Source organism: Bidens hawaiensis, unplaced genomic scaffold (genome assembly GCF_021521415.1).
Source record: "Bidens hawaiensis isolate Kalapana, Puna unplaced genomic scaffold, B.hawaiensis_p1.1 tig00004105_1, whole genome shotgun sequence".
Classification (NCBI taxonomy): Eukaryota; Viridiplantae; Streptophyta; class Magnoliopsida; order Asterales; family Asteraceae; genus Bidens; species Bidens hawaiensis.
The window spans coordinates 581,965-654,053 of record NW_027491242.1 but is presented as its reverse complement, the minus strand read 5'-3'; the positions used below and the strand labels follow the sequence as shown (position 1 = coordinate 654,053).

Genomic DNA, 72,089 nt, shown 5'->3' with positions numbered 1-72,089 from the left:
CTTCGGAGATCGCACATGCAGCCAACGAACCAACGCCGGCTCCACACTCTTCTTTAGGCAAAAGTGATTTGCTTTTACCAGGGGCATTTCTGGAATTATACGAAAACTGAACAAGCTGATCCCCATAACAGTTCCTCACGGTGCCATCATACCCTATGTACAAATCCCTCATGAAAAACATGAGTTTTCTGAACAACGTACCTGATATATCGGCATGCCCCCCAAAGGAAGCATCCCGATTAGTAACCGAATGAACTAAAAGTTCAAACGGGTTAAGGCCCGACAAAAACGAGCTCTTTATGACACCGTAAGGAACATATCTATCCACACCCGAAGGAAAAGACAAATCTGCCCTTTTATGATTATTCCAAGAAACACACGACAGTTCACGTGGGAAGTGAAACGAAAGCGGGACTAACGAGTGCTGATAACCGACACACATACTATGCTGCACAAACTTTGACATGTTCCCCTTACTTCCAGCCTTCAACATTGAAAGAAACGAGTTTTCTTTCGTGGCATAACTGTAAATAAGGTTTTGAATATCACGAAACACTTCCTTAAACGCAGCAGCCGATGCTCGACTTAATGCAGCCGATGTTTGCTGATCATGGCACATATTATCAGATTTTAATTCGTTGTAACCCTCGTTTTCGGGCAGGTGTCCGGTCAGGAAATCTTGATGACCGTCCACCATTAATAGCTGCCCGTGAGCCTGCCTCTCGGCTTCATGCAACCCGTAAACAACTTCTTCATTCATATTGGTTCTTGAATCAGAAGATAAGTAAAGATCCAATAACGAGACACTAAATCCCCTTATCGACAGCCACTCGATAAGCAATTCTTGAGCCGAATGAAGAAATTCAAGAACTTTTTCACCTCTAAAGTTTTTAATCAAATAACCGTATATATTCTCATCACTGTATTGTAAACAAGAAGATGGATTTAACCAGCTTACAAATTCCCCCTTTTTAATCTGAGTCCCACCAACATCAAGATCAAAATCTTCATCCAAAATAAGACTAAACAACTGCCTTCCGGTCCATAAAGCTTTAAGCTTTTTCATGATAACGGGCGGTTCCACCTGCTGACGTGGACAAAACATTTGTAACTGTTGCAATTGTGCTCGACTGAAGAAAACACCGTCTTCCAACATCAAATGGGCTGCAGTCAAACTATCGTGACTTAACGATAATAAACTTTTCCCGCTTTGTTTATCAACCAACTGGTTTTCCAATGTAACGAGCTCCCGAAGCTCAACTCGAGATTCCAAAGACTGAGGAATGTAACCGTGAAGACTGTCACCGTCAAAATCGCCTCGTAAAGGGGAGCAAATAAGTGGGTTGACCGAAAGAACACAATTGATCGGAAGAACTTTGACCCGAAGAGCAATGAGTGAGTGTGGATGAATAGACGGTGGTCTGTTTATCAAAACAACGTCTCCATCAGTTAGAGATCGGTAAACGGTATCCCCGATTCGTAGGTGATCACCGATCCTAACGGGAACCAAACGGCCTCTTCGCCTGATAAAAATTTCGCCCCGTTGAAGGATTCTTAAGCCGCAAGATGCGTTTATTTTTTCCCAATTGAATGAATTAAGTTGCTCTGAAACTAGCATTGTTTCTGCTATTTCATGGGGTACACCAATTTCATCTAGCTTTATATACGGGTCACCGACACACACCATTCGAAAGCAAAAATCGGTTCTTTTTCCTAAACTAACTTCTTTCATGTATTTCAACCCATGCATCTTGGAAGGGTTGTCTTCGGTTGAATCGGGATCACGAAGCGTAGGCTTCTCTGCTCGTATCTGCAGTGTTACCAAGATTTCAAATTCTATAAAACTAATGAGAATTTAAACCACAACCCAAATTACCACATTTATATGCAAACGGGTCGAACTGACACCTATACCAAAATATGTCAAATTATTTCGTTATTTGACAAAAACCATGTACACGATTACCTAAATCATATAAGCAAAAATTTTCAAATTTTCATTTTTTTTCTTGACACTTGTATAGTAATGCTTCACTTTAGAAGCTTTATCATGTGAAAAAATGAACCTTTTTACATATTTGTTGATATTATTTATATTTTGTATGCTAGGAAGTATGAACTTATACTTTAGAATTTATATTACCATGAAAACTAAGTACTTTAGATATTGCAAACATGTTATGATGGTAATGATATGTATGTAATTTATCACATTTTACTTTGTTGTAGTTAAAAAATACAACTATATAAAAATTATAATTGTAACAAAAAAAATGCAGTATACAGACACGTCAAAATAGGTTTTGGTTGAAACAAACTGTTTTCAGTAGGACCCAAAACAGGTCGGGTTGACCGCACGATTTTGCTCATATGTAGTTGGGCCGAATTGACTCCTTTACTGAAGCATGTAAAATTATTTCGTTATTTGTGACTTTAAGCAGTTGATTATTTGATTTACTGATTATATTATTCAAATTTTGAAACTTTTATAAAGATAAGCACTTTGCAAATACCCATCCAAACATACCTTTGAAAGTTTTATACACTCAAGTACACATGCACTCAGCTCGTTTGCTGTACCACGAAAGCCTACCATTTTTCTATACGCCCGTGTGCGTTCATCCTGAAATCCAAACATATATCATACTTGATTATCAAAACTAATATTTTAAACTAAAATCATAAGATGGTGATAGGAGGATAAACAGATGCTTACAAAGGTCAAATTTTGACCAAACTCAGCAACACGATGACAGTTGGGCGTTAACGGGAAGCTTTGGAGAAAAATCTTGTTCTTTTTTCCTAGCGACCCGTTAAGAAAGATTGGACTAACATCTTTCAATATTTGATAAACCTAATAATCATCAAGAATCAACATCAATAATACTTAAAAAGGCAATAATAGAACATAGTTTTTTTTTTAAAAAGGGGGGGGGGGGGGGGTTAACCTGCACATGTGTAAGAACTTTTCGATTAAATGCTGAAAACGCTGCTTCTTGTTGAGGGTCGTTAGGAACAAAATCCCAATAATCATGAGGTAAACTTTTACTTGAAACGGGCTTCGTTGAACCTTTAACTTCCACAATGATTGCAGTCTTTCCAAACACATCTTTCGTTGAAACTTTGAATTTCATCAATGGATATACATCTCTATAGTTTTTCTGTTAAAATAAAAAAATATTGTATTAAACACCTTTTTTTACATATTTTGTAGCTTAAAGAAACAACACTTACATCACAATATTTGCAAACGTTATGGCTTTGTACGGTGGATGCCACTTCTTTATTCTGCAAAATCAAGAAAAAATAAAATATATAAATAAAAATTTAACAAATTAACATCACAGTCATAATTTGACCTCTACATGATATGAGTGTGCATAAAACTGAAAAGACAAAAACCGAAGAAACCGAACTGAAATAACTGAACCCAGACAAACACAGATGGTTTGATTTTATGTTTTCGTAAATATCTAGACTTAAGTTCAGTTTCAGTTTTGCATGTAATTAAAATCGAGAAAACCAAATAGGATGTATGAATTTTAATTTTTTTTTTAATTTTGAATGTTAGGTAATTTAATAATCAGTTAATCGTTAATTAACAAAAACATTTAGGCCCAAATTCATTACTTCGGCCAAAATTTTCAAACCGAAATATTAACCGGAAAACGGAAACCGAACACAAAACCGAAACAACCAAAACCAACCCATAATACCTGACCTTGGCCTTATCTTTTCTAAGTTTTTTACATCCGGGACAGATTTCATTCAGAATTTGCGCCACATCGGGTAAATAATACGGATGAAGTATCGTGAAGGGAAATTTTATTAAGCCAATGTGACCTGCAAGACGAAAAGTTATAGATATAATTAAATCATTGACACACACACACACAATAACATCATAAATAAACATGATCACTCATTGATTCATACCTTCACAAGTTCTGTAATCTTTGGCTCCACACGTATGACATTGTGAAGCGGGATTCGGGAATCCAAATGCTGGGTCGGTTACTTCATTTGCTACTGTGATTTCCTTCACAGATGCTTTCTCCTAATGTCCCAATTATAAATTATTAATCTTGAGGATAAGATATTAATAATGTTAAGAAAATAGTAATGATCGTCTTACTGCATCTTCCTCAGATAGAACTTTGAATCGGATGCTTTTAAGAACGCCTGATGGTACGTGTTGTTCTACATACACTTCATTTTCCATCAAGCTTATTTTCTGTTTATTAACCTCCCTGTTAAAATGATTCAAGCCAAAATTAACGCTTCTTGAGTTCCACTTTTTATAATCATATGAATCACGAAAAACAACAAATTTAAAAAAATCACAAAAACTGTATGATTTCAAAATTTTATTTCAGATATAACGTGCATCAATCACTAGTAATATGAACTATGAATTCCCATAATATACTTAACAAAAAATACTCAATACCCGTCGTTCTGATCGATTAAAAGATCAAACACTGAAACACAAACGATTGAGGACCACTTATCAGAAAAACATATAATCAAGACATGATTTTTAAATCCCAGAAAACAAAACAAACCTAAACACAGAAGTTTGCCAAACATGACTAAAGAAGACCATCACTGATCCAACCCTGATGAAAAAATTATTTTAATTTATTCTTTATGGCATTAGAAACAATTAATTATCATTAAAAAATTCTTTTTTATTTTTTAAAAAAGATTGAAGCAAACAGTATGTCATTATCAACAGAATAACAGAGATTCCCAAAAACCTAAAACTCCAATCAAAATCTCACCCGCATTGCAAAAACGCCTTAATACGATATCGACATGCAAAAACGCTAAAAATGAAGCATGATCAAGAATCTTTTTTCAAAATCCCAGATAAAGAATTAAAAGAAGAACGAGATACGACCTAAAAGTTACCCAAATTGGTCAGCAGAATCTCAACATAAATCGAATCATCAACAATAACAAAAATAGAAACAGCCCCATGTTTGGAATCATGTTCCATATACAGAAAAGTAATCAATATTCGATACCCTCGTTGTTCTGATCGGTCGAAAGATCAAACCCTAAAACACACATCACATCATTAAATACCATACCACTATCAGAAAACACATAATCAGTATATAATTATCAACCTAAACATAAAAGTTTGATTATCAAAAAAAAAAAAAAACAGAGCCAACCCTAAATCTTATTAATCAAAACCAAGAGCTTAACATATGCATATCATGAGATGAGAGATAACTATTTATTAACAATTTTTTTTATTTTTTTTTTATATGCTAATGTTCAGCTGAATAACAGAGAATCCCAACTTGATACCCCAATATACATGCATCAATCACCAACAAAAAAACAATCAAAATCACACCCACATTGCCAAAACACTTAAACATGAAACCATCATGCAAAAACACTAAAAACAAGCATGATCAACAATCTTTATCAAAAACCCATATGCATAATCACCCAAAAACCCCAAAAAAACCTAAATTTCATAAAAACACGTCACCAAAACCTCAACATTGATATTAACACACCACCAAGATCAAAACTTTAACACAACCCAATGGTTAAAACCATGTTATAACCACATATACATAACCAAAACATGAAAAAGACTCACTTTTGTATCAAATCTTGATTGTTGAAGACCAGTTTAAGCAATAAAGATGAGTTCTTGATGTGGGTTTTGAGCAGTATCAAGAATGGTACTTTCAAGAGGCAAAGGGGTTTTGTTATTGGTGGGATTGCTGCTTATAATTGCACCCAACAGGAGCAACCAACCTCCCTATGACCCTAAGATATAGAAGCGTAAATTGGGAGAATCAGTATATATTTAGGGTCAAAGGTGTAATTAGTTGAAAGTTTAAGGGTGGAAACTAAATGATCTTGGTTAATGGGCCTTGGCCTTTTTACACAAAACAAGAATCACACAATCCAACCTTCAACTTTTGGTTGATTTTATATTTTATCATTGGTTTTGTTTTTAGCATTCGGGTCCTCTGGTATTAGGGATAAGCAAATTCAGTATTGGTATCGATTGATACCGTATCGATACCTTCAATACCGATACCGAAAAGAGTATTTTGGTACCGGTACAATTTTTGCGATTTTCGGGATCAGGATTTTTTGTCCTGGTACCGGTATATCTTGTATTCTTTTTTTTCGGAGTAATAAGGGGTATTGAACTTAGTCGCCTGTCAATGAGCTGGTGCTGGTGGTAAAGTGGAAAGGAAGAGACTTGATGTTCTATGTGACGCATTATCGATTTATGTTTCGTCATCTAGTTTCTGCGACACCAAGTGATGGTGGGAAACTAGGTGAGTATGTGGCACTAGTTCGTGCCCCGTCATTTAGGCACTAGTACTGGTACCAAGAATTTGCGATTTTCGGGATCGAGATTTTCGGTACTGGTACGGTACCGATCTCATCCCTATCTGGTATTCTTTTTTTTATGTAATAGGGGTATTGAACCTAATCGTGTGTCAATGAGCTGGTTGTGAAGTGGAAGGGGAGAGACTTGGTGTTCTATGTGACCATGTTCGATTCATGCCGCATCATTTAGTTTTTGCGGCACCGAGTGATGATGGGAGAGTATGCGAGTATGTGGCGTTCATTAGTTGGATCTTTGAACTGGACGGGTTTTACCTCACCACATTATTGTGCCTTCAAGAGAGTGTTCAGGAACGCTGGCCTTAGGTGATGATTTTTCTCGAATCGAAAGGCGGGTGCATCATAATGTGATGAATTTAGCTAGTAGCAAATTTGGAAGATTCGTTGGTCGTAAAACAAATAAACCGGTCAACTCACTGGTTCAGTAGTTCTATCATAATATCACAACCAAAACATAATACCAAGACAAAAAATAAAACCAATAAGACCAATAAACCATAACCATAATATCAAACGTGAGTACTGAGTACCGAAATACCTGTACATATACTCGTACCCGTAAATTTCAAATTCCTAAACTTGTGATACCGATACTGAATATACAAATATAAATATAGATACATATACATGTATTGATATGGACAAGGACGGGTAATCTCATCCCTAGGGTTGCAAACGAGCCGAGCCGAGCCCGAGCTCGACTAGGCTCGAGCTCGGCTCGTTTAACTTACACAGAGCTCGAGCTCGAGCTCGGCTCATTTCGAGCTCTATATTTAAATCTCGAGCTCGGCTCGTTAATGGATTTTGAAGCTCGGGCTCGGCTTGTTTACTAGTTATCATTTATTTTTTTTATATAATTATAATTATTTATATATATTTTTTCTATTATAATTTTATATATAAAAGAATATATATTATTTAGTTATTTTTATTTACGTTTTCATAACATTATATTTATTAATTAATAATTATTAAGTATATATTTAAAAAAAAATATATAAATGGCTGCCTCGTTTAGGCTCGCGAGCCAGCTCGAGCTCGATAAGTAAAGCTCGGGTTCAGGCTCGTTTTTCAAATGAGCTTATTATTAGGCTTGAGCTCGGGCTCGGGCTCGTTAAAGCTCGGCTCAAACAAGCTTTTTAACGAGCCAATCTCGAGCAGCTCACGAGCAGCTCGACTCATTTGCACCCCTACTCATCCCTACTCCCCATAAAAGAAAGGGTCCTCACTAAATAGGCATTGATGTGGTCATTTTATTATAGGTATCGAATTTGAATATAATGTCACAATCATTGACCCTTAATGGATCCTTTTCATTATTTTTCCTAAATTGAGTTTTTATTTATTTTTGACAATATAAACATAAATACTTTTGTTTGATTATTATCTCATAATGTTTTATTTCCACCATCTGTCACACCAATCGAATAACTTTTTGGTTTTTCCATCTGGGGTTAAATCAACTTTGCTTTATATGCATAGGAGACTAAACATGACAAGTAATCAACTAATCATGTTTAGAAACAAGAATTTGTAATAGTGTTTTTGTGGTTATAGAGAAAATTATTATTTTGAAACATAAGAGCATTCATAATGAAATGAAAAACTGAAGTCAATTCAAGTTCTATGCGTAATGGTTGAAACTTGTAATGATTAAGTAATGCATAAATTAAAATATTTAAAAAATTAAAAAGATGTGATTGGTTGATGCAAAGCTTGTAAAAGTGTGATCGAAGATATAAAGGAGAAAAAAACGCCTTTCATGGTCAAAACACTGGGAAGTAGAAAAAACCAAAAACGTCCCATGTGGTCAAAAGGCATAACGGTGTTAGTGTTTATGGGATGTCTCACATGTGGGCGAAACGCCCACTCACACATGCCCTTATATATAATTTGCTAGCTGAATGGACACGTTTATCCGTCTCTTCAAGGTTTTTGGGTCAAATATAAGTCCTAATTGATATCAGATGCAATAAAATGACTGGTCGTTGTATTTTTGTGTCACACCCCAACTTAGGGCCTAGACGTGTGACCACAAGTTGGTACATGTTTTGTAAATAAATCAGAGTTGCGGGTTTTATATCACCGGAAGTCTTTAATATAATATTATTACTTTGAAAACTTATACAAAAGTCGGGTTTAAATACCCGTTCATCGTTTACAATACATTTCTCTTGAAAACATAACTCTTCGTAATATTTTGAAATAAAATATCTAAGCCATCAGATAACATCTAATGACTATAACTCCAATCTTCTATTTCTTCTTGCTTGTATGTTCTAACCTTTCTTGTTTCCCTGTAACATGGGGGGAAAATACGTCAGCACAAAGCTGGTGAATAACGCTGACTCTAAAAAGTCTTTTCAATACCTTTGTGAAACCAACAATAATACCTTTGTGACTACTCATTAGGCACACAACTAAATTGGGATCAAATTACCCTAAGTACCATGTACAATTAATCATATACACAATATCATTTTCCTGAACAGTCCCGTAGACCTTCAGAGGCATGTTGATGATATGCATGGCCTCGGGGAAATGCCGAGTCACCATGTATGTTTGGATCCAGACACATGTATACTCTTAATCAGAGTGTTCGTTTCTTATTATTGTACACAAAGTTTTTAAGGATTCGTAAATCCTATGCAAACATTCAGACTCATTATAAAAGGTTTGGGGCGTATTCACCTGTTCTGTTTATAATCAGTTTCTTTTACTGATTCCTGTTTTCTGATTCCTCTTCTTGTTTTGTTACCTCGGACCTATGGTACGAGAATAACATTTTGTATAAATAACTAGATCAACGATCTAGCTTTAGACCTTTAGTCTATTTCGTATAGCTTTAACCTTGATAAAAACATTTGGACATTTAGTCCTTTTCTTTATTTATCATTTACATGCTACGTTTCTTCTTTAGGAAGAAACGTCTATTCTGAGTTTCTTCTTCAAGAAGAAACATTAATTTCATAATTATAATCTCTTGTATTATATTTCTTAGTCATAAAGAAATATTATTTTGACTATAACATTTGCTTAAGAAAGATTATATTATACTTATTCGTAATCAAGGTTCAGCTATAACTTCGACTATGGTCTAAGCCATCTATAATAATAATTTAATAATAACTTAGGCAGAACCCCTTACCTCGCACGGGTATTCGGAGTTAGATATTCCTAAGTTTATACGGGCAGCACTTCTACTCTATATGCACATTTATCGAGGCGTTCTTGATCCACCTTTCTTGACAAGCAAATCGAGGCAATGTTCAGTCGTCACCGGGTCGTGCACGTACTTCAAGACGGATGTCGGGTTTCTTGAGTGGCACGTACTTCGAGAAAACACCGGGTATTTAGCACGGATTACGAGGTGATGATTGTCGGGTCGGTGGCACGCAAAACGGTGTTTGGCACGCAAACCGAGGTAGAGAGAGAAAGTTGTTTTAGAGAGAGAGTGGTTGTGATGTGTATGAAATGAGCTGGATCCCTCCCCTTTTATAGCCATTTTTGTGTCCCATATCGTACCGCGATGGGCACCTTTTCAACATCGTCGCGTACCGCGACGGGTACCAATCTGACACGTGGTCTGACACATTCTGCCACATGTCCCATCGTGTTGCCACGTGTCACCAGAGTGTGACACGTGTTTGTGAGTCATCACGGCCCATCGCGTACAGCGATGACTGTCCTCTTGGACTCATCGCGTACCGCGATGGGTCCTTAGATATTATTTTTCGTTTTTAGTCCTTTATCTTTTGTAGCTTGTCATTTATGGTCTAGTTCTCGTTGTCCAAAAATACTAAGGCGGCTCTTAAAGCGGCTCGCGGCGATGCGAGCGTGCGAAGTGCGCCACATTGCGCCCAACGCCCTTCGCCATCGTCCTCGCCTGAGCCCAAGCCCGTGCGCGTCGGGTGCTACGCACCCTCCGCTAGGACCACTTGGTGCATGATATTCATAAAAGAATATAACTATGGAAATTCTATCTCTTATAAAGAGCTTCTATTTCTTTACCACTTTCAATGTGGGATGGATTTCATTTCCCTTATTTATAGAATGCTTCCACTTTCTTACATCTTCCAATGTGGGATGAAATTTCTTTTCATGTAAGTAAACTTTAACTTAGGAAATATTTTTATTTCCTTATCTCTCTTACATTTCCTTATTTAATATTTTCTCATGATTTGACTTGGTATTATTTTTGATCCCTCAACTTTCCTAAGTTGTCAAATTTGGATCAAAATTTTGGAGATGTTACATTTTGTAACTTAATATTTTTGTTCGAATGAATACCCACACCACTCCTACCCCGGAACCTATATATATGTATAATATTTATATATTTTTCTTGACCTTTTTTAAGAGTAACAAATTCTACGAACAAGTGAACAACTCTCTTGTTAATCCATTTTACACAATGTTGTTAATTGCTAAGATGTGTTGCTATCTCATTTTACATGATACTATAATAGGCGTCACTCGTCAGAAACCTGTATTCATATGTAAACGCAAATACTCTCGCCCATAAAACCCCGAACATACACTTGTCGTCTACCCTTTGCTTTCAACATTTTCTAGACTCACATTATTTTGTAGATAAAACTTAAAAAGTGTGTGTATATATATATACATGCAAAAAATCTAATACAATAATACATTAACGTACAATAGGTAATTAGGTACGTGAATCTTTTTTTTTTTCACGAATCGATCCATGAAATCATATCCCAACATCTCGGAATCATCAATACATATTTAATTAATCATTGGTTCACCGAAAAAAACAGTTTTGGATCGTTAATCGATCAATTATATATATTTTTTCACGAAAACCGTTTTTAAGCGTTTTATGTTTTTGGCTAACCGCTTTAGTATTTTTGCCTTGTTTTTTGCCTTTGAGCGTCTCACAAACCTATCGTACGTTAAGACATTATTGTACAATATCTCGACTATATATATGTATATTCTTAGAGTAACATCACCAAAGTAACTTAGGGGTTAAAAGTTGTAGCATTGGTAATGTAGAAGGAGAAAAGGTGTAAGGTGGCTCAAATATCAAGGCTTACCAAAACTGTCGTCAGGTTCTTTTCGAACCAAAATCGTATAGATAAATCGAGATTGGGACAAAATCGTATAGATTCTGTGTCGGGTAAATAAATTAATTAATAAACAAACTTATTTGGAAAAATATTAAACTTTTGTAATGGGGAATTACATTACTACCCTTACATCATGCTACATTACTTGAATAACAATAGATATTAGATGATACGTAGTGGTGAGAACAAGTCGAGCTACTAGAGCTCGGATTGATAAAAAGCTCGAAACAAGCCGAGTTTTTTTCAAGCTTTAGCTTTGTATGTGAAGCTCGTTTAAGCTTTTCGAGCCGAGCGTAGGCTTGTTTAATGTTTTTCTCAAAAAATAATAAATTATATAAATTAATTTAAAAAATAATAAATGAGCCAACTCGAGTTAGTAAAAACAACTCACTAGCTGAACTCGAGCTTTAGAAAAAGAGTTCGAAACAAGCCGAGCTTGGGCTTGGCTCAGCTCGGCTTGTTAGGGTGGTCTTATGTTCTTATAGAGTTATTGGAATGTGATTTTGTGAATATTTGATCGATGACCATATGCCAAAAAAAGATTTAATTACTTGTACGTTGTTTATTGAAGAGTTGCATAAGATTTAATTACGTGTACATTGTTTATTGAAGAGTTGTATAAGATTTAACTATATGATTAAGTCTCGGATGTAGATATTGTAGTTGTTGATTATGCTGAGTTGAAGATGATGAAGGTTTTTAGACGAAAGTAATAACCAAGGTTATAACGAAAGCATCAAGCGTAAGTAGCAGGTTGAAGTGTTGGACCGTGCTAGTTTGGCGGCAAAAACGTAACTAGTCCTTTCTTGTATAGGAAATTATCATACATAATGTTTTTAGTTTTTAGACTGGTTTAGGGGATATTATATAAGCAAACCATCAATACAATTATACAATAAAGGTTTATGAAATATTTAGCTACATGTACATTATTCGTTGAAAACTATACACATCTAATATGGTACCACACCCACCTACTCCTAGTAACTTTTTGATGTACAACTTTGAACTATCCTTTTAGGTGAAAATTTAATTTAACACAAGGAAAAAAAATATTCAGAAAACATTTAAGCTACACAAAATATCCTTTACACTAACGACCAGATCACGTTGATTATGAGGCGGACGAAATTATCATCTTAGATATCGGTTATCAGATATATTCATAAATCATTCGATTCTCAAATCTATTTTGATTTAGCACTGTTCTAATTTGTAGGTGACATGTACTTAAATAGTAAAAGTATATTTTGATAGCGACGAGTAAATATTGACATCCGAATTTAGCAAAGAACAATGGCTTAACTCTGGTATAAAAATATGCCAAATTTCATATATTTATTATTATTATTATTAAAATAAAGTGAATTAATGGGTAAATATATAATAAGAAAAGTTGCGCATTTTCGAAGCTAATAGCCGAAAGATGATATCCTACTTGTGTTTCTAGTCAATTGATTCAATTACACTTTAATGACTTTTAAAATAAATCATGTATTTTAATGCTTAAATGCCGGTAAGATTATACCCTTAAACAAATTTATATAAGCTTTATTATTATTATTATTATTATTTTTATTTTATTATAATACAATATATGATCATCATTTACAAGTATACTTCAATAAATTTATGAAAAATTTCTAAAATAGCTCCTTTATACAAAGAGATTATAAGTTTGTCCCTTCTTATTAATGTTTCCAGCTTTGACTTTTACGTATCCCATCGCCGGCTATGTGTTAGGAAATACCACCGATGAGTTAGTAAACCAATCGGATAACGACACATGACAAGAATACGCATGGTTGACGATGCGTTAAGTATTAATTATGGTTGACGCGTGGCCGGAATACACATGGTTGCGGTGGTTGTTTTGGTGAGTCAGCTGTTGGCGCTTAAGTTGTGTTTTTTCCAGCAAAAAAATATGACTTTTTCGATAAAAACGTTTTTTCGACGACCTACAAGTCACGACGTTAGGATTCTGTTAGTCGCGAACATTTGAAACAAATACTTTAAAAGATGGAACCGTTAGCAACCAATTCGTTTGTTAGAACCGATAACAACTAAACAATATATGTTTGGACTAATAAAAATCAATATACCAAAAAAAAAAATGAATATACATACAAAGACAAAAGAATGAGACATTACAAATAAGTTAGTATAAAATCTAATCATTTAGAGCAACAATAATAAGTATGATTCTGTAAATAAAGGTAGCTCCTGCTAAGCTATGGGCCACACAGTCTCATTATTTCTGAAAAAGTTGTTGAAAGTCCTTTAAAGAGGATAGAAAGGAGGCCTTCTTTCCAACCATGGAAACAATTACATATACAGACCAGGTCCTCTTAGATTATTGTTATAAACTCATTGAAGCTTGTCACACGCAATTTCAACTTTATACATCATCATCATCATTATTATTATTATTATTATTATTATTATTATTATTATTATTATTATTATTACTTTATCAATGTTATTTTTTTTTAAAAAAAATAAAAATTCTAGGATAAATACACCATAATTTGCACCTTATAATCTTTGGTTGTAGGGCACGTCATTTAACCACCTGGATTTCTAACATTTATTACTTACCTTACTTTTTAAATATGCATTTATGGATACAAATATAAAACTATGTATAGTGAATGAAGTTCCTATAAGAACGTTTTGTACCATGTGATGTCACGTCATCGTGAAGGCGTTTTACAACAAAACAGTGTAATGGATAAAGTCTGTTACAATCATTATCTCACTATTATTTTTTACTTTTTATTAAATTAAAAATAAAACTAATAAATCAAGTTCTTAAAAAAAAGTGGAGTGTGTAAGACTTTAAGCATTGTCCAACCAAACTAAAACAACCTAACTGGTTAGCGGTTAGGTTCATCACTAAATTCGGTTAAAACTGAGGAATCCGAGTTACATATGTACGTATTGGGATATCAATTTTTCTTCTTGTACAACACATTAAACATTTAACCCATTACAAAATCAAGGAAACTGGACCGGGAACATGAATTATGAATCGATGAACACCCATCTTGTTAAACTCGATAGTTTTTAATTTAAATCGGGCCAAATTAGAATTTGTGTTCAGTTTTACCGGCTTTGAATTCTGTTCAGTTTTCATTTTTAACCGAAAACATTCAAACCTAAGAAAACCGAAACCTGAACAAATAAAACACCCTAGAAGACATGTTAATGTATGGAGCTAGTTATAAGAAACAAATTGGTTAAAAACTTATTTCCCTACATAAAATCAAATGAAATGATAATAATAATAATAATAATAATAATAATAATAATAATAGTAATATATATTTTTTAAATCATTTCCATAATTTTCACTAAAATATATAAAAGGACAACATAAAAAACACTTACACGTGACAAGTAAAATAAAAAGCTGAGTTATGATTCTCACGGGCTTACGTTGTTAAATTATTGGGAACCGATGATTTATTTTCCATTATGATTGATTTACATTTTTTATGATTGATTTACATCAATTAAACTTGTAGCATTTTTATTTATAAAAATGAAACACCAATATATCAACCAAACTATTACGTTATATAATAATATTAAAAAATTAAATGTTTATTCACTTTAGGATTGTAATGTGTAGACACTATTTACTTGTGGTACTTTGATTGTCTTTATCTATGATGGGATAATACATCGAAACACCAATTTTTCACGTTTTATATAAGCATGCAGATAAAAATAAACCTGTGTTTGAACCAGGTTTTGTTTTTCTGGCGAAAACAATCCATTTGCGATGATGATCCTGTGTTTTCGGGCCTTCGCTTTTAACAGACTAGTTAAAGCAGATATTTTAAGTTTTAACCTTTAACTAGTTTATTGATGTGTAATGCCATTTTTCATAATTTAATAGAAAAATATTTATTAAAAATTTTATACTTATCTCAAAGTTATGAACAAAATAGTAATAACAAAAATAATAACTAATACTTAAATAAAAATAAATAGATTGATATATTAAGGTTTAAGAAAAATAAAAAGGTTGAACTGTTATATTTTGAACCTTTATGAAATAAAATGAATTTTATAGTTCTGATACAAGATCAAGACAATTAGACAACTTTGGTTATTGGGCTAAATGGGCCTCTCTCATAGCTTTTGGAAATGAGCCCATTAAAAAACAACTGACTTAACAGCCCATGAACATAATTGCTGCTTCAGTTCTTTGTGACTGTGTGGGTGTGATAAATAAAAATATAGATCAAGACAATTAGACAAACAACATATAACATCAACACCACAACTAGCAGTATAGTTTCTTTTAGACATGCCTATATATATACACACATAATTTTATCTATGCACTCTTAACATCATATTACTTATTACACCAAAGGCCTCTTTGTTTCAACATCTACAATCTTTTGTCCATTCGGGTCTCGTTTCACTTGTTTTAAGAGACATGTCTAACCTTTGATTATACTTATAATCAGGTACCATCTTCAAGATCAAGCCCATAGCTATTAATATGAGCCCTGACCCGTGTTGTTCAGTCAACGGTTTTGTAAATATTATGTAGGACAATAATAAAGTTACCGCCTTTCTTGCAGTAGTTATCTGCATACACAAAAAATAAACACTAGTATCATTAACATGTCATGTTTTATTTATTTATATTTTTGTAACAAGTGTGACAATATAATCACCATGGCAGTTGTAGCAGCCCCGAAAAGAGCAACGAGTGATAAAACCGATACTTGACCGACAAATGTGGCTATGGCTTCAAACACTAAGACTCCATATACATAAGGATGCTGCATGTTTAACATCACAATATCACATAAAGATAAAATCTTTAATGGATTAAACATTGTATTTATATATTTATGATCTAATAATTTTATATATTTACTTACTTCATAACATGAATTCCATGCTTTGAATAATTCTCCCGTTAAAATCATCGGGGGAACTAGAAAAGGTAACCCGACGATCGTTGAGCAGAATAACATTTCCATCTGAGAGAATCGCACGATTAAAGCCCGTAAACAAACCCGAACATGAAACGAAAAAAAAGTTATGGGTTGGAAGATATAGCCCATTTAAAAAAAGGTCGTGTTCAGGTTGACCTGTTTAACCCGTTTAGTCAAACATGTTGGCCCACCAACCTGTTTAGCTAAACAGATTAACCCACTGACCCGCTTATGACCCATATAACAAGTTTACATCTTTATTATTACCCGCAACCCATTTGACATGTTTATTTAAATGAGTTAAACAGGTCATGTTCAAATTACACAATATTAAGTGTATGCGGTTTAAGTTTAATGTTTTTGACACAAATAAAAATACAAGTTGTATTTGGGCTGATCAACTAAACCCACAAACCTGCAACCCGCCAACCTAACACGATTTACATTCCTAGTGATTACCTGTGTAGTAGTTGGATTAACCGTAAAAATCGCTTCTTGCAAATTACCCATAAAAGAATCCATAATTAACGACCCGCAACCATCACAACACCAATAATATTAAAATTTGGTGAAGAATTCGCATCCGCCAACCTATAATATAAAAAACCACTACTTAGTTAAAAAAAATAATAAACATTCTTAAAAAATAAAAATAGAAACCATGGGTAACATACTAACATATAAAAAAAACCACTACCTAGTTACCAAAAAAAAAAAAAATCCTTAAAAAATAAAAAAAGAAATCATGGGTAACAATGTAACATACTAACATGTTACATACCTTTGTGGACTTAAACATGAGTTGTGCAGGATAATTAAGGAAAGCCAAAGACCCTTTGGTTAATCCTTGAGAACCCATAAGAACCGCGGAGAGCTTAATGTATATGTTCCAAGGATTCGCCATTTGTTTAGGCGTAAAACCTTGAATGTATATGAGCAATAAGTAGATAAAGCTTTGCACGAACGTGAAATACCACCCGTAACTGAAAATTTACGATTAATATAGTATCTTAGAGTTGATTAGAATTCGTATACGTCAACCATTTCTACACTGGGTGTAAATTTCTGACACAACATGAAACTCGCATGGTTGGGTTACTATACACGGGTTTGGGTCAGTTTCAGGTGAACATGCGAACTTGTTTAGCTATATGGGCCGTTTTTATGGCAGCCCGTCAAGTTCATGGGTTGACCTGTTTAACCTTTTTTTATTTTTTATTTTAGTTTTTCAAAGATTTGGTTTATGCCATAAATTAAGTTGGTTGGGCATTTTTATGACAAAATGTTAACTTTAAAAGATAAATTTACATAACATTATATAATTAAAATGTAATTGTTTTATGCATATATATATATATATATATTTTAAATTGAAATGTAAAGTGTTAACATGCAAAAAGAAAAAGAAAGAAAAAAACTAAAATAGTCGGGTTAAACGGGTCGTGCTCATGTCAAAGATCAAATATCCGCGTCGTGTTGGGGATAATACGTATGACATGATTTTTGGACGCGTTTCAGATTTTCGGGTTCATATTTAGTTGGACTCGTTGATCCGCGAGCACGGCCCGTTTATCACCCCTATTTCAACCCAACAAACCTGAATTGACGCTTGTAAATACACATGACTTATAATAAAATGTAATTGTTAATACACATTTATGTATATATATTTTTTTTGTAAAAGTATTAATATGCAAAAACAAAATAAAAAAACAAAAAAAAAGTTAGGTTAAACAAGCCGTGTTCATGTCAACTTGTGAATATTCGTGTCAGACACGGTTTTCGGGTCTGTGTCAAAATTTAAGTTCGTGTCAGGTTTGACTAGTCAACCCACAAACACGACCCGTTCATCACCCTTATTTTACCTCAACGTACCAAAATTGAAGCCTGTTATATACATACTCCTGCAATAAAAAGACATACTATTTAGTTAACATCATATTCAAGATTTCCATGCAAAATCAAGAATCAATATTATTATATTAATATCATATTATGAGAAACACATAACCTCACAAATGCCATTAACAAGGTACCCAAAGAAGAACCCTGAAGAACAAATAAAAAATTGTTGCCATTTTGTTCTATTTGTTAAAATAATCCCAAACAAAGATAGTGTTTGTTCTTCTACCTTCATCTTTGAGCCAAAAAATGATCACAAATAGAGAACAAAGTTTTAAGCTTCCATTTTTATGTTTTAGTTAATATTAACGTGTAAACTTGTAAGTTTCTATATGTATATAATGCCTTGTAATGAAGGATAACATTTATAATCTTTTAGTAGAATTAAGATTGAATTAGGAAACGTGTAAGTTTTTAGTTGTAATTCATTAGGATGCTTATTAAGAGAAACTATCACGTGTTACATCTGTCTCCGTATTAATAAATATTATATGTTTTCTCATGATAAACTTACGAATTTGCTTTTATATTTAACGTCTGGAATGAAAAACAAAATTTCATTCCGAAACATAGAAGTTTACAAATTTACAAATGATGAGGTAAAAACTACAAACACAAAAAAAAAAAAAAAAAAAACAAGAAGGGCTTTTCAAGTCTCTATGTTAATATCAGCCTCTTCATCTTCCTCATCATTATTTCCTCCCTCAGCATCTGGCGCAGCCCGCTCCTCGTCATCTCCAAACTTACCATAATCAAGCTGTTCGTCTTGAATATAGTCGTCTTTTGTCATGATAGCGTCAGGAGTAGGTCCTTTGGCCACGCCAGAGCCGCTGGCAGAGGTAGCGTTGCCCGCGCCATCATCATTGCCACCAATCCCTTCACATTCATCAAGTAATTTCTTTAAAGCGCCAAGATCGGGCTGGTCAGCAAGTGCGGCTATCTACAAGGAACAGTATAAGTACAAAAGATTATGAAAATAAGTCAAGTAAACTCATTAAGGTTAAAATACCTGCTCAAGGATGGGAATTGGAGTATTTAAGTACTTCCCCCCCCCCCACCTCAGCCATGTCAGCGCAGACAGCGTCAAGCTGATAAGGGTAGTCGGATGGATTCTTCTTTAGCATGCCATATTCATAACCATCCTTAAACCCCTCGGCCCGACCCACCAAGCGCGACGCCGCATTACAGTCCATCACAAGGGTCTGGAACTCGTCTGAATATTTCATGGCATAAGCGCAACGAGTCACACCCTGTGAAATCAGCCAATGACGATCCTGCGCAAGAGAAGAGACAGACGTCTCAAAAGCAGGAATCTGAGAGTTTAACAACTCAACAGTTTCTTTGGCTTGCTTCCGCTCTTCCTTTTCGGACGCCGCCACCGCCAAGGCCTCTTTCTTCTCTGCTTGCGCAGCAATAAGCTCTTCTTTCAGGCGCGCAACCTCACTTTCCAACAAAGATTTTTCAGTATTAACCTGCGCAATAGTTCGGTCACGCGCCTCCACTGCCAATTCCAGGTCACGCGCTTGACGCGCGTGCTTTGCCGCATCTGCCTCTGCCACTTGCAGTTTCTCTCGCGCAGCTTGCAGCTCAAGCCCGCGCTTCACAAAAGCAGCGTTGGAACTTGCCCGGTTCTCGCTAAGTTCTGCTTGTAGTTTCTCAGCTTTCTCTTGGGCATCAGAAAGATTCCAAGAAAAAATCTTAGCCTCTTGCTTGGCCTCCACAAGGGCATCACGTACCTTTATATAATCATTGCGAAGCTCTTAGGAGGCAGCAAAAAACGCAGACCCAGCAAAAAGGTGGTCATTAAGCAAATCCACGCGAGCGCGGTCCTCTTGAAACCTTCTTTCAGCTGGAGGAACAGAGTGAGCCCAAAAGTCTTCACATACGCCCAAGGATTGGAATGAGCTCTCTTCAGTGATACTCCAGCTCGGGCGATATATGTGATCGGCTCCCTACAAACACAAAGCAACGCAAAGAAACGTTTTAGTTATCTAAACACTAATTTGGAAGTCTGCACAGCGGAGCAAAATAAACTTATACCTGAGGAGAACCGGCAGAAAGATTAGCGCCAGCTGATGAGCTCCTGCCTGCCCCATGAGAAAAAGGCTGCGCCACGAAATCTCGTGGCGCTATAGGGCTTACGCAGCCACCATCAGAATTTTCAAAATTAATCTCCTCGTCATCCTCTATAACAGGTCTCTTCTCCTGCGACTTAGAAGAATCAAAAATAGTCTCGCGAGCAGGGCTGCGCGCAGGAGGAGGTGAGGGAGGTCTTGACGCTGTTAGAGTAGCGCGAAATATAGTCTCCTGCTCCTTAGTGATCCCAATGAGGGGAGATTCAGTACTTGTTGGAGCAGGAGCAGAATTAACGGCGCCAGCGCTAGCATTGCCACCAGCAGCTTGTGTGCCAGCTATAATTCCTATGAAAAACCAACAAGGAGAAATGATTCATGACTTGAACTAAAATAAAAAATCAGACAATCAAAGCGCAATAAATACCTTGGCGCACCGCAGTCCGCGAATTAAGCATCGCCATGAAGTCCATTTTCCCCCTTTTTGAGGGCAAAACAGAGGACTTCAAAACAATTTTCGGCATAGCCTTGGCACCTTGCTGCGCCTGAGGTTGAGCCACCAACGTTGCCGGCTCTACAAACATTTGAGTGAACAAAGCTTCATTAATAACTCCATCGGAATCACGCTCATAAAACCACAAAATATAAACAAAGTATACCTGTTGGAGAAGACGAAACAGCAGGCGCAGCACCGCTTCCCTTGTCTGTCGCGCGCAGAGATGAGGTGGCAGCACCATACCTCGTGTGGACTGGAGGATTGCCCATACCTTGAGGCAAAGAAGACGAGGAAAACTTGGAAGTAAAACCCTTGGTTTTCTCAAGTCCCTTCACTTGAGTAGGAGGAAGATTCTGGGCAACAGAGGCATCATCTTTTTTCTGTTTTTTACTGGCCCTGCGCCAGTTTTGCCTTTAGCCTTGCGCTTGAGTTTTTGCGCTTCAGCTTCTTCCTCATCCCCTTCCTCTTCCACAGGCTCCAACCCATAATTAGCGAGCGCATCTACAATACGCGCAACAGAAATGTTAAAATCAAATTTGGTATTCTAAGGGCCTAAACACAAATACAAGGGCTTACCAGGCGCATCGCTGTCAAAGCAAAATTCTAAGTCGACAGGGATGAACATATCATCGAAGCGATCAGGGAAAGCAACTTCCCCAGCGTTCAGGGCGACAGAGCCACCTTCTGTATGCTCGTCATAGGCGGCGTGGATGTATTCCTTGCTTTCTGCATAAAACAAGACAAGTGATATCAGCAAAACGAATTATACTCGCGCAAAATTAATGCAATGAACAAACAACCCACCTGAGCCATCAACATGGATGACATGCTCAGTCTCGCTGTCAGTCCACCTCTTGCTCATACCGACCCCCACCAACGCTTCCTCGCAAATATTCTTGGCGGGGGATGGTTCAGCAGTTAATTTTTTAACCCACGCGCCAGATGGATTCTTAAGAACGTCATCATCCGCGGGCGCGGAAGTAATCGCGCGCATGGTCATACGAATGGGAATAACACCAGCCTTGATATAAAAAATTTTTTCAGCCCAGTCATGAAGGCTTTTGAAGGTAACAGTGCAGCACTTAACCTTCTGACTGCGCGGTGTGAATGAGAACCAAGAATCTTGGATTTTCGGCTTATAAAAAAATTGAAAGCGCCGAAGGGTGGGCTCCTCGCGCTGAGCTTTGCACATGAACTCAAAATGAGTCATGCGCACTAATCCACAGGGATGGACTTGAGATATATGAATCCCGTAAAATTGGAGGAGCGCACCTATAAACCTCGTCATCGGAAGACGAAGATTACAGCGGGTGAAAAAGTGAGAATATAAAGAGATATAGCCGGCGGGAGGATCCGCCGCCGTCTGCCCGGCTGCCGGGAGCAGACAACCATACTCAGGGAGAAAACCCTGAGAAGCAATGAGACTATCAAGCTCAGGCTGTTTCAACTTGCAGGGGATCTCGTCCCATCTTTTCGCCGTTTTATTCTTTCCCCCCTCCTCCGACGAAGCCTCGGCAACCCGAATACCCTTGCCGGTTTTCTTCAAAGTAGACATAACCACTGATTTTACACGACCTTTACTAGGGAAAATTGTGGTGTCTGGGTTATCAGACATACAATTGCGAATCGAACAATATGGTTACTTTAAGCACGGAATTCAGGGACGAAGATGAAAGCTCTTAATCGGAATGTAAATGATAGGAAAAAGCTCTGAAAATGACAGTGGAGATGAAGAAAAAACCGTTCAAAAGGTTTGGTTTTATAGGCCCAGGGGAGAGAAAGAGAAACAAATAATAATCAGACCTACGCTCACGCGCCCCCACTCGCAGGCGTAGGCCAACATAAGCGCGACACGTGTTCCTGACACTGCATGAGGAGACGTGAAAGGCCACTGTAGCACCTCGAGCACACGAAAGGTCTGACACATAACGTCTCTATCTCTGATGCATGTCAACACCAACCAACCACGTGCATTGACGATTCGTTTTAACCAAATGGATGGAATTTCGCGCAACGCATGTACAAGAAAAGAAAAAGAAAAAACAAGCCCTATTGAAAAAGCAAACTATTAAGTCTAGTATCTATCTTACCTCGCTCGCGCGAGACAAGACACACATTAGACTGGGGGGGCTTGAAGGGGTATGCACCCACCTTAACATCGAGCGGGGCGGGTCAACCCACAAGATATAGACAAGAGGCTTGAAATCAGGATGTCATGAAACCAACATGATTACCAACCTATACATGTTTTTTTATTGATGATAAACATATCAATCCCTATAAATTTTTTTAAATATATTATTTACTAAAAAACATATCATTTAAACATGCAACCTTTTACTAAAGTTATACATGTGACCAAGGACAAAATTATTTTCGTAATTTTTTTTTTAACTAAAAGGTTTCATAATTATCAAAAAATTATAAATTGGTTCTAAAAGCCAAAATATTAGGGTGAAGACATGCCACCAATTAATGAACACTAAATCTAACAAAGAGAAATTTGGAAGTGGGGGGTTTGTATGTCGGCCATTCATGGGGTAGTTTATTAGTAGTAAAAAAATCTCCCTTTTTTTATTAACTGGGTAAAAATAAAGCAATTTATCGTCTGTGTTGTCCAACCCGTTCGCCGCTTACTTAAAAATGCTCGATTGATTTTGCTAAAACGAGACAAGCATGAGCAAATGTACGCTAGGTTTAGTTTGGTTCAATTGACTCAAGTTAATTAAATTAACCTTTGAAATTTTTCTCATTTTGTCAATTTCATAGTTTATTTATTCACCTCACCCAAGGTTTCAAGTTACTCATGCTCATATATATATATATATATATATATATATATATATATATATATATATATATATATATATATATATATATATATATGTATATATCTAAGAGAAGATTAAGAATAGGTCACAAAGAGCGTATGTAGATCAAAATTGTATAAAATCAAGATAGTAACTAGTAAGTTGGCCAAAATTAGCATAATTTTTTAATTGAAATTCAAAATGGTAAACAAGTGTCAAAATCATGGAATAAAAAAAAGGTGAAATTGGAGTCACATTATCAATAATTGATCAAAAATCCGTCAAAATAGATCAATTTAAGCATGATATTACATACATAGCAAACTCCTAAATATAGTCGAATTTTGGGATACTTTACATATGCACCAAAGAAGAAATCTAGTACTTATCATGATGACGACAAATCGAAAATTTTCAAACCATGACAAATGATAATCTGTAAGTGGGTGTGATGAACATGCGTTTAAGATTGTAGTGTGTTGGTGGACGTAATTGATGTTCTTAATATAAACTAGTTTATGATGATAGATAGATAGTGAAAAACATGTATAAATAAGTGATAACATAAATAAACAAACATTCACGACTTACTACAGACAAGTTGAGTGCATAAAACATACACTACAATCATGCTCACCCATAAACATTCAAGATATGTTAAAGAAAAAGGCAAACGGGTTTTATTAAGAATATTAGCATTTAATTATAACAAAAAAAACAAGTTTAATCTATCAACATTTGTAACATAATTTAATTTCTATAAAAGTGGGGTTTGTCATAATTATCTTAAGGAATAATCTTCTTATGAAGATGTTACAAAAAGTCAAACTAACCACAAAAATCAGAATAATAAACTTTTGGCAATGGTACACACTTTTTCATACCTTGGAACACATATTGTTTGCAAACTAAGTGAAAGCCGGATTCAAATGGATATGGTTTGCTAGTGAGCTTTATAAATCGATTTCGGATTTAGCTTTGGGTATAGAGCTTAAATCAAGTTGAGCTGAGCTCTTTCAAGCTAAAGAACCAAAACTTTAGCTTAATTTGGCTCGTTTACACCATTTTTCCTTTCTAATATCATCTTTTTGTCAGTGTTTCAATCCTTCTCAACGGTTCATGTTTGACTACGAGTATTAGGATTTATAACTCCCAACTAAAAAAAAAAATCCCTCAATGCTTATAAGACTTATTTTTGCCCAACAAAAACTCAGGATTTTAATCACAATTTACTCTAAATATACAACACATCTCTACACAAATTAACATTCACACATTATGTTTTGCTTAAAAACTTAGTAAGAATTGTAGACTTTATATATCAAACTAATTTAAAGGTTAAAATTGATGTAAAATTTATTCATGGTAGAGACTTGAGAGGATAAAATATGAAATTTATCTTATGTTGAACTTTTTATTTATTAAATACTAATTTCATTAACTTTTCAAGTGACATATATGGCTTGTTTTTATTTTTTTAGATCATACTATAACTTAAGATTTGTATTCTCTTTGATTCGAGTACAAATATATTGTTATTGTTATTTTTACAAATGCATTTTTTATAAAAGCAAAACGCACTATTTTAATACTGTGATGTTTTATTGTTCAAACTGTGTTAATTTACTATTACATTACGACCAAGTAGTTATACCCTTCCTTATAGAACCAACAACATAAATGGACGCAAATTCCCTTGTTGTAGAACCAATGATAACCAAATTCATATTATTTCGCATTCATATTGTTTTTGTTTTTTTTTTTACTTTTTATGTAAAAAATACTTTATAATGAAACCGTTCGTATACATGTATATTGATATGGTATATAAGTACTAACTAACACACATGTTATGAGATATGTTTGTGCATAGGGTATTTACTTATATTGAATGAATATTTAAGGTACACATCATAACTATATATCAATATTCATATAAATATGCATGTTGCCTTAATAATTACTCAATCAATGGTTCTCTTTAATAGAAAGTGACCACTTGAGGCATCCCAAGAGAACAACATCTAGGTTTTCAGTTTTCATTAACTACCCGTCAACAAAGAGTTGAAGATAACTTATCGTCAGACATTTCATTTGTATTTGATCCAAAGTCAGTTTGTTTATTGAGCTATCTATATGAACATGTTATTAGTAGCAAGAAATTCAAAGAAAGTAATAACCCTTTAGGCGTACGCATATTTTTGGTGGGTTAAAAATAGAACTAAGCTTATTTTTTGTGGGTTAAAAATAGAAATAAGCTTATTAGCGGTGGAATTGGAAAATTTTCACATACATGTCATAAATATTTTTAGTTGGCAATTGTAATAATTTGCAGGGTCGGTAGCGGCAGATCCAAGAATTTTCCCTACGGAGTGAACAAGAGGACATGGCCGACAACATCATTCTAGAGACACAAAGCAAAATGAACTTTCAGGCCCTTTTAATTTCATTATTATAAATGATCAATACAATTATATAATAGAATAACAAATGAGAATATTGTTTTTATATTACTTGTGAAGACATCATTCATTTACCAAGCGAGAAAATGATTAAAAAGAGGGAAAGAAACTTGACAAATAAATAAATAAATAACATGAACAAGGATTACATAAAAATTCATAAAGACTTTGTTTTGAGTCTGTGATCCAAAAACTGTTTTAACTTTTGGGCCTTAAGCTTGGGGTTTTGTTAGTGGCCACTTGAACTAAAATAAGAAAGTTGGATCGTTAACTACACTAACAAACGCCGGTGGACACTTGAACTAAAATAAGAAAATTGGGTCTTTGAGCTCGAGGTTTTATAGGGTAGGCACTTGAACTAAAATAAGATAATTGGACCGTTAACTACACTACGCATATAGGCTAGACGCCAGTGGACGGTGGGCATGTGCCCACCCTTGTTAAGCCCTATGTTAGGGGTGAGCAAGCTTTAACCGATAACCAACATTAACAGGGTGTTATGGTCAAGATTATTTTATTAACCGGTTATCGGTTATGACTAAAGTTAAGGGTGCCCATAATCAAATATTAACTGTACAAAATTAACCGGAAGGATTAATACATGCTTACGTTAAGATGAACATACATATATGTGTGAGTTAGGTATATATGCCAAAGTTGACTTGTTGTAACGAACAACTATGAGAATATGTATATGTGGATATTAACGTTCATTTAATTCCCATTTGATGTCACAAATTTATTTGACATGTTTATTTTGTTTAAATCATATCAAACTTGACTTGGTTAATTACTAGAGATTAACTTAAACCATACCATAACCGAGCTTCATATATAAACAATTAACCGAAACCAAAGTTTGGTTATCGCTATGGTTAATAAAATCTCATAGCCAAAGCTAGCGGTTATTGAAGTGTTAATCTTGATAAAGGTTTAAAGTTTAAAGAGTTTGAGTTTGAGTCGGTTTAGTTTATTAAATTAGGAATAAGTTTTGGTTATTATTATTAATTTATTTAGTTTCCTAGTTTGAGTCTAATTAGGTTTCTTGGTAAGCAAGTTAAGGTTTTAGTATAAATAGATGGTTTAGGATTATTGTATTTTGTGTGGTTTTCGTTCTTAATAATATTGAAAGAGGCGTGAGGAGTTCTCACAAAATATCGGTGTTGTTCGTGTTGCTCGATCCAATTAAGTCCAACAATTGGTATCAAAGCGTAGGCTCATATCAATGCAATTTGAAGGTCGATCGAATTAATATTTGGGAGGTGTAGTTCGTCGAAAGAAAAGAAGACTAAATATAAAGAGAGAAAGAAAGTCAAGGCTGATTTGATCGAAAAATATAGGAGGCAGATTTGCATGTCTAGTTATTTACAAAGACGGTTGAATTAATTCAAAGCACACAAGTAAAGTGGTAAAAAAAATATGTGGCTACAACTATTGTTGATATATAGAAAAAGAAAAGAAAAATAAGCAGTTTGTTTGCTTGCTTGAGTCAAAAGCAACGGTGGGAATTAATTAGAAAAAAGAACCTACTAGGCACGTAGGTGAAGCAAACACACACCTCTAATTAACGCACAAAGCCACAAAGATTAAATTAAAAGGTGTATTGGCGAAGAAGAACGATCGAGCAGGCAGAAGAGTTACGCAACCGAACAGAAGACGAGAACAACAAGGAATAAGATCAAACGCACCTGAGAAGACGGGTTGCAATAGTATAGCAATCAAACAGTGAAGAAGACGATCGTATCTGTGTGAACGATCAAGAAGAAGACGTAGACGGTCGTATCTGTGTGAACGATCGAGAAGAAAAATCAACGTCAATCTGTGTGATTCGTTGAAAGAAGAAGACGCAACGTTAATCTGTGTGATTCGTTGAAAGAAGCAGTAGCGTAAATCTGTGTGATTCGCTGTGATCGTATCTGTGTGAGCGATCAAAGAGGACGATCTGTGTGACGTTAAGAAGATTAGAAGAAAAGAATGGCTGATAATGCAAACAATGCAGGGAATGTCCCGGTTCGAGAAAACAACAACACCTCGTTTCAAGTACCAAAGTTGACAACAACGAACTACAACACTTGGACAATTCTAATGGAGTCAGTTTTGGATACACAAGGGTTGTGGGAGACAATTAATCCGGTAACCGGTGGGCCGTTGATGAAAAGAAGAACAAGATTGCAAGAGCAATTCTCTATCAAGCTTTACCAGAGGATATGCTCCTTCAAGTTGCTAGGAACCGAAGTGCGAAAGACATATGGGAAGCTTTACGTGTAAGGTTTCTTGGTGCTGACAGGGTCCAAAGGGCACGTTTAGCAAGTTTAAGAAGAGAATTTGAGCAACTTCGAATGAAGGAGACGGATACGATTGAAGAGTTTGTTGGAAAGTTAGCCGGATTTGTTTCAAGATATACTAGTCTTGGTTCAAATCTCGAAGATGAAGTGTTAGTGCGAAAGTTGTTAGATTCGGTGCCAAAGAAGTATCTTCAGATTGTTGCTTCTATTGAACAGTATTCAGATCTTGACACCATGCCATTCGAAGAAGCAATAAGCAGGTTGAAGGCCTGTGAGGAACGAATCAGAGAGCAAGATGAGACGGGTGATAGCGGACAAAGTAAGTTGTTGCTAACTAAAACTGATGGACAGGAAAGTTCGAAGATAGAAGAGGATGTTTGTGAATGTTGTGGACGAGGGAAAAGTGACCATGGACGTGGCTGTCACACCCTCAAATCCACTAACGGAGTTTTACCGTCAGAGGGTGTGAACTAACAGGATCGGAATCATTAGTTATAATCAAACCATAAATAAAGTTTTTCAAGCCACGGAAACGTTTAAGTGTAAATAAATGCGGAAGCGTAAAAACCATAAGACAAAAGTTGTGTCACGCATGACGACTTAAAACTCAGTTGATAACAGTTTAAGACAAGTTTGCATGATCAATAACGTTCAAAACAATGCATGATCCTATACCGCGCACCCGCCTCGGCTACCTGAGAATAACATACTAAAAGTGTCAACACGAGGTTGGTGAGTTCACAAGTTTATGTAAGATAAAGCGTTTAGTGTTTTGCGTTCAGCGTTTTGCGTTTAGCGTTTTGCGTTACCAGATAGTGTTAAATCAATTATATATCGATAGGTAGCTAGCCTATACAACAAGTATTACTAAGTGTTCGACACCGAAGCTGACTGTTTATCATGTGCCTTGCCACCAGGTCTATCCCGACCATGGTAATGTGTTTAGCCAAGATTACACCCACTCGACCTCCAGTCAAGCTTAGCGTTGGGTGGGGTTTGTCAAACCCAGTAGTACTACTCAACAATGACTCGCTATTTTACAATACTAAACGGTTCGATGTGTGAAGGACTTCAATTATTTCGTTTGCCACTTAGCCTTTACAAGTGATATATAATCTACTAACAAAATCCAAAAGCGTTTTCGGAGTATGTTATCTCCCCCAAGTGAAAATCGTTTAAAGAGTTTAAAAGGGGAAAGTGAAACTCACTGTTTGCGAAGAATTCCCAAAAACAAGTCACCCAAGTGATGCGCGTCACAGAAAACTCTCACTAGCGTTCTATAACAACAAGGAGATTTTCGAAGAGTCGAAACTATTATCGAGTCTTTAGACCCGGCACATAATTCCTATGCACAAAATATGTTTCGTGTTTCGTTTGTGACTCGTGTGTGACTTAACAAGCACATTTGTGATACGTTACATGTTGTGAACAATTATTTACATGTCAAGTATTAATAGTGTACATTACTAGCAATTACTCCCCGCAAGGGCAAATTGGTCAAAACATAACAATTATCTAGCAATTAGCACGTTTCATGTATTTTTCACAAAGTTCAGCAGCTAGTTTCATCAAGACAGAATTCTACTTGAAAGATTACTCTATTCAACAGATCATAGCATCTCAATTAATTCACCAAAAATCATCACAAAAGCATACATGAATTAGGTTTCCAGAACATATTTTATTGTATTTTTATTCTACATATATTTCTCACAATGATCAAAACATTATAGCAAACTCACAGAAATCAAAATCATGCGTAACAGAATGTTATTTGTTATTCCCGTCACATGAAAAATCCAATTAATGCAAGACCAATTGGGTTAGGTTCTTAACTCAACAAGTTAACTTCCAGAAGCGGAACCAACCCATTTGGTCTCGTAGTTCATGAGATATGATATTTATAAAACAACTTAACAGCAGGTCTCACAACTCAGATTTGCACTTCAGTTTTGTAAAATCATAAAGGTTAACTTTTACTCGTCCAAAAATTACAAACTTGGACTTTATAGAAACTAGACTCAACATAGCACCCTGTAGTGTTAACAACCTCAACCAATTTCCACATTAACAATTCGTTACAGTTGTCTAAACATAACTTACAATCTGTCCAGTACCAGTTTTGACCTTTAATCACATTTAAATCGTTTGACTTACCAAAACATCTCCAAATTAGGCATGGTTGGACTTTCTGAAAACTAGACTCAGAGTACTACCTTGTAGACTCATAATTAGCTCAGTTTGCTTTTATATTCAACAAATTACACATCGTTCAAGTTTAACAATCACTGCTGTCAAAACTCAGCAAGCATAAACAATCATCTAACATGCATCCTAAGCATACGACATAACTCATAACATGTAATACACATAATTAATCATAGAAATCAGTAGTAACCCTCTAGGGTTTACAAACAATCAATGATTCAAAGATCTTTCACCGTTTAAAACCACATATGATCATCAATATCAATCACTAACACTTAAATCAATCATCCTCTAGCAATAATCAATCATAAAACACTTAATACATGATATTCAATAGTTAGGGTTTCATAATTATACCTTAAAAACGCAGAAATAACCAAGAGAAACGTGAGAGGTGCTTAGAAACGATTGTAGAATGCTCCGATTATGAAGAACAAGATCAAAACCAAGTGATATGTGTGTGTGTGTGAGCTGCCGATCGCAAGGAGAGGGGAGAGAGAGAGCCGTCGGGTTTAGGGAGAGGGGAAGAGAGGATTAGGGTTTTTGATTAATATTATTTAATAACAAGATGTTACACTTTAGTCCCTCAACTTCTAGTTTGCTAACTTTCTAGTGTAATTAACTTAGTTCTTATTTCTTGTTTAGCATGACACATAATATAATCAAGTAACACATATGTTAACATAAGGTTATCACGTATTTGTTGTTATGATGTTCGTCATTTGTTCACCAATAGTTTGCGTCAATTCGTTTGCGTTTCGGTGCAAATCCCGAAAGACTACACATGTAGTAATTGTCAAGCGTCATTTAAACCCTTAGTTTAAATGTAATGAGATGTGCGTTATAGATCAAGTGATCTTAAGTTTGAATTGACGGAGTTTGAGTTAACGGAGTTAACCTGAAATTGACGAGTGTCACATCATTCCCATGTTAAAGAATTTTCGTCCCGAAAATTTGAGTCAAGTCGCGATGAGTGTCTGAAAAGTAAGAAAAATTTCAGTTTGTCATAGTGGCCGAGGTAGAGGACGTGGCGTTGGACGAGGTAGAGGTGGTCGGTTCCAACCCAGTGAAAATCAAAAGGAAAAAGGTATGGGTCGAGGTAAAGCTCATATCAGATGCTATAATTGTCTCGAGTATGGTCATTTTGCATATGAGTGCCCCGGGCCAAAACCAAAAGAGGAAGCTACTAATTTGGTTCGTGAAGATTTGGATCCAACACTATTTTAAAGATTGACGAGTCCATATCAAGATTAAGGGGGTGAATGAAGTATTAATCTTGATAAAGGTTTAAAGTTTAAAGAGTTTGAGTTTGAGTCGATTTAGTTTATTAAATTAGGAATAAGTTTTGGTTATTATTATTAATTTATTTAGTTTTCTAGTTTGAGTCTAATTAGGTATTTTGGTAAGCAAGTTAAGGTTTTAGTATAAATAGATGGTTTAGGGTTATTGTATTTTGTGTGGTTTTCGTTCTTAATAATATTGAAAGAGTCGTGAGGAGTTCTCACAAAATATCGGTGTTGTTCGTGTTGCTCATTCCAATGAAGTCCAACAGTTATGTTTATGATTAAGATAATAACCGAAACGAACCGTAACTTGCACAACCATAATAATGGTACTACATTTATATTTTTCACAAGGACGACAATCTTGTACCATAAGGGTAGGTCCGCCACTTAACCTCATTTTTTTTGTATTTTATAAAAATGGTTCAAAAAGAAAAGATAGCTATTTATAGTTCATATGTATGTATATATTGCATCATGCATGTCGGCCGTATTTTGGAAAGTCAAAGGATGAAATATTGGTCAAAGATTGTAAAGTGAAATAAAATATTGTGGTCGTTACTACGAGAGATTCTGGTATGAGATTAAAGCCCCACATGATTTGTTTTATCAGACAATTAAGGTTCCATCACAAGACTTTGTTTTTTCTTTTTTTTTTCCTTCTTTTAACTAACTCTTTTAATTAAATTTAATATAACCGACTTAATTCATCCACTCTATATATACAAACAAAATATCGGTTATAAAGGAATTAGATGCTTCAGAATATAAACCGTTGATGACAAAATCTAGGTGTTAAAATATTAAGATGGTTGTTTTTATAATTTTATACATGTCTAGTGATCTTTCCTTTTCTCTTTTATGCTAAGGACCACATTATTGTAGTCAATGATAACCATAACCCTAATCGATGTTGATATCAATCATAGGATGGGCTGAGCTAGCTACGACTGAGATTAAGTTGGAGAGAGTTGATTGCGTAAAAACGAAACCCCAATCCTTTGATATTGATCATCGACACCACTCTTTGCGCCCTTAATTAGGCTCACTATGGGAACTATAAATAACAAGTTATCTATTGTAAACAAACCCTTGTGTATATTAAACTTGTTAACTTGTTAAGGTTTGGAAAGTTCATTCGGTTTAAACGATTTGTTAATATTGACCAGTATTTTTCATGATTTTATCCATTGAGATCATTCTAAGGAATGCATCTTCGAGCAATTCTTAATCCAAAGAAACCTAAGTGTTGTGTCTTCTTCAATAATCGTGGGAACGGAGATACTTGTGTTGTTAAATATATTGTCATTCTAAGATTTCTAGATAATATTCCAGCACTACTTGATAGAACATTTGATTGAATGAGTTTCCTCTTCTTTTTATTGCATGTAATATGGTTGTATAGTGTTGTGAATTATATCACATGCATGCTAATAATATGCAACTATGTGAGACTTCATTACGCCATATTACAACCCACAAACAAATGATCAGTAGTCTTTGGCAGGTTATTGCCTTAAGCATAAGAAACAAAATTCAAAAAAATGTTTTTTTCTGATTAGGCTATCATCTGTGGAAGGGGGCAACGTTGCCCCTCCACAGTGCAAACTGCCACGTAGAAACGGAGCTTCAAATCCCCTCTCCGTAACTCCTTTATCGTTGCCCCTTTATTCATTAAAATCTTGTATTGACTTAACACATGTTTTTATTATATGTAGCCAACTAAAACCCTTTTGTATTATTATTATACCAACACATGATATCTATCCTTGTGTGATCTAAAACTGAAAGTTTCCTTATTTGGAATAAATAACTTAAGAGACAAATGTAGTGCACTACACAACTATTATCTTATTTAATAAAAAAAAACTTTATTCAAGATATATTAATTGCTTTGTATCTCTCATACCAGTCAGTACGAATAATAATTCAAATTCGAACAATCTTTACTTTGCAAACAATATATATCGAGTGTTATATATAAATTAATTAATTTTTATTGCTAGCATTTTCTATAGCCAAATTTTAAAGGTCTAATAAGTGTTTGACGGTTATTGTTTATTGTATCTCAATTATTTATTTCATGTTGTATTTTCAAGACTATCCGTATAGTATGCGGGTCTTGAACTAGCATGCATATATAATAGGCATTAGATTAAATATATGTTGATTCATTTAGCTCACAAATAAACAAATACATCTACAATAATGCATATGTGATATGCATGCTTGTTTTCAAACAAACATTGCTAATTGAATGATTATTATATCGCGACAAAACTAATAATCTTATTAATTTTTAATAAAGCAATTAAAATCAATATCTAATTATGTGTTGTAATATTTAATATGTTCAGATTGTGACACCTTAATTGACCAATATAAAGGGTACTCATTTTTCGGTAAAGTTGAAATAAAGTTTTCTCTCTTTCTTAATTCGGGTTTTTGCTAAAAGAAGTTTATTCTTTTTGTATTTTAATAATACACTATAGTTTTAAATACCAACAAATTGTATGAATGTGAAAAAGTAAAGAAAATATAAGGTTTTAATATTCTTATTGGAGGAAAAGGTAATGAGGGACAATCCTTATGATTGTTGGTCCATGTTCATCCCATAATCTTTCATGGGAACGAAATTTGACACTTCAGCCTTTTAGAAATATAATCTATGTTATATCTGTGTCCACGATATCACATCACTCATTAGGGGGGGAGGGGGTGCCATTGGAGGTACGTGTTAAAACAATGAGAGGAACAAACACACATATTAGGGTACCTCTATGGGGTAGTGTAAATATGTAATCAGGACCCGAAATGGACAGTGAGTGTTTGATTTTGCGTGTGGGTACTCATCTACCAATCATCCATCATCTTTGTAATTTTTTTTCGACAAAAATATGGTTTTAATGAGTGTTGTCAATGATTAAAATGTTTTAAGGTAGTCAAGAATGTAAATGACATGATAATACAAGATTGGTAGAACTTAGAATACATTAAAGCATCTATAACAACAAACTAACACAAACTGTCACATCATAGCCACATCACATTTCAAACTTTTCTTAAAAACCCAACTTTCTTTCACGATAACAAACCTACACAAACTCCATTACATAATATTAAATGTGTGTGTATATATATATATAATATGTATGTGTGTATGTGAGGGAGGTTGCCACATCATCTGTTTGTTGCAAGTTTGCTGCAAAAAACTTCTCAAGGCATACTTGGCTCTACAACGGTGAAGTTTGCAATGGTGATGTTGTTTGCTGCAGTGACACCTTATCCAGACCTCAGGAAATGATGCCTGTTGTGGATGCTCTTAGAGGAGCACCCCTTCCTCCCTAAACCTTTTTTACGCAAATTCCAAGAAATTATTCCCATGCTTTTAGCATGACATTTATGCATGCACAAGTCATATGTAATAACAATATGTGATGCGGTTTAAACAAAAAGTGAAAACGAGAGTATGACGTTATTGATGCGTAGGCGTGTGGGTTCTCACTAAATTATAGCTTAAAAACGCGAAATAATATAACTAAAAACATAACTATCATTTAATCTTTTTTTTCTTTTCATAAAAATATGAGTGAGGTAGGTTGATTGGTTGGAAAGTAACCCTTGCGCTCATTGCCCTCTTAGCACCCAAAGGGGGCTTAAGCCCTTACTGTCTCTCTTGAAATGGTTCGTGCGGTTAAAGCGACAAGGTATGATGGGGCGTCAACCCACTATGTTTAGTCTAATATTGGTCAACTATCAACCAAATCGGTTAGACATGCCAACGGAACCACATAGTGTTGGATTGGATGACAAATCATATTTCAAATTTTCATTTTGATAATCGTGCTTCTTTTTAACAATGTTAATCATATGATTATGATGGACGTAGGCAAACCTAGTATATAGGGTGCAACGTCAACCAATTTGTAATTTTTTTAGTTTTATATGTATAACGTGTATTATGGTTTTTCGACTACAAGTTTATACTTGGTTATAAATATAAAATTATACATGTTGTATTTGAAAAAAATAATAATATGTAAAGCAAAAAAGAAAAATGAGTGACAAATTCAATTAATTAAAATTAGTATCAATAATAGAATCAATTAACTAGCTATACTTTAGTATTCTTTTTACCTTGTAAACCTTATTGTAACTCTATGTTTTACCGGTAATGAGGACAACTTATCATTATTATTTGTGTCTCGACCCTAATCCGAACCAAAAATCGAACGTCGAGTTAAGTGATCCTGGTAGAAAAAAATCTTGGGTCCGCCATTAATGATAAACCCGTGTCATCTTTCAAATCCATCATCACTAAAATCAGGCAAATGTTAATATGATCTTCATCATTTCTCAAAACCTATTTGAGTACTTGATTAACTCATGACCTACAACCGGTCCCAAGATCATTCAAAATCTAAAAAATATTGTCATCATTTGTTATCAACTTTCCATTCTCTCGGTGGATCCTTTATAAATAACCACCAATAAAACGTATAGACCAAATAAAACTCACCACTGAAATCCCACCCATACAAGCTAGTTATGATCAAGAAATTAAGAAGGTAGGTGAATAAATCTACCATTACTCTTATTGTTTCGATTTATAGTACTAGTAATGTTATAACTCAAAAATCAGCGAATGTAGTTTTCAAAAGATTATGTTTTGCAATTCAAAAAGGGGTAGCGACACAACTTGTTGCCCGCTTTCTTTCTGTTTCGATGTAATTACTGCCTTGCGGTTTATTTGAATAACATGAATTTATATTTATTTTTTAGAAAACGACTAACTCACACACTGGCTAATCATACTCCTAAGCAACTCCTAACCTAATTAACTATTAACAATCTTTATCGCCTTCGAACCCTTTATTATTATGATGTAGACAAAACTTATAACATGTGCTAGAAGCCCTTTAATTTGGTGTTTTGACTTGATGAGACATGAAAAGTGAAATCGGTAAGGTATATATTGAATTGAACCACAACAACCAACAAACGTTACGTGCTCTAGGGTTCAACCTATTTATTATGATGTAGACAAAACTTATAACATGTGGGCTCATGCTTTCAACTAGCTTCACCCAACCCCCAGAGCTTCATCTTCCAGTCATAAGTATTATAAACACAAGGATTCATCATTTCATGCATGCATAATTGCATACTTCTTTCACCTTCATATCATTAACTTTTATCGGAATATATATTATTATTCAGGGTTTATTAGTACGAGCACACGGGTCAAGTTTATGTTTCTAGGTTTCTTATGATACATATGTGTTATAAGAAACCGAAACCAAGATGCATAAACCTAGACAGTACGCTCGTACTAGTAAACCCTAAATAATAATAATATATATATTCCAATAACTTTATATTATTGAATTTTTGAAATTAAGTAAGAAAAGAAAGCAAGCTAGTAGTTCCACAAATTATGACAATCAGAAGAATCTCCCGGAGGAACATCATCGGTATGCGGCGGCCGAGGCGGGCTCATCAGCATTCCTTCAGCCATATCCACCAACAAATTCGGCATATCAAAAATCGCTTCTTCATCCATAAACTCATTCCCAGGATCCGGCGGCTGATCAGCAGGTGAGCTAACCAAACTCTGATCAGCCGTCGGTGCTGAGCTGCGCCTCATCAGCTCGGCTGCAGCACTGGCTGTAGTCCTTATGTTACCCGGTTCTGGCAAAGCTGGAACCGGGTACTTCCCAACAAAATCTGGGAAATTCAACACGGCTTCATTTCCTTTTAAAGACAAAGCCGCCACGTCATACGCGGCTGCCGCCATCTCGGGGGTCGGGTACGTCCCGAGCCAAATACGCTTGCTTTTACGCGGCTCGCGTATCTCGGACACCCATTTCCCGCTTCGAGACCGTATTCCTCGATAAATCGGATGTTTTCCCGACGACGCGGGACTACGTCGGTTTGGAGAGCCCGCGGATGAGGAAGAGGAGGTCATGACGGTCGGTTTTGGCGGTAATTGGACTTTAATAACACGATTTTGTGGTGCTGGTGGTGGCGGCGGCGGAGGTGGTGGTGGAGGTGGAGGTGGAGGTGGAGGTGGAGGTGGAGGGGGGTTAGACATATTAATTTCTCTTAATATTTATACTCTAAGTATATGTATAAATATATGAGTAGAAAGTAAAATAGTTACTAAAGAGGAAAGCTAGATATGGGACAATAAAAAGGTGTGTTGGATTTATGTAAATGAGGTAAAGATTTATATGAAAGTGTGATGTGTGAAATGGTACTAGGTAAACCGTGGGGAACTCGTGGCTGTCTTGTGTTATAGGGGTGACGTGTCTAGGGTTTTGTGTGTGTTAAGTTGTTAACTGTTAAGTACTAACTGTCATGACTTATATAGTCCTGCATAACATTAGCTGGAACATTTGTTTATGTACTTTTTATTTTTTTATTAATAGTGATGACGCACAATTAATGCTAAAAGAATATATATGAATATATATATGTTTATTTATTATATTATAATAGTATTATTATTTTTTTAATTGATATTATTAATATATTATTAAAAGTTTAAAATTATTATTATAATTTTTTTTATTATAATTATATATTATTATTATTATATTTCCCTAAGGATGACTTCAGGCATTCAGCTAGCTTTTAATTAAATGTGTAGCAATAATTTAATGCAATTGTTCATTGTGATTCTACTCATTCTAGTCTTTAATCATTGTGTGAAATTGTTGGTGATAAAACTTGGTGGTGATGGACACGTGTTATGACGGTGAATTTGACGTGGATCGATCTGTTTAATTAATTCTTCACGTTATCAATTTAGTAGCGGTATTCGTATAACTTATGATATATAAAAAAAACTTTATATGACTAAAACTTCGTTTTCAACAAAATTTATGCCGAAACATAAAAAAAAGCTATATGCTTATGTGAAAACTATAAAGACGAATATTGTGAATATTGGACTACATGTTCCGCCTATGATGACACCGGTAGTAATTATCTGTTTCGTTCCTTTATTCATTCTATTATTGCGTATATTTTATTCTCTCGTTCAAATTTGAAATCCTCAGTAGTATTATTCGTAAAAATTCAGGAGGCCGGCATCTATAATAGTCAAAGTGTTGTCCCATTAATCAGATGAAGTATGAAGCAAGTGATGGTGGTGTTGTATCCTGGCATAGACTATTAGCCCTACTCACATTTCACAACATGTGTCACTTTGATTGAACCACAAAAGGGGAGACGGATAATACTTTATATATTTTCAATGTTTTTTAATAATAATACGTACTAATAATAATATAGGATGCAGTTACTGTACGAAAATGCTTAACGTACATTAACGTACGCGAGACGCTCAAAAGCAAAAAACAAAGGCAAAACCCTAAAACGCTCAGAAAACGCTCACAAAACCTTAAACGCTCGTTAAACGCTCAAAAACCGTCTTTGTGAAAAAAAGTGAAAAATTGATCGATTAACCATCCAAAACTGTTTTTTTCGGTGAAACAATGATTGATTGGATATGTATTGACGATTCCGAGATGTTTGGATGTGATTTCATGGATCGATTCGCGAAAAACGGGATTCGCGTACGTATTTGTACGTTAAGCATTTTCGTATTGGATATTTTCACTAATAATATAATAATAATTATAATACATAAATTCAACAGGTTTTTTTCAAGGACGGTTATTTAAAACAAGGATAAACAAAATGGTATCGGGTACTTTCGGTACCAATCCAATACCTACTTTTTGAGGTTTCAGGATCAGTAAAATACAGTTCGGTACTATTATTTTACTGCTTCTTTTTACCTTCAGCACCGGCACGTACCGTACTAGGCATCAACTATAAATTGGTACCGTTATAGGTATCCACTTTTTTTTTATTATTATTTTTGGCATCAGGGTCGCTACTAGTATCAAGTTTATCCATATTCGAAGTGTTTTGAATGAGTGAATGTGAAGACTTAAAGGGGGGGGGGGGGGGTGGAGGTGGTTGTTTTTCCATCACTTGCAACACCCAATGAGGGTGTGCCATCTCATACCATCACTAGTGATGGAATTTAGTGAGGGTGGTGGTAGTGTGATGGGTTTTGGTGTGTGTGTGTGTGTGTGTGTGTGTGTGTAGGTTTTTGTGTGAGTCATAGGAGTATATTTGGGTATATATATATATAGAGAGAGAGAGAGATAGTTCATCACTCAAACCCACTTATTCCATGATGGCCATCACGCCAAACCTCCCATCACTCATGATGAAAGGGGTGGCGGCAGTGTTTCAAAGCCCATCACTCGTGATGGGTGGCCTATAACGGACCATCCCGTCCTCTCTTAGATATAATTTTCCAAAAACTTAAGTATTAATTCTAGTTTTTATATGTTAGAAATTAATGTAGTTTTTTAATCTTGTTAGTTTTATCACAATTTAATGATTGGAAAATCCTAAAATTGTGTATTTGTATTGTATCATCATGTAATCATTTTCTTACCAAATATTCTGTCGCGTCTTAGCCATAATTAAATTTTATTAATAATTAATAGTAACAGTATATAGCGGTTACACTTAGTTTGTTAGGCTGAGGGGTGTGGGGCTTCAACGGAGGCGCTAGAGCCCCTCCGCTCGCGCCCCCAGGCGCTAACACCACACCACCGGGGCGCTAACGGGGCGCTAGCGCGGAAAAACATGCAGGCGCAAGCTAGTTAGCGGGAGAAGAGAGAGAAAAGCACGGGATTTGATGGTTTTTTGACCGTTGGGAGCCGACCAAACCCAAAAAAAAAAAATATTTTTCCTATATAATTATACCCCGTTAAAGCCCCCATTAAAGCCCCCCATACCAGGGCCAGGGGCTCCAACGGGGGCTCCAACACCCCCCTTATCCAGTTTCTCTCTCTGCCACACGTCATAATATTATTGGTTGGAGCCCCCACTGGAGCCCCCATTAGAGCCCCCCACACCCCTCAGCCTTAGTTAATATTAAATGAAATATGCATAAAGGATAAACATTCATTATATAAACACAATAATTTTGCTCTAATTTATTTAAAGACAATAATTAATAATTAGTTTCACTCTGTTTTATCTGCTTTTATTTTGGTGAGGTGGTAGTGTTGTACACCATACATGCTCATTGGTATTTATTTCTTTTAACTAAAACATATTTGAAAAGAAATAAGTGATAAGTGATCGGTATAACATCGGTTCGATTGGTGCTTTTTTTAATATCCATATTCATATGTTAATTATTATACATATAAATTAATCACATAATATATTCATTGTTTTGTAGCTAATAATTTTCCTAAAATGTAAACATTAAGAATAGAAATATGTTTACCCAGTTTCGTTTGAAAATTTTTACACGTAGTCTGAATTCACCTGCTTTTCGTTCGCAAATCCCCCCCCCCAACTCACCTCCATGTTTTCGTCCCAAGCTTGACCATTTAACTTACCAACATTCACAAACGCAAGCGAGCGACACACGAATTATATTTGTTCGTTCATTTAGTTAAGTGAACGAAATTTCTTGTTCATGTTCGTTCATTTATTAAATAGACGAAGTTTTCGTTGAAAAGTTCACAAATAACTCTCTGAACGTTCGGTTTATATATTTACAACCCTACTTGAAATAAAAATGGGATGTTTATGAGTGATATGTACACCACATAACATTTTTGGAAAGTGGAAACTTGATTGTATTAAATGGATAATTGTATGTATATGAACCCAATAACACTTGGGACAATGTATATCTAAAAGCCGCGTATATTAATGTTATTATATAATATTTAATATAAACTTTTGAAATAATTATCTAAAACAATTAATAATTAAAAAATAAATAAAGAAAAGGACGGTATTCTGTTTGGCCCCATTTCATATATATGGTTGGTAAGTGTACTGATATCATATTAATATAATAATTTTATGATAATGAAAGAAGAAGGTGCCTCATTTTTACATGTGTTTAAATCTAGTAGCTTTTCAGTTGTGGCAAATATATTGGACCAAAAGTACAACACTTCATGTTATGTGAGATGCATCTTATATTTGGTTTTAAGTTTATGTATCTACTCATTGGACAGCAAACCACCGTGTCAACTCAATGTCTCAAGTGGCAAAAGCCAAAGTAATGATGTTTTCTTTTCTTTTTAATTATTTTATCCTCTAAAAATATATAAAATAAACTTTATAGTGTGGTAAAGAAATTAGGTGCTAGTTATATAAAAAGTTATATTTGTAGAAATAAGTGTGAAGACGGGTGGATTGTATCATATATGAAAGATTAGAAGTCATGCGAAGTTTAACTAATAAAAAATAGGTACGACATTATCTAATATATAGAAATATTATATTTATAGAAATAATTGAGTGTGATTGTGTGAAGACAGACGGATTGGATCAGTCTCGAAGTCATACTATTTTGAGTCAAAGATAAAAAAAAAGTTTAAATTGATTCGGTTTTCATTAAAATAGGTTGGTCACTCTCAGATCCAATAAAAGTTTGACATTGTAAAGTTTTTATTTGGCGTGAAAAGAAAAAATGAACGAGATTTTTGTAGAACAAATAAATAAAGATGTAAACAATATATTTTGTAGCATGTGAGTTTAATTTTGAAGAGTAAAAACTCAAGTATCCTTTGAGTTGCATGAAAAATTATTTGTAAAATGCTTGAATTAAGTCGATACAATTTTATACATGAAAACCATTACCATATAAATATTATATACTATCTATGTGTTGTAGCATAATATTGTACAAATTTAGTATTATTTATATATAATAATGATAGGAAAAAACAAAATATATATGTTATGTTAGTGTATGATATTACTGATTTACTTCTCATCCTAAAAAAACTTACTTAATATTTATTTTTCGATTGTTACAATAAGTAACTTTATAATATAAGATCAAATTTATTATATTATTAAACGTGTTACATAAACTCTTAATTATTTATTATCTTTTCTAATTATACATCAAATCTAGAAAGATTGTTTCTTCTAAAAGATTATATCACGACAATACCCCACTTTCTTATTGGGCCTCACCTTTTCGGCTAGGTCCGTCCAAATCGCTCGCCGCTCGAACTTGTTCGCCGCTCGCTCGGAAATTGCTCGAAAAATGCTCGCTCGTTTTTTCGCTTGATTGTAAACGAGCCGCTCTGCTCGATTCGGTTTGCAAGCGAGCCAAGCAACGAGCAAAGATCTGCTCGGTTCGGTTCGGCTCGAATATTTTTAATTTATTTTATATATAATTATATATGAACAAATATATAAATATATAGACAAAACACATAAATGTAAGCTTACAATTTTTTTAACCCCTTTAAAATTTTCTATTCCGTCAATTTTATTGTTTTATTTCCTCGTTTTAAGTTTTTAGAATAATAGAAGTCTGTTTACATGATCATTTTATCTCACTTCAAACTTACTTTTAATAAAAATGTACATTATATTACGCGTTCGTCTAAAAACTACTAATTTATGTATAAAATATATAATTTACAACCTTCAAAGTTGTTTCTTACTGAAAATTTTAAAGTGAAAAAGAAATAAATAATGCTCGAAATCGCTCGATGTTCGATCGAAAAATGCTCGATTCGATTTTGGCTCGTTTCGGTTTTCGCTCGATTCGAATTTCAGCCGCTCGGTTCGGTTCGGTTGTAAACGAGCCAAGCAACGAACAAACCTTCTCTCGATTCGACTCGGCTCGTGAACAGCCCTATTTTTGGCTATTTTGGATCAAACATCCATGTCCATGACTTGAGTCAAACATCCAAATAACACTTCTTCAAATAAAAATTAAATACATAAATGAAAACAGTTTTATCATTTGAGTTTTAAAAAATAATAATATTTTCGTTTATGACTTTAGTTTTTGTCTTTGCTTCATGTTGCTATGTTTATGAGTTTAGTACTGTTTTCTCACTCTTCATTTGTGAAAGATCTAGTTATTTATGATACATATGATTCTTTAGAAATCGACAATGACTCTTTAGTTCTAGTTATTTATTTATTTGAATTTAAAGAGCCCCGTTGGCTTACCCTGATCAAACTATGTTGTCTTAACCGGGGCCATGCTGACTTTCAAAGTTTGGATTGGGTGTTTTCCCGGGAAACCATACTGCCGACAGCCACTTGACATGTGTTGTGCCACCACAAGAGTAAAACTCTTTGGCGCGTAACACACGGTGGAACAAAAACCCGGGTGGGCTCGGGGTTCAAATAGACAAACTATGCACAGACCTAGCTCAAATCCATCGTTGGCAATATCCACCCAAAGTAGCACAAGTGAGAATCGAACTGAAGTCTCCATTAAAAAACTCAAGCCTCCTACCACCAGGCTACAAGTGGGATATGTTTTGGATCTTATTTAGAACTACAATTTAAACAATTAAACAGTTCTAATAATTTTTAAATAACATCTAATGACTCAAATAATAACTAAAAATGTAATTGGATAGTTTTTGGGTTCAATCCTTGGCAAAGCGGAGAAGAACTAGTCCATCCACTTAAGCCCAGGCCCAAAAGAACCTTGGAAGCTTATGTGAGACCGAGGCATTAGACAACGACACATCCATGATCCATGTGGAGGTGTATAAATCGGGTTTTTCTGATACCTAATTTTGGGTATAGAACTATGTTCAGGTATAACATGGTATTGGAAAAACCCGGTTCGGGTATGGAACATGTTTCGGTTTTCGGGTATTACTACAAATCGGGCTCGGTCCCGGATACATATTTTGATACTGAAATACATACTATATCCGTACTCTACGTGTAGGGTCGGGTAGTAAAAACTCAGGTAAAAATAAACCCGGTTTCAGGTTTTTTTTGTTCGGTTTTGGATTCGTGTTTTTTGTGCACCTCTACATCACAACCCATAAGCACCATCAACTCATTTCTTTGAATAAATAGCATAATAAATGTTTTTTTAATTTATATTCTATTAATATTTGCATGACTTATTTAATAATATTAATAATATAAAAAATAAATAATTACACGAATGATTCATATGGTATGCCAACATTATGGTTTTGATAACAATGGCATCTGAATGCATTATACATCATGTTATGTATAGTATGCCAACATTTACTCTTGCCCAGTGGACCACCACTCCATTGATGTCAAAGTTAAATTATTGATGGTCAAAAATCTAACTTTTTGGTCAAATTAATAAAAAGTGAATGAGCACTGATGACAAGTTTTCTTTACTTGTTTTATTCATCTATAAAACTCGATTTCCCACCAATGCTCAAATGGTCACTTTCTTTTGCTTGAACCAATGTTACTCATGCCGTCATCTTAACCGATATTGATCTTCCTTCCCCTTAATTAGATGTCAAGGGTCATGGGGTTATATGAATCCCCCCCCCCCCGGCGTGGGTATGGGAAAAGACAATGGGTGTGTCAAGAGGTGGCCACCTGTCTCTTATAGACTTGATCAATGACCCGACCCATTCTTTGTGGACTAGCAATCTAACGGGCTTTCCCACAAAATGTGACATATCCCCGATCATTTGGCCCACTTGTTCACATCTACTTCGAGTGTCCCAACCACCCGATTACCTTCATAAACCCACATGCCCTACTATACCCAATTCTTCATGACTTCCCCGTAATAAAGGAGTGATCCAAAACCTTAAGCACATTTAGACCTCATAATGTAACCCTAAAGAGACTTTGGACTTCCAATGATTGGTACCTTAGTGACTTTAACTATTATTTTTTTCGAACCCGAATCCTTTCATTAGCAAATGGTTGATCATCTATCATCGCCATTCTACACTCACTAACTCCCATACATCTTTTCTGGAATTTGAATCAACTCAAGTGGTTCAAGGCCTTTATAACCCATCTCAAAATATCGTCCTTTTAACAAGGCATTTGAATCAACTATATAGAGCTTTGATACCACTTGATCCACACATATGCGTATTTGAATGCCTCAATAAGCAAATAGTTTCATTCTAACGATTCAAATCGAATGATGCAATTAACAAGCTAAAAGCTTACAAAGTTTTTATCAAAAGTAATCAGTTACTCATAAACCAATCAAAACCCTAACTTATACTAAACGAAGTGATAAACTAAGAAACAAAAGCTTTCAAAAGAAAGGAGCAAAAATAATCATATACACAAACACGAAGACATCTTTTTTTTTCACGGCCTTTCATCTCATTAACCTAGTCTGCTTGGATTGTTTTTCCTACGTGTTCAATTTTGGTAATGACTTAATCCATTGATCAAAAGACCCACTACATGAATACACTACATCATGAGTGCTTTACGTACGTTAAGTTAACAATTTTTGACGAACTCATAAAGAAGTTATACGTTATAGGAAAAAGTTACAATGTTGATCGAAATGGGTTACTTAGATCTTAAAATGATGATAGTTTCAACTTTACTTTTTTAATGTAGTCTTTTTGTCAGCATATATATGATTAGGATTTCTTGAATTTTATTAATAGATAAACTTATAAAGTTAATAGTAATAGTAATACTAATAATATTATATTATTATATAAGCATGTGTCATCTTAATCGACTAATAGAAAGGGTACTCATTTTTCGGTAAAGTTAAAATAAAGTATTTCGTTATGAATATTGTGCTTTTTTTTTTTCTTAATTTGGATTTTTTTGCTTTATTGCTTTTGTATGTTAATAATACACAATAAATTTTTATTTTAATGCCAACAAATAGTAAGAATGTAAAAAAGTAAAGTTTTTTATATAAGTTTTGTTGGAGAAAAAGATTCAAAATGGGGGCCAAAAATTATGATTTTTGGTCCATTGTGATTTCTATTTCGACACATGATCCAATTATCTATCATGAGAATAAATTTGACACTTCACTTTTAAGAAATATAATACATGTTTTGTCATTTGTAACCATCATATCACATTACTTATGATTATTTTCTCAAATTTCAATAGATTATTCCATGATATTTAAACGTGACATTTATATAAGCACTTTCTCACCTAAAGTGTATATTTCTCTTAGACCATTTACGAAAAGAAGAAATAAAACATTTAGAATCGATTCTAGTCAGCTGACATATTAGATATTTAAAAGAGGAACATATATAGTAGATGGATTTAATTGAAAAAACTAACATCCATCTACTTCAAGAAGTGTTCTATTGCAGTAAAAAGCTAAAATCAAACTCGCAATATTGATGTACCACATAGACCGTCCATGTAATTAGCTCAATGATTAATTAGTTATTGTTGTGAAATATGCTGAATTGTAGGAAATTAGCCTAAGTAGAAGAATTGGGACTTATGATCTATTGAGGTTGATTTAGAACATTTAAGGAAAACCACAAGTGTTTGATTAAAGTGGTTTAGTTGTTAGATCTCATATCCATGGTATGAGAATAGATGTAGTATGAAGTTTCATGTGATTTGAAATAGTATAGAGTTGATTTGTGAATTAAGATGTTTAAATTTCTCATAATAGAGTTTGAGCATAGTTATTAGTATATTTTAGTGATAGATGTTGTAGTTTGAAATGGTATACTAGTGAGGTTTAAAAAATTAAGGGGAAGTCATGCGTTAGTATAAGATCCAGTACAATGATACGATCAATGGTTGTGATTATGTTGATCTGAAGCACGCACGAGAAGTTTACAATCGAACACATAGTTAAAGTCGAAAAAATAAGATTTGAGCTACAAACGACATAAGCGTACATTAGCCTGAAATCCCTATGCTAAAAACCCCGTACTATTTTGGGTTCATAAAATTTCGAGACTATTCATGTTTTGAAGTGAGAACTTGTATGTAACGTGTAACTATGAACTTATACTCTTAAGTATACAAGCAAGTTTATTGTATGTAACGTGTAACTATGATCAAGTGCTTGAGACGAAATACAAACACACATCTGATAGTTGGATTCCTATCTTTGTGTCGAGAGTTGTTTAATTTGTCGATTTTTTTAAGGAAGAAGAAAACCTAATATTTTGTAAGTATAATTTGTTGACATGAAAATATCGATCATGGTTAATTTCTTCATGTATATGGACCCGCTTTAATTTTATAAATCCATGTCTCTTAAAGACTAGACCCATGAAAATCATGTTAATATGATCATCATTTATTTTAATTAACTAGTGACTTCCCACCCATTTGGAACTAACCAATGAAATCCAAAAGAAAACTCACCATTGCTCTTTTATTTTACATTATTCTAATTGTTTCCACTTAATTAGACTTGAACACGTGGTATCAGAGCGGGTTATAAATGAAATCATACTTGTAATCTCGTTTATAATCGTTGATTGATGATTGCTCTTGATACATAAGCGACACGGATGTGCATATACGTCTGAGGCAAAGGTTAACATAGCTTTGCAAATAGAATGCTTACATCTAATACATGCATGCATACATACTCACACATACGAGAGGGTTCGATCGATTAATAAAAACCAGTAACATACTTGAAAACTCGTGAAAACCATTTTTAAACACTTTTTAAATATACATATTGAATTGAACCTTAACAACCAACATACTTTTCTACTCTAGGATTCAACCTAGATACTTATTATTATGATGTTGACATAACTTATAGGTTCAACACTACTAGGTGACAACCTTTTATATATATATATATATATATATATATATATAAAACACAACCTTAATGATCAATCATACATATATGCATGCATAATAATACATACTAGTAGTTCCACAACTTGTCAAAATCCGAAGAATCCACCGAAGAGACATCTTCGGTTCGTGGCTGACGGGGCGGACTTAACAGCATTCCTTCCGCCATATCCACCAACAAATTCCGCATATCGAAAATCTCTTCTTCGTCCACAAACTCACTCTGCGGCTGATCATCAAAGTTTGACAAACTCTGATGATCAGTTACTGCTGAGCTGGGCTTCACCAGCTCAGCTGCAGCACTAGCTGCACTCCTTATGTTACCAGGTTCTGGCAAAGCTGGAATCTGGTACGACCCAACTAAATCTGGGAAGTTTAACATGGCGTTACTACCTTTTAGTGACAAAGCCGCCACATCGTATGCGGCGGCTGCCATCTCAGGAGTTGGGAACGTCCCAAGCCATATACGCTTGCTTTTACCCGGCTCTCTTATCTCGGACACCCACTTCCCCCTACGACTTCGTATTCCACGATAAATTGGATGTTTTCCCGACGCCGACTGACTACGGCGGTTTGGAGAGGCGGCAGATGAAGAAGTTGTGCTCATGATGGTGGTTTATGGTGGTGACTAAGGAGGTGGAGGTTTATAATTATACATTTCACCCACTCTTGTTATATATAGGCAAACTATGTGTTTAAAAACATTAGATAAAACACATGCCCTAATGGTTTATATATTATATACATTATATTAAACTTTTAAACCTTTTTTAGTATAATAATGTGGTTTATCAAAAAAAAAAACACGACTGACAAAAATGAGAAGTTTTAGAAACATCAGTGATAACGAGAGTGGTTAAATCAGGTAAATGAAAATGACAGTTTACTCTTTATATATAATATGTTAAACACGTGACACAAAACTAATGGCTTAGTAACTAGTTTTATATATGTGTATATAATATATTTGATGGTCTAGAAAGGAAGACAAGAAAAAAAATTAAAAAAATTCTGCATTTTGATATATGTTTTAATATAATATTAAATAATATGTAATCAATTAATATGTCCCGTAGATCTTGTGAAAAAGGTGCTCTAAGTGAAAAAGGATCGGTCCATGTTTATGAAACCCAAGCCCAAAATGTTCAGAGACGACCCATATATCAAATGGGCTGTAAAGCTACACGTAACACGTCACACGTGTACAGCTTAGACCGCCATATGAATAGGTTTTCAACCCAACCCGGTCACAGCTCAAACCGGCATGACCCAAATCGATTCGGTTCATGATCCAGCTTGTCAGTTCGTGACCAGCTCGTAATCCGATTCCCTCAAACAGGTTTAGACCCGATCCGATTTGAAAAAAACATGCCAAAAAACTTGTTTTTTTCACAAACTGGTTTCAACCCGATCCAAACTGGTAATTTGATCGGGCCGAACGTTCTTGCATCCAAACTTGTTTTGAAACCAATCCGGTTTCTTCAAAACCAGTTTTGACCTTGCCTTGACCAACCCGAATTGGTTTGGGATATAGCTTGTTTCGTACATGTCTATCTGTAGCTAAGCCATAAATCCCTAACTTTTTTATAGATTGGGTCATTGAATGTTGATTAACGCACATTAATGTTATGTGTACAAGCACACACGCATTCGCAATGTAGTTTGAAGAAGCTTATAGATTGCGCGCGGTTCACGATTTTGTTCAAAAGGAATCCGAGTTTGTTGAAAGTAAATGAGATTTGACGGAATTGGATTTGAAGCTAAAATTCGTTACAGACTTATGAAATTAAAAATTGTAGTATTTGTGACACATTTTAAGTGACAAACCAGTCTCGCCCTATCAGGATCCTTGGCTATAGCATAAATTCACGATCAAACTGTAAAAAAAGTAAATGAATGCTAGACACAAGGATTTACGTGGTTAGGTCTAAGCTGACCTAGGTTTTCCAAATTAGAAAACAAGATAAGTAAACGAGCTCAAATAAAACAGCATAAGGGCCGACCTTAAGCCTCTTATGTCTTCGATCTTTATTAAGTCCAACAATAATCGTCTTGTCTTCATTTAAACCGAGCCCAAATCAAGAATGGACCTCCACAAACCCAATAACCAACGCCACCGCCACAACCATATGTTATTAATTTACATCTTGTGATTTAAATATGTATATTTATAAATTGATCTATGATGCTTGTTGCTTAAATTTGTCGTCAATTCCGTGTTGGCTAATTTATATGGTCACTAACTTTTATGAACTTATAATGTTATTTTAATTCTATCTCAAAATTCCAAACAAAATATACAAAGCAAGCTGGGTGTTGGTAAAGATTGATATCACATTGTCAAAAACTAATGTTTTGGACAGTTGCAAAAAAATAGTATATATAAAAATAATAACTGTAACAATTAATTATTTTCAGATTTTATTTTTCAAAGTTGTCAAGATCATATATTGTATAGGGACAATTAGTACTTTGTTTTTAAACATTTTGTATATATTATGTTTTACTGAATTTACCTGTTTTGTTGTGTGAATAATAACACTATTAGGTATGTTATGACTTTTACAATAAAAAAAAACAAATTTGTAACATATTATGCACTAGTTGCGTGGTTTATATAAGGTGTTGTTAAACGTACACTCTATCTCTAACAAACTTTGAGATGGCATTGCTATTGTTCCCTCTCACAATGAATGATATATTTCATACTAGATTGAGGCCCATGTATTACACGGGGAAGTGATGAAAATTATAAACTTTAAACATTAAGCAAAATACAATTAAGATCACAAATATCATATAATGTTAATATAGTTACAAGTTACATTAAAATTAAAAGAATTAGAAAATAAACATTACACATATATTTAACAAATAAGTAAAAATTTTCTTGGACGCTACATGTGTAGATGATGTCAATATACCTTATTTATCAAGAATCAAAATTTTTAGTCTGTTTGTTTTAGTAACCCTTGATAATGTCACATATAACTATACTTGTGAGAACACATGTTCTTTCGACTACAAATCAAACCTAGATAATGATTTGATTGACCTTAGCTTTTTTTTAATGGGTGCAACTTCAACGCTAGTGTCGTTGCACTTTCCTTTTACAAAAATAAAATATTTTGACTGAAACAAATTCATAACTCCTTCAACCCCACCATCATTGTTGACCAATCTTTGATTGCCTTGGTGCAAATCTTGCAACTCAAATAATACCATTGCGAATATTTGGACATAGGAAGATTTTTTTCCACATATAATAATTAACTTTAGCAATGAAGTATTAAAAATCTTATGAAAAAATCAATTACAATTACCTTATGAATTTCTTCAAGTTTAATGACATGATTGAACTCCGTAGACTTGAAACACTCCTCGCTTAATGGGACACAGATGGTGGGTGTAGAAAAACCAGTGTTTTGAAACCCGGCCCGGCCCGGCCGGTCGGACCAGTCTGACCGGGACCCGGGCTCTAAACCGGGCCGGGTCGAGGTATTTGGACCGTTTTCTAAAAACCCGGCCGGGTCTTGCGGGTGGCGGTCAGCCCGGACCCGGTGACCCGACGGGTCAACCGGTAAATCCTATATAGTTCTTAAATCCAAAATTAAAATGTGAATGATGGGATTCGAACTTAGGTCCTTTCCTAGATAGAAACTTTAATAATTACCTAATAGCCAACCAATCAAACTTTTTTGATATCTTTATTGATCAAATATAAATTATATATATTCAAAAAGCAATGTATGTAACATAAATAAACATTAAAATTTGTTATTATTATTATTTTTTGTTATAATTATTTTTTATATGTATATGAATTATATATATAAATAAATATATATTTAAATTATTTATGACGTCATCCGGGTCAAACACTGGTCCGCCCTCCCGGGTCGGTCCGACCTTTGACCCGGTAAGGCTTCCGGGTCGACGTCCAGGCTGGGTCTGAAAACATTGAGAAAAACAGCTACTTGATGACGCTTCAGAAGACATTGAATCAAGATTGTAAGCCCCGGTGCGATGGTGATCGATACGAGATTCGCACGAGGTCTAGGAGTGCGGAATCCTCCTTGACTCGTTTATGGTGTTAGAGACTAAGAACACGAATAAACACAAACATACACACGAATAGGATAACACAGATCTGCAAATCGCTTTATATAATAATCAAATGCATTACATACTGAACGAGAAAACAAATTACGGCCGACCCGAGGTAAGCTCTACTTCGGGTCTGCCCACACGACTCTCTCTATCTGTTTTTCTCTATGCAACTAAACAAACGAACAACTTAACTACTAACTGGAAACCCTAAACATGACACACACATATATAGATAATAACTTCGCGGGCTTGGGCTTGGGCCTCTAGGCGAAGTTGCTTAACTTCTCCAAGACAACTTCGCCTATGGTGAAGTTGTTATAACTTCACCACTTCGCCTCAGCTGGTCGGAATTGCATAGCGACGGTCACAAAATGCACCAACAAAGATAGCTAATCCAAAATAAACCAGCATTATGTAAATGTTAGATAAATTTTAAAAACAGTTAATCGAAAGACAGTTTACATAAGTATGTAATTTTAATGTAATACTTTATTAAATCATATATGACAATCATAAAAAAATATAAATTAAATAAGAACAATAGTTTAACAAAAGACATGAAACTATAGAGGAACAACAGTTTAAAAACACGCATAATGCTTTATTACACGCATTCATCCATTTAGCTAAATGAACAAAAAGTTTTGTTCAAGTTCGCTCATTTTTACACAAAAATGGTTTACTCAAAGTTCGGTTTGTTTTATAGGCCTACATTGTAAATATTTAAGAAAATTGTAAATACAGAATTCATATTGACATTTTTTTGAGAAACGCAAGTAAAATGCTATTATAAATATGACTCACCACATGTTATTGTAGTTTAATAGTACAATCACATCAAATATGGATATTTTGAAATAAGCATATTAGCATAATGAGATATATATGTTCTCTTCTGCTTTATGATAGAATGTTAAGATAAAGGCAAGTATGCAAATCTGCTCATAAAACAACACATTTTGACTTACCTTTTATGTTATGCATTGACTTTTAAAACCAGTTATGGCAACTTGTGCAAACTACAGTGACTTCTCATGCTTTACCTGGCGAATGGAAGGGGGTAAACACTTACAAATTAGTAAAAGCTGATAAAATTACAACATATTTAAGGAAATTAGATATAACCAAAACTAAGTTAAGAAATACTTACACAAAAAACTCTGAAGCAGAGAACCCCCTCCTCACATGGTTGTTCAAGAATTTCCTATGGGGAAAAATGTTAAAGTGAAATACAACGATGATGTAGATTTTTTTCCTTGAAAGGCTTACAAAGATGACATATGTTCAGGGGCGGACCCACCTTAGTGAGATCGGGGTCCCGGGACACCAATCTTTTTTAAAAATATAGTAGAGACAATAGGTTACTTTTTTAAAGGACCCCATAAAAATACTTAGGTGGAACCCATTGTATCAAAGCTTTCTTTGGTGTAGTGGCATACCTTTTCTCTTCCAACTTAAAGGTCACAAGTTCAAGCCTCACTAAGGGTGGGTTTAACATTTTTATTTTGTATTTCTAATTTTTATTTAAACATAGTGTTTTTAAGGGTGGTTTCAACATTTTTATTTTGTTTTTCAACATAGTGTTTTGTTTGGTTTAAAAGCAAATATTCTTTTTCGTTTTTCTACATTTTTATTGAGATTTCTAAATTCTAATTAAAATTAAGGGTTTTATTTGGTTTAAAAGCAATTCTTTTTTGTGTTTTTTTTTATTAAATTCTAATTTAAACTTAAGGTTTTATTTGGTTTAAAAACAATTCTTCAAAGATAATATTATAGAAATCAACAAACAATTTAACGAAAACTTAGATAAGTTAGAAAGAAAGTTTGAGTCTTTATATTCTTTTAACAATATTCTCTCAACCAACCGGAATGGCGACTGCCTCAAAAATTCTAATGTTGGATGGTGAAAAATGTACACCGAAAAAAAGGGACCCCATTGGATGAAAATCCTGGGTCCGCCACTGCATATGTTAATATAATAAAATCAATCAATAATCATGAGAAACGTATAATCTAAATCTTATTGATTAGCATCAGATGACAAATTCCAGTCTAGCCGTTAGTTCAAGAGAATTCAATGTTTGCACTCACATTTCAAGATGAAACAATAAACACTACAAGAGATTGAAGAACTGAGAATCTAAAGAAATCGATAGAAATCTTACCTTAAGAACTAAGAACCAAACACAACCAAAAGTCCAACAAATTTACACAAAACACACACATTTCAAAATTATAAAGTAACAGCTCGTAATTAACAAAAATCAAACACAATTCCTGCTATTACAATCAATTTCACTTCCAAACCAGAGAGCATGAAAACAGAGCTATTATATCCCTGACTACTAATAAACGAACAGATTCAATTCGTACAATAGTATAAAACCTAATACCGACACAAACTAACCTAGGGCTAAAATTGATCAAATATGCCTCCATAAAATTGCAAATCAATTTGACACTTCTGATTACTATAAACGAAAAGAAGAATGATTAGACATTTACACAATTGATTTGGCGCACGGAAAAAAAAATATGTATCGGCTTCAGATGTGGAAGGATCTAAGCAAGATAAATCGAATGTTGGATGAATATGGAGATGATGATGATATCGGAGTTTTTCGCTTCTGTCGTGTGTATGAGAGAGAGAGAGAGAGAGAGAGAGAGAGATCTAGGGTTATCATTGCGTTTGAAAGAACAATATTTGGGTCGGGTAATGACCTTCGACAAATAAACCAAATATTGGAAAATGGCTAAAAAGGTGAGGAGGGTTGAGAGGATGACAAGTGGCAGAAAGTAGTATTCTTTTATTAGAATAGATAGATGTTGTTTAGATTATTTTTTTTAATGCACACGAACCTTGAGTGCATTCTTCGAATATATTCGTCTTTAAGGTGTCATGATCAAGATCTTCATTGTCACACTCGTTTTGTCAATTAAGCGTTTTTCACCATTGTTCTATTCTTTAGATTCAGCTTAACCATTAGAGAACCTCCCCTCATACTCCGAGGTTTAAATGACCCCATTTACCAACCCCCCCCCCCCCCCCCCACACACACACCACCACAAAAAAAATGACCACTTTCTAAACTGTCGGATCCAACAAATTAAAACTGACATCCGAGGTTTAAATGACCCCATTTACCAACACCCCCCCCTCCACACACACACGTGATCACACATACACCCCACCACAAAAAAAATGACCACTTTCTAAACTGTTGGATCCAACAATAGAACTGGCATCCGACGGATCTATTTAATACCCTACCATTTTTGAACCGTCGAATGTTAGATCCGATAGTTTAGAAAAATGACCATTTTGAATAGTTTTGTTTTAAAGTGTTAATCAGAAAATGTTATTGGTAAATATGGTCATTTTGGTCCTTATATATCCCATGAAACAAATGTGTTTTTCAGTCCATGCACTTAAAAGTCTTAAAAACTAAATATATACCATTCCTTTTTGGTGTAACATGTATTAATATTCAAAGTGTTTATAACTAATTAATTAACTAGTTTCAAAAGCTGTCATTCTTAATTATTATGTAACACACCGTCCAACTTCAATATCCTTTTTTTTCATATACTTTATAGTATTCCTGTTTTGTTCTTTTAGATCCCAAAATTCCGATCTAAAGCCAATTAAAATAAATTATAACTTATAATTAAATAGTATAAATTGGTAAAAGTCAAAAGGAAAGTTTATGGAGTTTAGAGCTGAGTTTGACTACACGGAAGACGTGTTGAAACTTAATAAACAATAGGAGACAATGGTTACATATACCCATGATCTTGTTTTAAGACATAAGTATGTAACTAGTGTAAATTATATGGTAATTAATTAAGTATTTAAGTGGTGTAAATTATATGGGTAGTATTAGTATTGGTATAAGTATAACTTCTTTATAACATAATATGATCCATATGACATATATGTTTCACATATGTTAAGGGCACGTATAACATTTTTCAGATATCGTGTGAGCTTGTATATATAAAACCCTTGTTTTTTTCTTTTGTACGAGCCCATGTAACCCGTTTATTAGTATTCGTATAGCTTGCATGTATATAAGGGGTTGGCAAAACGTACACATCTCTAGTTTTCCATTGTAAGGCTCTCTCCAAGTGGCTCATGTAGCCCGCCCGTGGCTCGTGTGGCCACCATATGCACCACATGCAGGGTTCAGGCCTCCCCACGCAGTCACGCACTTGATGTTAGCACCCAGATAAGGGCGTTGTGTTTGGTTTATTTAATTGTTTTTTTCTGTCTCGCAAATCACATAATTAAATATTAAAATATGGATTGCATGTAAGAATAACGTGTATGGTAGTGTTATAGGTAACAATGTGATTTGTGAAATAACTAGTAAAAAGCTTATGTGACATGTATATTGAGTTATTGACTAGGCATGCGTATGAAAAAAAATAAATTGTAGCGTTACATATAGTTAATAACATCAAATAAGTGTATGGAAGATATATTTAACATAACATATGATAGTTTTGTTATCGATGAAATTTACTAAGTATGACAGATTAATTATCATATAACATAACCTAAGATATATAATTTCATTCTTTTAAGCAGGAGCACTCACATGGTCATACTCATTAATCATTATAATCTCTAAGACCCACACATGCACCATGCACGTGAGCATATTTGGTTTATTTAATTGTTTTTTTCTGTCTCGCAAATCACATAATTAAATATTAAAATATGGATTGCATGTAAGAATAACGTGTATGGTAGTGTTATAGGTAAAAATGTGATTTGTGAAATAACTAGTAAAAAGCTTATGTGACATGTATATTGAGTTATTGACTAGGCATGCGTATGAAAAAAAATAAATTGTAGCGTTACGTATAGTTAATAACATCAAATAAGTGTATGGAAGATATATTTAACATAACATATGATAGTTTTGTTATCGATGAAATTTACTAAATACGACAGATTAATTATCATATAACATAACCTAAGATATATAATTTCATTCTTTTAAGCAGGAGCACTCACATGGTCATACTCATTAATCATTATAATCTCTAAGACCCACACATGCACCATGCACGTGAGCGTATATGCACACACTCATTTATACTGCTTGGTCGTATGTACTATTTAGTAAAAAAAAAAGAAAAAAAAAAGAACTCGTGGCTCAAAAAACACACCATGGGTGGTGCTCTATGTGAAATTTGACTTCAACTTCATGACTTATTAAAGGGATGTCTAGATTCATAATTCATCATGGCTTTAAACTGATTATTGCAAGCCTTTTCTTTATTATATATAATGTTTATCAAGTAATTTCATGTATATATGAGATTTTTAATCGTAATCACAGTCGGTTTTCGCTACTAACGTTAAAAGAACTTTTTTAACGCAAGTGTTACCGTCGACTGAAAATTTGGGAGTAAAAGTGTATTTAATAGAAAATTTGTGACTAAAGTTGTAATCTTAGCCAAATTATTCTCAAAATAGGCATGGACAATCACATCTTGACACATAAGCTTTTTGGGCACCATTAGGCACCAAACGGGTTGACGCACGATATGATGTAAATTGAATTGGCAGAACGTTATTATGCCATGTGTCGCGATCGGGCTACAAGTTTGTCTAAACAACGATAAATGGGCTCTATTGTGGTCCCATACTTCTTTTTATGTTTTTTGGGAATGACAATATTTGCTATAATATGATTAGGCTAAGGTGGAGGCTCACCGTCAACGTATGGACCATGTGTGGATGTTGAGGCTCTAACCTTAGCCCAAGCATTAATGGTGAGACTCAACCTTAGCCTAACCATAATTGCAAACTTATTGTCTTTCCCAAGAAACATAAAAAGAAGTATAAGGCACGGGAGAGCCTATTCATTCTCGTTTAGGCACCTTTGTAGCCCTAGCTCGATAGCCCATTTGATGTCTATTTTGAGAATATTTTAGTAAAAAAAATACTAATCCACTAAATATCTTTAGAAGTTTGAACACAAAGTGGTTTGGTACAAAAGAATCAATAGCCATCTATTCCAAATCAATGGTGATGTAATTAAGATTTTGAAGAATATTACTATTATCATATAAATGTCTTCCAAATATGAACAAGTATCTAGCAAGAAATCAAAAAAACTCAAAACAAATCTGTTTTTTTGCTAATTTTTAATATTGGTTCCATACTTAAAAAGAGTCAAACATATTCTACCTACTCCTACCTTCTATAATCTAGAGAACATAACTTATGTCCCAACCACCAATTTTCATCACACAACTTAATAGAATAAATGAATAATCTAAAGTGTATCCTAGAAAGACAAGAACCATATAGACTACCAAAAACCAAATATATTAGGTGGATATTGTTCTTCACTTTCTAAGATTAAGCATGATAAAGAAGGAACATCATGTAGTCTATTTTGTGGGACACGAGCCCGCATTAATTTGGTGGTAATAAACACCAGATGCTAGTAGACCAAGAGGTAGAGGTCACGGCCATAGAAATTGGATGCAAAGATTAATGTGATGCACCAAATGTTTTAAGTTAATATTCTACGGGATGCGTTCTTAAGTTCTTGTCACTCCTGCATGTCCTTCAACGATTTCTCAAATGAAAAAAAAAGATTGAAATAATAATATGTAAAAATATTAAGAAAGGAAAAACAAAATTAGTACATATAAATATTTTGAATATGCATGTGGATTTAAAAGAATCAAAAAATAAACCATTACTAATAATATTATATATTCTCTAATTATTGTATTATGTGTATGTTAAAAAAAAGTATTTCTCTTTTATATATCAATGTGTAAAAAAAATAGAACATTACAAATACATATATGAACCCGCTTTACAAGCCAGGAGCTGACTCAAGGTTTTTACAAGCGGAGCCCACACTTGATTTTAAATGAGCCAAGCCGGCTCGTTTAACTTCGAGCCAGAGCCCAACCTGGCTCAGCTTGGCTCGTCAATGCCAGAGTGCCCCACTGATCAGGAGCATGGTTATTCCCTTGATGAGTCCATGTCAAATGTTGATTCTTGCGGATCCTAGGACGCCGCACCGTTGAACAAAAGGGGGTGGTCAACAGACAAAAGATGATGAACATATTCATTCTTTTATATCTCAAACCACTTGTACATGCAGTACAGCTTTCTGATAACTAACTATACAAAAAAAACTAAATAAACCAACATCATAAACTTATAATATACCACTATATTTAAATAGTTACAACTTCTACCATGTCTATATAAATACTTCATCTCATGTTAACTCAATACACATTCCACCACTTCCTTCTCTCTCTCTAATCTTTCTTTCCCAACTCTGCCACCTTTTAACTCTCCAATAACCTTCCGCCACGTGCACGCGTCTCATTCGTTTAAATAATATATACACACACCAGCTAAATATGTGGCATGTGAGCCTGTACATTGCAGCCACAATCATGGTAACCATCACACATTGGTTGTACAGGTGGCAATATCCTAAGTGTAATGGTAACCTGCCCCCTGGTTCAATGGGCTGGCCATTATTAGGTGAAACTATGCAGTTTTTTGCACCTAACTCAACCTGGGACACACCTCCATTTATCAAACAAAGAATCAAAAGGTAGTTATAGTAGTAATAGTAGTTATAGTTTGTTATTAGTTGTTATATATAACAAGTTGGAGACCGTGCGTGTTGCGGTGGCTCGAACTTGATAAGCGAATGTACCCTAAACCCTGCATGTTGCAGTGGGAATTCGGTTGGTATTGGTTTGGTTCGTTATGGTACCATTCGCAATGGTAAATGATGTGTGTAACGTGTCTACTTTAGCATTTCAAGTATGCTAAAGTTTTGTGGCCAAAGTTGAGTGTTTTGGTGGCTAAAGTTGATAGTTTAAAACTTTTCATGTTATTGTTATCTATGTATATATATATATAAAAGTTTGGTGGTCAAATTTAAAAGTCTAAAAAGTTGTCTTTTGATATTTATATAAAAGTTTGGTGCTTGAAGTTGAAAGTTTAAAAGTCTTGTGGTCAAAGTTGAAAGGTAAAAAGTTTTGACGTGTAAAAGTTTGGCGGCCAAATTTGAAAGTCTAAAACTTTTCATGTTGCCTGTTAATATGTGTGTGTGTATAAAAGTTCGGTGGTCAAAGTTGAAAGTCTAAAAGTTGCATTTTAATATATATAAAAGTTTGGTGCATAAAGTTGAAATCTAAAAATTTTGTGGCCAAATCTGAAAGTCTAAAACTTTTCATGTTGCCTTTTAATATATATAAAAGTTCGGTGGTCAGGGTTGGAATCTAAAAGAGTAAAAGTTGCCTTTTTAATATATATAAAAGTTTTGTACACAAAATTGAGAGTCTAAAAGTCTTGTGGCCAAAACTGAAAGGTAAAAAGTTTTGACCTTTAAAAGTTTGGCGGCCAAAGCTGAAAGTCTTAAACTTTTCATGCTGCCTTTTAATATATGTAAAAGTTTGATGGTCAAATTTGAAAGTTTAAAAGTTGCATTTTGATATATATATAAAAGTGTGTTGCCCAAAGTTGAAAATCTAAATACTTTGTGGCTAAAGTTGAAAGTCTAAAACTTTTCATGTTGCCTTTTAATATATATAAAAGTTTGGAGGTCAAAGTTGAAAGTCTAAAACTTTTCATGTTGCCTGTTAATATATATAAAAGTTTGGTGGTCAAAGTTGAAAGTCTAAAACTTTTCATGTTGCCTATTAATATATATACAATAGTCCGGTGGTCAAAGTTGAAAGTCTGAAAGTTACCTTTTGATATATATAAAAGTTTGGTGCCCAAAGTTAAAATCTAAAAGTTTTGTGGCCAAAATTGAAAGGTGAAAAGTCTTGATGTCTAAAGTATAAAACTTTGGTGGCCTAATATGGAAAACTAAAATCATTATTATATGATCTTTTACATGTTGATAATCATATTCTAACACAAACTGTTGAATTTCAGATACGGGTCGGTGTTTAAAACGAGTTTGGTAGGGCGGCCCGTTGTCGTGTCAACTGATTCGGATCTTAACTATATGATATTCCAACAAGAGGGTCAGTTGTTTCAAAGTTGGTATCCAGATAGTTTTACAGAAGTGTTTGGAAGACAAAATGTTGGATCTTTGCATGGGTATATGTATAAGTATCTCAAGAATATGGTGTTATGTTTATTCGGGCCCGAAAGCCTTAAAAAGATGCTTCGTGAAGTCGAAAATGTAGCAACTACAAGTTTAGAGAAATGGGCTGGTGTGGAATCAGTTGAGTTGAAGGAAGCAACTGCAAATGTAAGTCAGTTATTTCAGTTAATAATAACTTTTATAAAAATCTTGATATTTTTATTTATTTATTTATTTATTTTTGCAGATGATATTTGATTTAACTGCAAAAAAGTTAATAAGTTATGATCCGGAGAAGTCGTCTGAGAATCTGAGGGAGAATTTTGTAGCTTTTATACAAGGATTAATATCGTTTCCTTTAGATATTCCTGGAACAGCTTACCATAAGTGTCTTCAGGTACGAAAATATAAATGGGCCGGATTGGGTGGCTAACGGGTTGAAATGGATTCGGCCCGTCTGACTTCAAAAATATTGGGCTGACCCACTAACACTTTTTATAATACTAATAATAATAATAATAATAGACTTTCAGCCCGTTTGACATGTTCCCCTTTTGGCGTTTTTAATAGGCCCGTTTGACTTCTTTGCTAAAAAAGTCAACTCAAATTAACTTATTATGGTTTAACTTTGTTTGACTTAATCAGGGAAGAAAGAAAGCGATGGCAATGCTGAAAAACATGCTTAAACAAAGACGGGCTAATCCTCGAAAAGTCAAAAGTGATTTCTTTGACTATGTACTTGAAGAACTAGACCGCGGTGATTCGATCCTTACAGAAGCAATAGCACTAGACTTAATGTTTGTACTATTATTTGCAAGCTTTGAAACAACTTCGTTAGCGATAACAGTAGCTGTCAAGCTTCTGAAAGACAATCCACGCGTGTTGCAAGAATTAACGGTTAACGAAAACTGAAAAAATTTTAGTTCAAATTAAATAATGAATTAGTTAATGACTTGATCTTGATATTGTTAACAGGAAGAGCATGAGAATATAATAAGAAACCGGGAAAATAAAGAGTCTGGACTTACATGGAAAGAATATAAGTCGATGACATTCACGTTTCAGGTGTGTTTATTGTTTAATAATCAATATTTTACGATTAAAGTTGTCAGTAAAGCAGGCAGTATTGGTTGGTATAAAGATATTTGCGGACTTGTTAAAACCAATTAATTGATGTTGTAGCTTATAAATGAAACGGTCCGTTTGGCTAACATAGTTCCCGGAGTGTTCAGAAAGGCACTAAAAGATATCAAGTTCAAAGGTAAATACTAGATTCTTTTTAATTTCTTAATTATTATAAATAATAAAGTTTTCGAATGTAGTTTCATATGGATGTTGGATTTTTGCAGACTATACGATACCAGCTGGTTGGGCAGTAATGGTATGTCCCCCGGCCGTCCATTTAAATCCCGACAACTATAAGAATCCACTAGAATTCAATCCATGGAGATGGGAGGTAAGCTACTTGCAACCTCAGGCCTGGTCCAATGGGCTCCGGTTCATCCAAGGTCGGCCCACTTCTATAATGGGCCGAAAAGTTTATTGAACCGGACCCGATATGAACCTACGTATGAAAATTTTATAAAATTAAAACTTACTAATCTTACTCATTTTAAACAGAAGACGGATCAGAAAGGCGCGTCGAAGAATTTCATGGGCTTCGGTGGTGGAATGCGGTTTTGTGTCGGAACCGATTTTACTAAAGTCCAAATGGCAGTATTTCTTCACTGCTTGGTCACCAAATACAGGTAAAAGGAAATTAATTCCATATGTATGTATGTGTATATGTCACTATGCCTATATGTAGAAAGATACCAACATATTTCTCTCCGGAATTGACAGGTGGCGGACAGTGAGAGGAGGAGAGATTATACGAACACCGGGCTTACAGTTTCCGAATGGTTTTCATGTTGACATCAGCGAAAGACAGACAGAATAACGCGGAAATATGATCAAGAAAGTAGACAAGACAGTAGGGCTCTTGAATAATCTTGTTCAACATGTAAAGCTCCATTCTTTTCAAGTGCCTCAATAGTAAAAAATCTTAGAAATTTACAGAAACGATGAAAGAAACGAAAAAAGTACAATTTTTAGCACGGTCACAAAAGAATCATGTGAAATTGGCAACCACGGTCACGAAAACAAAAAACAAAATTAAAATATCCCGCATAGCCACACGCTTCATATCGTTTATACAATAACCTAAAGTTTATTATGCCTTGGCTGAGAGACAAGCAAGAGAGAACTTAGAAAGCAGACCACATAGTTGAAGATATGAACCGACTCCATCACAGATTCTCATATGAGCAAATCCAGTTTCCTGCAACCAAAGAAACAAGTTTCAGATCATGTCATGTGTACTCTTAAATTGATTGTGATGTTAAATTGTTAATGACTCATTTTGTATTATCGTTACCTTCATGAATTCCAGTTTGAGATATTCCGCCATGTCATAGTTTTTTATGATTCTGAAAAGGGTTGTGATGATATCAGTTGGAGAGTAGCCCAGATCATACAGTTGCTTTAGACCGGAACAAGCATCGTCAAATCTTCCCTCGATTACATTGCGAACCATGTTTTTCACGTGCAAGGGATGAGGCTGGTCACACACCTGAAAACCCAATCAAGCAATATTATATAACTAATTTTTAGACCAATTACTTAGAGGTGCCAAGCCTACACTATATGCAATTTATCAGATGTGGCAAAATAGTAATTTTGACCAATTACTTATGAATGTGCTGGCTCGGGATATACTTTATCAGTAACAAGTCAAGCAGGTAGAACTAAAGAAATTGTTCAAAATGTGTTTTAATGCATGTAATATCCTTAATCATTTTATTAAATAAAGATTAAAAAAAAGCACCATTTTCTGTATCTAACTTTTTGACAAGATAGTTTATTCATTAAAAAATATTGGACGAAGACTTTTTCAGGTCAACACAACCCACCTGGCCCATTTTGCAACCTCTACAGTATGATTGTATAAAATTCAAATAGCATGTAAGAGTTAAGACTTTATTACCTTGAAAACATTTTCTTGGTTGACAAATCGAAATCCAGCAAAGGTAGCTTGTAAATTATTCAACGCTTGCCGCATATCACCATCAGCAGTAAAAATAATCGCTTCAAGCCCTTCTGGGACATAAGGCACCTACATCAGTTATAAACATTAACCAATTATGCATCTATAAAAGTTATAACTTATAACATAAACTATTAAACAAAAAAAATTACATTTTCCACATCAATATGACAAAACTATTAAAAATTACCTTTTCAGCATCAGCCACAATTTTGAGACGACCAAGAATCTCATCATCAGATAACCTAGAAAACCGTACGAGTGCACACCGACTCTATATGGGTTCAATAATTTTTGAAGACGTGTTGCATGCAAGGGCGAAACGAGTAGAGTTGGAATATATTTCCATTGTTGTCCTTAACGCTTGTTGTGCTCCAGATGTCATGCTAATTACATATTTACATTCCGTTATAGAAGGCATAAGAAAATAATTGAATCGGATAATACAAAAAGAAAAAAGATGGTTTCAGTCACCTGTCAGCTTCATCCAATATAATTACTTTGTGCCTTCCGGCAGGTAATGTAACTTTCATTTGTGCAAACATCTTGATTTTGTTTCTCACAACATCAATGCCTCTGGCAGATATACAGTAAAGAATAATTAGCTTATAAAACAATCAATCAATCAATCATACCCAGTGAAGTCCCACCGACAGCAAAGCTATAAGTAGGGTCTGAGGAGGGTGGGATGTAGGCACACCGTACCTTTATCCAAAGGGATAAAGAGGTGGCTTCCAGAGAAACCCTCGGCTCTAAATACATATGTATGGAGCAAAACAAAGGAAAACAAAGTTCAACAGTTATATAAAGCACTAACACTAATAGTAATAATCATCATTCATCATTATCATCATTATCGTACTCAGTATATCCCACCAATAGCAATGCTATGGTAGGGTCTGAGGAGGGTAAGATGTAGACAGCCTTACCTCTATTCCATAGGGATAGAGAGACTGCTTCCGGTGAGACCCCCGGCTCGATAGTAGTTTTGCATCAAGCCTTGGACATAAGACACATAGCACTCAATCATCGGGACACCGGCTGATTGGTGCATGTGCCCTTGTCTTTCGGCTGTCAACGCCACCACATGATGCCTGATTAACCTTCCGCCACTTTTAACGTTATTTTCACGAGATTAGTAAAATAACGTCAAAATTAGTGCAATTTTACTTTTGCCCACCCGAGGGTTCACACATATATACATTATATGCGCGCACCGCAAGCAGGGCGTACTAATAGTAATAATAATACTAATAATAATAATATGTATTAAGCAAAACAAGGGAATCAAAGTTCAACAGTTATATCAAAACTAATAATAGTAATAGTAATAGTAATAGTAATAATAATAATAAAAATATATGAAGGGGAAATACCATTATGGTATGTGACCTAAATAAGTTAAGTATAAGCCCTAAGGTATTCATTTCTTCTTAAAAATCATTAACTTTAATTCTACTTCTCCAAAGATTCCTATAGTAATAGACCATACCCAACAGTTATATCAAAACTAATAATACTAATAGTAATAGTAATAATAATAATAATAATAATATATGAAGGTGAAATACCATTATGATCTTAACCAACAATCTTCATGCCACCACTCACAACCTTGTCATGATCGATGCATTAAATATATACAAACAATATTTTATATATTATTTAAATTATATGTTTATAAAGCAATAAAATATTATAACTTTCTGAACTTAAATACATACCATCAGTTTTACCAATTTTTAAATATTCAATTCCATTAAACCTTTAGACTATATTTGTTAAATTAAAAAAAAATAAAAAAAACATGAGCGGGTTTTATCACAGTGAGCTTACGAACAACGGGTTCTCTTCGGAATTGAAAATGTTGGGTATGGTCTTTTGCCATTGTATCACCCCGGTCTCTGAATACCCATACTTTAATTTGTTGATCTTTAAAAAAATAATAATAATAATAATAATAAAAATAAACTTGATTTGTATTTAATGTGAGTCTATACCTTATCGGTACTCAAATCGAGTCACCTTTTTTGCAACATCCACACAACATTAAGTTTTACATTAAATTCTAGTAATAAATACTTTTTGCCGAATTAAATGACAAACAATTAATTCTTTAATGATTATTAGCTTTTAAAACTTGTCAATAATTATAATAATTAAATGTTTTAAAAGATATGTAGTCCCACATTTAAAAGAAAAAAACTAACCAAAACGTAAAAAAATTTACCCTGCATGTTTAATATTCGGTCTCAGTTCAAACCAAGACTTAAGGTAAAAAAAAAAATCTGGTTTAGACCCAACAAACTGGCCCGATAACATAAAAACAAACCCGACCCTACCGTACAGCTTGGACACCCCCCACCTCGTTGGTTAAACCGGTTCGTAACCTGACACGGTAACACAAAATTGGCTTTAAACTAACAAACCGTCAGCTTAGAGCATTCATAACATGTTCCCTGTATCTTGTATCTTGTAAAGGGTTTTTCAAATTATTGGGTGTGGTTGAGAGTGAAGGAATGATAAAATGTTTTATATGTTATGAAAATGGTTGTAAATGAAGAACATATAAAAGATAATAGATAAAAAATAATGATTTTAAATGTAATTAACTAATTATATGGATGTGGATAGGGAATGATGTTATATACTCGAACCAATTTCTAACCTAACCAAAACCGATTTGTACATGTTTGAACATTCTCCATCAAAACTAGCTTATGATCTGAGCTAGTTTCTAATTTCTTCTGAATCGATTTGGTTTACAACCTGAAGCTAAAATTCCGATAAAATACCATTACTATACTGTAAACTTCAAAAATTGGTACCAACGACAGTGGCGAAACTTGAATGAAAACGTCTGGATGAGACTCAAGTCGTATAAAAAATTTCATATATGGGGGGGACTCAAATTTTCGAACGAAAAACGGATAAACTTACATTACGTATACAAAATTTCAGGCGCAAAAAAACATGAGGGACCATGCCTGTGGACCACTTTATTACTGACCAATGATACCTGCTTCAATACCAGTAACACAGAGTCCAATACTCCGATAGTATTAACTCATACATGTCCCGTCCAGATTCAACGCACAACTTGAAAATTCAAAAAAAAAACATACGTTATGGTAAAAATGTAAAATAGTAATCATCATATCTTTTACTCCATAAACAACAAAATATTTAATAATAATAATAATAATAATAATAATAATAATAATTTAAAGGCTGACCTTTCAAAGTGTGAGCGAGGGATAAAAAGGGAAAGTGGCAAAAGGTCAAGTAATCCGGCTCCACGCCGTCTGCTATCATCTTCTTCTTCTGCTTGCATCATTTCATTTCAACATAACATGTAACCGGAGTTTCCCAAAATACCCCTACTCTCTTCATGGACTCTTCCTTGTTAGACCGTTACCGTCACGATCGCCGGAAGCTTCTCGACTTTATTATATCCTCCGGTTTAATCTCCGATGTTCAATCGTCTTCTGATATTGATTACGATGCTATTAGCGCTGATTACGTCATCAATTGCCTACAGTCCGGTAACTAATTTGTTACGTTTATTTTATTTTAATTCGTTTTTAGTTGTTGAGAAGCTATTAGTTGACTGTTTAGTAAGTGTTTTATAACAAATTAATTCAAATTCAAATTCAAATTCAGCACAGCTAAACCCTAACTACTGCACTCTTAACATCAATAATCAAATTATCGCCGATTACGTCACCAAATTCGCACAGTTCCGGTATTGATTTTAGTTTGATGCTATTAGCGTTGATTACGTCATCGATTCCGGTACTAGTTTGTTAGGATTATTCGTTTTAATAGTTGACTGACTGTTTAGTAAGTGTTTTCAGAGCTAATATGAAATTGAAGTTTTATAACGAATAAATTTCAGATTCAAATTAGCTGATTACGTCATCAAATTCGAACAGTTTCGGTATTGAGTTTGATGCTATTAGTGGTGATTACGTCGTCGAATTCGTACGTCCGGTGGTAGTTTGTTAATTTGTTAGGTTGTTTTGAGCTTAATAATTGTTGAGAAGCTAATAGTTGACCGTATACTAAGCTATCAGAGCACATAGAGAGTTTGCTAGGGTTTATCTGAGTTTGAATATGTGTTGATTCGTTTTGGAATGAGAGTTTTATAATAGATTAGTTAATTTAAGGCAGTTTTTAGGTTAATTTGAGATATGCGATTGTTTTCTACTTTTGATATTGATTACGGTGCTATTAACGCTGATTACGTCATCGAATGCGTACAGTCCGGCGGTAGTTTGTTAATTTGTTACTTCGTTAGATTATTTGAGTTTAGTAATTGTTGAGAAGCTTATAGTTGACTGTTTGGTAAGGTTTCAGAGCACATACAGTGTTTGCTAGGGTTTATATGAGTTTGAATTTAAATCTGAATTGATTCGTTATGAAAATGAGAGTTTCATATAGAATCGTTAGTTTAATTTGAGATATCCGTGTAAAGAATAAGATGGTTGTAATGAAAGTAATGTTTATTACTTGAAGGTGTCAATAATACAAAGACAACTACATCTATTTATACACAAACAAACCCTAGCTTTCAACCCATAAAAGGCCCATGGGCTTTAACCAACTACATGGGCTAAAACCCTAATTATAACTAAATACAACTAACACTCCTCCTCAAGTTGGAGCATAGATGTTAATCATGCCCAACTTGTTACAAATAAAATCTATCTGAGCTTTCCGGAGCGGTTTAGTTAGAATGTTTGCTAGCTGAAAATTTGTCTTCACATGAACTGGTTGAATGGATGGAGGATCAGTTTGTGTGCCTACTAGATCTCTGATAAGGTGGCAGTCGACCTCAATATGTTTTGTCCTCTCATGAAATACTTGATTCTTGGCTATGTGAATGGCTGATTGACTATCACAGTATAACCGCATCAAGTCATTAGAAACAACCCCGAGTTCTATGAGAAGACGACGTACCCATGTCATCTCTGATGTTACATCTGCCATGGCTTTATACTCCGATTCGGCACTCGACCGGGAAACCGTGTGTTGCTTCTTACTCTTCCATGATACAAGATTTCCTCCAACAAACACACAATATCCGGTGGTAGATCGTCGAGAAATCGGACAACCTGCCCAATCTGCATCTGAGAACCCTAATATCCGACCATCTTCTTCTTCCGTGAAGGCACCCACACAACAATGACCCTTATCAGAGTATAATATACCCAAACCAGGTGAGGTCTTAAGATATCTTAAGACACGAATGACAGCATCCCAGTGACCGGTGTATGGCGCAGCCATAAATTGGCTCAGAACACTAACAGTAAAGGAGATATCCGGTCGTGTGACGGTTAAATAATTAAGTTTACCAACCAACCGTCTGTATCGCTCAGGATCTTTCATTGGATCTCCTTCCTTTGGGAGGAGTTTCTTTGTAGGAAGCCATGGGGTATCAACAGGTTTACAACCCAGTAAGCCACATTCAGTCAACATATCAAGGACATATTTTCGTTGGGAGAGAAGTATTCCTTGTGGAGAGCGAGAAACTTCTATGCCAAGGAAATACCTCAATCGACCTAAGTCGCTGACCTGAAACTGAGACTGAAGAAACTGCTTGAGTTCGGTGATCCCGACCTCGTCATCACCTGTGATTATAATGTCATCCACATAAACAACTACGATAATCCTATTTCCTTTCTGGTGTCTAAAAAAGACAGAGTGATCGTAGGCACTCCGAGTCATCCCAAACTGTCCCATAACACTAGAGAATCGACCAAACCATGCCCTGGGAGACTGTTTAAGATCATATAGAGAACGACGTAGTCTGCAAACTTTCGAGGCCTCCTCCTCAACAACGAACCCTGGTGGCTGCTCCATATATACCTCCTCCTCAAAAACACCATTAAGAAAGGCGTTCTTGACATCAAGCTGGTGGAGCGGCCAATGATTAATGGCAGCAAGAGCAATACAAATACGGACATATGGCATTTTAGCAACTGGCGAGAAGGTTTCATCATAATCAATGCCATATGCCTGAGAATACCCTTTTGCGACCAACCGAGCCTTCAAGCGGTGTAAGGAGCCGTCCGGGTGTAGTTTAACCGTAAACACCCAACGACAACCAACAATACGCTTCCCTTTAGGAAGTGTTTCAAGATCCCATGTATGATTGGACTTTAGAGCCCCAATTTCGTCTTCCATAGCCTTTCGCCATCCTGGGTGAGCGAGAGCGCTCGTCACATTTTTGGGAATCGGGTAGGAATCAAGAGTAGTGGTGTACGCATGAGATTCAGGAGATAGGTGGGTGTAGGCAACATAGTCCTGAATTGGGTAACGAGTGCATTTCCGGGGTTCTTTGCGAAAAGAAATAGGTATATCGGGTAGTGGTGCACCAGGAGGATCATAAACGGGTGTATCAGGGGTAGCTTCTGGTAAAGGTGTCGGATCGGGTAAGGATGTATCAGTGAGAGGTGTAGATTGTTCGGATGCAGACGGAGAATCTGAGGGTATTTCGGGGTTGTGGCCTGAATGTGAATCAAGTGTCTCTGATATTTGATCCTTACCTCGCCTAGCATATGTGAAAAGCAGTGGCGGAGGTTCTGTCGGTGGGTCAGAATCAGCAGAGATTGGATCGGTAGAGGGAATCGACACAGGAATGGTGGGGAGGAAGGGAGACGTGGGTATATCGAGGTCGGGAAACGGGTCATAAACAGGAGTGGAACACTCGGGAAAGTAAGGAGACTCGTTTTTCACATCGGCACTAGTAAAGTATCGGTGAAGTGATGGGCTATAGCATCGATACCCTTTTTGAACCCGTGAGTAACCAAGAAAGACACAACGAATGGCTCGGGGATCAAGTTTGATGGTTTTCGGACGATGGTCATGAACATAGGAGACACAACCAAATACTTTAGGTGCGAGAGGAAATGGATCATCGTTGGGAAATAGTACAGAAAACGGTGTTTTACCATGAAGAACGGTTGAGGGCATGCGGTTAATCAGATATGTGGCAGTGAGAACGACATCTCCCCAAAAACGATGAGGAACACGTGATTGGATCATGATTGTGCGAGCAACATCCAATATGTGACGATTTTTGCGTTCGGACACACCATTTTGTTGAGATGTACAAGCACACGATGATTCATGAATAATGCCATTGGTTTTTAAGTATGAAGAAAAGTCGGTGGAAAAATATT

At 34.8% G+C, this 72,089-nt stretch overlaps 4 protein-coding genes and 4 pseudogenes across 8 annotated transcripts in view; 3 read left to right on the top strand and 5 right to left on the bottom strand.

The window, feature by feature from the left end:
- The window catches only part of LOC143625487 (DNA-directed RNA polymerase IV subunit 1-like), a 9,889-nt gene extending 3,965 nt beyond the window's left edge, over window positions 1–5,924 (bottom strand). Inside the window, exons 1-9 of one of the 2 annotated variants that reach the window (XM_077095805.1) lie at window positions 5,627–5,924; window positions 4,136–4,250; window positions 3,937–4,057; window positions 3,722–3,843; window positions 3,235–3,288; window positions 2,949–3,161; window positions 2,717–2,854; window positions 2,528–2,623; window positions 1–1,810 (exon numbers count right to left, since the gene is read on the bottom strand). The exon at window positions 1–1,810 is cut by the window's left edge and continues 65 nt beyond it. In XM_077095805.1, the coding sequence (XP_076951920.1) occupies window positions 1–1,810; window positions 2,528–2,623; window positions 2,717–2,854; window positions 2,949–3,161; window positions 3,235–3,288; window positions 3,722–3,843; window positions 3,937–4,057; window positions 4,136–4,222 (2,641 nt within the window). In that variant the 5' untranslated portion in view covers window positions 4,223–4,250; window positions 5,627–5,924. Of the gene's footprint in view, window positions 1,811–2,527; window positions 2,624–2,716; window positions 2,855–2,948; window positions 3,162–3,234; window positions 3,289–3,716; window positions 3,844–3,936; window positions 4,058–4,135; window positions 4,251–5,626 lie in introns of those variants that run through there. The other variant, XM_077095806.1, reaches the window with a different exon arrangement.
- Window positions 5,925–15,874: 9,950 nt separating this feature from the next.
- On the bottom strand, window positions 15,875–18,593 carry LOC143625397 (UDP-galactose/UDP-glucose transporter 2-like; annotated as a pseudogene).
- Window positions 18,594–28,537: 9,944 nt separating this feature from the next.
- Window positions 28,538–34,426, top strand: LOC143625352 (uncharacterized). Its single transcript, XM_077095701.1, has 2 exons — window positions 28,538–28,802; window positions 34,332–34,426. The coding sequence occupies exons 1-2, from the start codon at window positions 28,538–28,540 to the stop codon at window positions 34,424–34,426; spliced, it is 360 nt and encodes a 119-aa protein (XP_076951816.1).
- Window positions 34,427–37,336: 2,910 nt separating this feature from the next.
- Window positions 37,337–38,442, bottom strand: LOC143625396 (ethylene-responsive transcription factor ERF027 pseudogene; annotated as a pseudogene).
- Window positions 38,443–48,676: 10,234 nt separating this feature from the next.
- Window positions 48,677–49,225, bottom strand: LOC143625395 (ethylene-responsive transcription factor ERF025 pseudogene; annotated as a pseudogene).
- A 10,579-nt stretch (window positions 49,226–59,804) lies between these two features.
- Window positions 59,805–63,774, top strand: LOC143625486 (cytochrome P450 87A3-like). Its single transcript, XM_077095804.1, has 9 exons — window positions 59,805–60,326; window positions 61,664–61,985; window positions 62,065–62,214; window positions 62,463–62,714; window positions 62,793–62,882; window positions 63,000–63,078; window positions 63,167–63,273; window positions 63,438–63,565; window positions 63,660–63,774. Exons 1-9 carry the CDS (start codon window positions 60,127–60,129, stop codon window positions 63,754–63,756), a joined length of 1,425 nt encoding a protein of 474 aa, XP_076951919.1. The 5' UTR covers window positions 59,805–60,126; the 3' UTR covers window positions 63,757–63,774.
- A 34-nt stretch (window positions 63,775–63,808) lies between these two features.
- LOC143625349 (replication factor C subunit 2-like) lies at window positions 63,809–68,239 on the bottom strand (annotated as a pseudogene). Its single transcript, XR_013152261.1, has 6 exons — window positions 68,139–68,239; window positions 65,377–65,478; window positions 65,093–65,288; window positions 64,843–64,971; window positions 64,234–64,428; window positions 63,809–64,137 (listed from the first exon to the last, which is right to left on the bottom strand). The product of XR_013152261.1 is annotated as a replication factor C subunit 2-like (transcript).
- A 22-nt stretch (window positions 68,240–68,261) lies between these two features.
- LOC143625484 (protein unc-13 homolog) overlaps window positions 68,262–72,089 on the top strand; it is a 12,123-nt gene continuing 8,295 nt past the window's right edge. For 2 of the 3 annotated variants that reach the window (XM_077095801.1, XM_077095800.1), the window contains exon 1: window positions 68,262–68,447. In XM_077095801.1, coding sequence (XP_076951916.1) covers window positions 68,294–68,447 — 154 coding nt within the window. In that variant the 5' untranslated portion in view covers window positions 68,262–68,293. Of the gene's footprint in view, window positions 68,448–68,718; window positions 69,175–72,089 lie in introns of those variants that run through there. The other variant, XM_077095802.1, reaches the window with a different exon arrangement.

Excerpts from the sequence above, each read along its gene's own strand:
- LOC143625486 (XM_077095804.1), top strand. The coding sequence starts at position 60,127 with ATGTGGCATGTGAGCCTGTACATTGCAGCCACAATCATGGTAACCATC. Across the intron at positions 62,883-62,999 it reads CGATGACATTCACGTTTCAG|CTTATAAATGAAACGGTCCG; the intron begins GTGTGTTTATTG and ends TTGATGTTGTAG. Across the intron at positions 63,566-63,659 it reads TGCTTGGTCACCAAATACAG|GTGGCGGACAGTGAGAGGAG; the intron begins GTAAAAGGAAAT and ends CGGAATTGACAG.
- LOC143625352 (XM_077095701.1), top strand. The coding sequence starts at position 28,538 with ATGAAGGAGACGGATACGATTGAAGAGTTTGTTGGAAAGTTAGCCGGA. Across the intron at positions 28,803-34,331 it reads GACGGGTGATAGCGGACAAA|ATTGTGACACCTTAATTGAC; the intron begins GTAAGTTGTTGC and ends TAATATGTTCAG.